The following is a 71,863-nucleotide window of genomic DNA, read 5'->3' as shown; positions in this document are numbered from 1 at the left end:
AAGAGAACTAGTTACCGATGGATTGTGACGATGAGAAGCATTCAGCAGCTGTTATGTGGCTTTAAAGAGCCAGTTAGTGATGATTACCATTTATCAAAAAAAAGAAGTTAGTGATGAATCTTTTGATCATGTGACTTTTAATTAAGTTTTATAGCTTTCTTTTGAAACGTAATTAAGTTTGATAGCTTTCTTTGATAAGTAATTAAGTTTGATAGCTTTCTTTGATAAGTAATTAAGTTTGATAGCTAAGATTTATCTGTTCTCGGAAAGGTGACGAGATATGTTATATGGTTAATAAAGGCGTGTTACAACTAGCAAATTTTTAAGTTATTGCACGGACTTCTTTCTAATATATGAAATTTCAGATTTCTGATTTCTTACTCTTTGGAGCCTACAAAGCAATTGTTCCTACTTTAGTCTTTTATCTTCTCGTCTTTACCATTATATTGATTATTGTTGGGATTTCTTCTTAAATCCTTTGTAAGCATCATCAACCAGTCAGCACACAAGTATCATTGCAAGAGAGCTGTAACATACCTTATGCTTGTAACCTGCATTGTGTTGCTTTCTTACAGATGGCTGAAATTTAAAAACGAGACAGTCAGCCATAAACTAGAGACTGCTCATATAATCTCTCGTCCCTTAAAGACATAGATGCTGGTGGTAAATCATGCAGGTTTTCCTCACAGGCAAATATTCTTGCATTGTTAAATTTTAAAAATCGTAAAAATCCAGAACAAACAGCTAAAGCTTGCGAATAATCAGCATCTTATTTTGACTTGTGACATTGACAGTTCAACCAGAGACACAATCAACTCAAAAGGCGCATTATGCTAAACAGCTCTGGAGAGAAAAAATAGAAAAGTTCCAGAAAACCTATTCTGACAAAAATTCCGTTGACAACAGATACCAACAAAAATTCCGTTTGATTGAGAGAAGCTGCGACTGAAAATAATGTCACCTTAAACACTAAGCTCAATAACAACCACATTATTTTCTTTACTTTTTGCAAACCAAGACATTTTCCTTGACTATAAGAACAAAGCATTAAGTTCTTTGTTTCACAATTTAACCCCATTGGCATCATTTTGCTATTTCGTACCACTAGAACTTAAAATTTTCACAGAAAGAGTTAGAAAGTTAGAAACGCTTAGAACGGACACGTAATATCAAGATTACCAATTGAAGTTGAGCATCGAGCACAGTAGCCCCAGATATTAAAAACAAACGCCCCAACAAAAAAAAAAAAAAAATCAAGTGGAACACAGAGGGACTTACAGAATCGTGGGTCAAGTAGGTGTCACAGTAATCACAGTAATACCTGCAAAATCGACCGAGGCATGAGAAAATCGCAAGGAGGTAAGAATGGCATAGATGAAAAATAAGGCCATACCGAGGCATGGCCGTGTGCAGCTCGAATCGTAACTGATCGGAGAGCAGGGTTTCCCAAGGTGCAAGGGAGTGCAAAAACCCTAGAGGAGAGAGAAGCTTCTAGGCCTATAAGAGGGTTGACTCATTGGAGGGTACCAGCGGAGAGAAGATGTGCTGATATAACGATATTTTATTTATAAAAATTAATAACAACTTTAGGCTACGTTTGTGGATCATGATGTGATATTTTACGTTGATATGAGTTAATTTTTTAAATTAAAACATATAAAATAAATTTTTTTATAAAAATTTAAAAAAATAATTAATTTTATTAATAATTAATTTGTGATAAATTAAAATTAATTAAGTTTAACAATCAAATATAACCTTAGATGATAAATAAAATGGAAAAAGAAATACAATTATTTTTATAATTTTTTAAATAATTATACTTTCAACTATGAATGTTTTGATAAAATAATTTATAAAAATAATATCATTTTATATAAATATATTTCTTTTAAAACATGCTTGTATAAATAATTTTTTAAATAATTATATTTTCAACTATGAATATTTTGATAAAATAATTTATAAGAATAATATCATTTTATATAAATATCTTCATTTTAAATCATGATTATAGAAATAATTATAAAATTGATTGTACTTACATCATTACTCAAATAAAATTAAACTAATAATATTTTTTAATAATATTTTGATTTTATAATATTTTATTTAATATTTTCTTTCTCATTTTTTAAAATCCAATAAAACACATTATCCACTAATAATTTCATTATTTTTTACAAAATTCTAATCTTTATCTAAAATCTAAAAATTTAATATTCATATTTTAAGATTTTAGATCATTTGACAAAATCAGCTGTACTAAATGTGCTGAATGGGAAGGAGAGCATGGGGAGCATCAACAACACTCTCATTGCTTTGATTCCAAAGAAGAGGGCACCAACAAAGGTGACAGAATTCAGATCTATATCCCTATGTAATGTCCTTTATAAACTTATATCAAAAGTTATAGCAAATAGATTGAAAAAAGTGCTCCCTAGTGTAATTTCTGTTTCTCAATCAGCCTTTGTACCTAACAGACTTATCTTAGATAATATTATTGTTGCCTTTGAGGCATTGCACACTATGAAATGTAGAATGGCAGGTAGAGAAGGATATATGGCTTTGAAGCTAGACATGAGTAAAGCCTACGACCATGTGGAGTGGTGTTTCCTAAGAGCAGTTCTTATCAAGCTGGGTTTTGGCAAAAAATGGGTGGATTTGGTGATGCACTGTGTTGAAACAGTCAACTACTCCTTACTGGTGAATGGTGAAACTCAGAAATCCTTCTCCCCCACTTGAGGCATAAGGCAAGGTGATCCCCTTTCACCTTACCTTTTCATATTGTGTGCAGAGGCATTGAGTAATTTGATTTGCAAAGCTGAAGAGAAGGAGTTAATACATGGGGTACTAGTGGCTCGTGGACAGGTGAGGGTATCCCATCTTTTCTTTGCAGATGATAGTTTATTGTTCTACAAGGCCAATGCAGAAGAGTGGGGCAGGATGGTAAGTCTACTAAGAGCTTATGGAATGGACTCGGGCCAAAGATTGAATGTGGAGAAAACTTCTGTAGTGTTCAGCAAGAATACCAGCAGAATTACTCAAAGATTCATATTGTCAATAGCAGGAATGAGGACCACCATGCCATACGAGAGATATCTGGGTCTACCCCCAGTGGTTGGAAAGGACAGATTCAAAACCTTCAAGACTCTACTAGACAGTATCACTCTAAAGCTTAATAGTCAAAGAATCAAGACTCTCTCTCAGGCAGGAAAAGAAATTTACCTAAAGGCAGTGATTCAAGCTCTTCCAACTTTCACAATGAGTGTGTTCAAGCTCCCTCTCACCCTCATTCAAGCTATAAACAGTGTCATTCAAAGGTACTGGTGGGGACAGCAAGATAAAGAACAAAAAATACATTGGCTTTCATGGAAAAGGCTGGGGCAATCAAAAGCTGAGGGGGGCTTGGGTTTTAGGGACCTTGAAATTTTCAACAAAGCTTTGCTTTCCAAGCAATGTTGGAGATTAATCCAAGATCCCTCCTCCCTAGCAGCAAAAGTCTTAAAAGCCAAGTACTTCCCTCAATCAAGCTTCCAATCAGCTAAGGTGGGATCAAAGCCTTCCTTTGTGTGGAGAAGTCTGTTGGCTGCAAGGAAAACAATAGAAGCAGGTTCTTTCTGGAGAGTGGGTTCAGGAGACAAAATACACATTTGGACAGACAAATGGCTAGCTAAAACTAAACCAACAAAGGTAACAAGTCCAGTTAGGGTGCTTGATGGTTTGGCAACGGTGGCAGAACTCATTGACCCTACAACAAGGAGTTGGAAAACAGAACTTGTAAAAGAAATCTTTGAAGAAGGGGAAGCTGAAGTGATTCTTCAAACACCTGTCAGCTCTATGAATTCGAGGGACAGACTCACTTGGCATGGTACAAAGGGAGGATCTTTCTCAGTGAGGAGTGCATACCATATGGAGAAGGACAGAGAGATGGCAGACAAAGGTCAAGCATCAACCAGTAAATGCCTCAAAGGTGTGTGGAACAAGTTATGGCATATTCGTACTGCACCAAGTGAAAAGATGTTTTTGTGGAGAGCATGTCAAGACTCCCTCCCTACTCAACTCAACCTTTTCAAGAGAAAGATAGTAAGTGATCCACTATGCCCCCTATGCTGTAGAGAAGAAGAAAGTACCATGCATGTACTATGGAACTGTGAGGCTGCAAAGGATGTCTGGAGCCTATGCTCCAAAAAGCTGCAGAAAAGCAGAAGCTCTTACATGCCTATGTTAGAATTTTTTGAGGCTATGACTGAAGCTCTCAATGCAGATGAGATGCAAGAGTTCGTGGTGGTAGCAAGACAACTATGATTGAGAAGGAATTCATTCATTTTCAACAAACCTTTCATGCCTCCTGACATATTGATAAGAGAATCAAAACTGAGGTTGGATTTGCTATCTGAGGAGACCCAATCACAGAGACAAATCAATGTTCAGCAGCAGTGCCTCTCAGCAGAAGTGTGGCAAGCACCACCAACGGCTTGGTTCAAAGTAAATTGGGATGCAGCAGTCGACAGGGTGAAGGGACTTGTTGGAATAGGGGTAGTTGTAAGAGATGACAAAGGCCAGAGAATAGCAACAATGAGGCAAAGTAAAAGCCTCTTCCCGGACTCTCTTCTAGCTGAATCTTTTGGGGCATTAGTTGCAACCCAATTTGCTAGAGACTTGGGGTTAACATAGGTCATTTTGGAGGGGGACTCCTTACAAGTTACCAGATCTCTTCAAGGAGAAGTAGAGGATTGGAGTAGTTCTAGCATGTTTCTGTGTGAAGCTCGAACCTATCTTAATCTTTTTGCAAAGTGGATTGTTTCTCATGTTAGGAGAAATGGCAACACAGTAGCCCACTTACTAGCAAAAAGTGCTCTTACCATTTCTGATGTTATTGTTACTATGAAGGAACTTCCTTCTTGTATTTCTGATCTAGTTCAATGAAATGGCCCAAGGGTTTTTCTCAAAAAAAAAAAAAAAAGTAGAGTCATGACGTGAGGGCTTGACATCGGAAGATATTAAACCTGGTTCACGACCAGAAACTTTAGAAGGGGCATCACTCTTTAGAAACTAAAATACAATACGCCGTCGTATAGCTTATAATAGCATCCAATTGGTGCGAACTTTGTCGCATGCTCTGATTCAAGACGCGAGATGGAGCACCCAGGAGATCGGAAAATGGATGGCCAACCCGGTTCCCTGAAATCTTCAATCCCAGGTTCTATCTGCCTCTCGCCTAACAATCTTACTAGTTGTTTTGGTCGCCGATAAAAACCGCGGGAAAAAGTCCTCTTCTAAAAGGAACAAAAAATAAATCATCAATCACATAAAAGCGAGGCTGTCTTTCCAACATTTTTCTCGGCAACCAAACGAAAATGACGAGAAATCTTTTGATTTTTTTGGCTGACATGTAATTATGGCTTTTTTTTAACCTCATTTCAATACATTTTTGCTCGAATAATTCTTTAGCAAATCAGGGTCTCGGAAAGTCAATATTGAGAAGGGAAGTTGGATGGTCTCGCCGTCTTATTTATTCTATCACTTTGGTACAAGCGGACTATCAGTTGCTGTGGCCACCGGTGTTACCCATCCTCTAGGTTTCTTCTTCTTCTTCTTCCCTTTCTATGCTTTCTTTATATGCGTGACTTGAAAAAAGTTCCACATGTGTGTACTTTATCGTGTAAGCGTGATTTAGTGGTGTTTAGAAGTAAATGGTTGATTAAAACTCAATGGAGTGTGGTTCATAGACATCATGGTTAATAAGTTAGGATATAGAGGATGTTATTTAATGGGTATATTGGAGCTTCTAAAATCGACCGAACTACAAGAACTTGACCTTTAAGTACATTAACAAATGCATCGAACTGTTGCAATAAATTGTGCACCTGATGCAAAGCACGAACATGGTCAACCGGCCCTTTGATGACTGATAAATGGACATAACTGTGTTTGTTGGTAGCCTTGGATTCTAGTTGTCTAAGAATGAAGATTTTTTCCTTGAGGGATGTTCTTGGTTTTATGTATTGATGCTGTCTGGGTCGAGGGTGAAGTTGCAAGTGGATCCATATTCTAGAGAAGGTTGTGTATTTAAAATAAAGTTTGTCTTGCTGGCTCTATGCAAACAGTGAATGATCTATAGTAGCTAGACAGATGGTTTTCTTGCCACAGTCCCCCAAAACTTTTGGAAATCTTGTAGAACATTATCTCCAAGCTACTTGAATTGAAGAAGGCCATCTATGTTGTTAGGTCACGTTTTAAAGGTTCGTTCTTGCATTTTGAGCATATTTGGTGTTATTTGTCTACTGGCCTTGCAGCTTGTAGCTTATGGATCAAGTAAAAATTTGAAGGTGGCCTTTTAATCTTGCTAATTGGGGATCTTCATGTAAAAGAAAGGAAGTGGTTACAATAATGTTAATGTATTTGAATTTCTAAGGATGTTCATGTGAAATTATCTTTTTAGCAACCATTCTTGATTTTTGGGACATGAATACTAGCAAGAACAGTATGAATTTGAGGTAAAGACAAAGAGTTATGGATCTTCAAACAAGTAGACCCAACATAATTGGTTGCAAGGGTGGCATTAGATCAAGACTTTCTATTGGATTTAGTGAGGACTTTTGATAATACCAAAGAAGATATAAGATAAGAGCACAAGAAAACAATAAATTGTGAAGGAAAACCATTGCATTGCTGTTTTTTTTTTCTTGGCATTTTATTGGTGTGGTTCCTAATGAACTCAGACTGAAATGCAGACGTACTCAAAGTTAGGCTGCAAATGCAACTTGTTGGCCAGAGAGGTCCTTTGACAGGAATGGTATTTGCCAAACCTTTGTGGTGTAGTTTTGCAATTTTGATCTAGTTTATCATATTAATTTGATCTGAGGTTTGTTATATATGGATTTGCGCAGGGGAAGTTATTTTTTCAAGTATTGAAGAATGAAGGAACAAGGTCTATGTATCTAGGACTGGCACCGGCATTGACAAGGTCGGTTCTTTATGGCGGTCTTCGTTTAGGCTTGTATGAACCCTCAAAAAATGTTTGCAACTGGGCTTTTGGTTCCACCAATATATTGGTCAAGATTGCATCTGGAGCATTTTCCGGCGGCATTGCAACTGCACTGACCAATCCAGTTGAGGTTCTGAAGGTAATGCTATCCGGTCAGTTGAATTTTGACTTCTCTTCTGAGATTTGATCTTAAAATGCAGTTTCCTGTCAACAGGTACGGCTACAAATGAATCCAAACTTGAGAAGAGGACCAATTGGAGAATTGCAAAGAATTATTTCTGAAGAGGGAATTCGAGCTCTATGGAAGGGAGTTGGTCCTGCTATGTCCAGGGCCGCTGCTTTGACTGCATCACAGCTGGCAACATATGATGAATCCAAGCGGGTCAAGTTCTTAGCATGATCTTTTTCAGTTTGAATATCCTCGACGTAATTTCCACTGTTTCTGAATAGTAATTATATTTGATTGGTAATAAAATAATATTATTCTTTTAATTTATTTGCTTTTTTCTGTTTAGTGAAGGCTCTTATATGTGCAGATTTTGATCAGGCGAACACCTCTTGAAGAAGGATTTCCCCTTCATCTCATGTATACAATCTTAGCTTTCATTTTTTTCCCAATTATGTAATTTGAGTTAGAATGTGTTCAAAATGTTTTAAAACCGTGAAACCGCATATAAATTGCAAAATCTGGCAGTTCAGGATTAGGAAGATTGTTTATATCGACATGAAAATAATTTTGCAAAAAGTGTGTGTGTATATATATAAATTAGAATATTAAACAGTGGTAAGTCTGTAGTCTATTCTGAAATAATTGAGTGAGGCAATTTCATTATTTTTGGGACATAAACAAAAATGGTATATCGGAAATATGAACTATCTATACTATAATGCATTAGGTCTAATCAGATTTTCTCATAAAGTGGTGAAAATTATTGAACTCAAAAACCTAGCCTGGTGATGTTAAACACTACTTGAGGCATGTATAAACTATAAGCTCATCCTAATGTTAAGTTGTTACATAGCAAGTATGGCAAATTCTTTGTTTCAAACATTTAGCTTATATAGCTAACTGTATATTTCCCCTTTTGAAGTGCGAGTATGGTTGCAGGCATCGTGAGTACTTTTATAACTGCACCCATGGACATGATTAAAACTCGTCTAATGCTGCAACGACAATCGAAAGAAGTTGGGAGCTACAAAAGTGGATTTCATTGTGCATATCAGGTGTTGGCTTTCGTTTTCATTTTACATAGAATTGTTTTATTTATTTCTTCCTTACGTGTTTATGTTGATTGATATTGTTATTTTTGGAATTTGTAACTTTGATTACTAATATCACCAAGCCTTTTTTCTACCCCATCTCAGTTAGGTTTCTTTAGGGTAGATCTGGACTAAAACACTCTTAAATTTAGTGACTTTGACGAACCTTTTCAAAATATAAGCCCAGATGTGGCTTGAGCTTTATATCTGGGCTGGAGTTTTCCCTTGGACTGTTACAAATGATATCGTAGTCAATTTCCAGCTAGAAGTCTCGGGCTTGATTTGTGCCACATACAATGAAATTAGCCTGACAAGAACATCGGAGAATTAAGAGGAAGATTGTAACAGGCAAGAATTAGAATGAACGGGTAGAAAATGGTATCCCACTTTGCTGAAAATTTTGTAATTTCTAGTTTATAATGATTTCAAATGGCTCCAATTGTAAATTTGATTAGTTATTTTGGCGTATAAGTCCATAACTTTGATTGGTCCTTTTAGAGTATAAGCCCAAATGGAACATGGGTTTTTAGTAGGCATTTCATGAACATTTTACCGAAAGAGAATATTGGGCATGACGTGATTACTAGAAGTTAGCTTTGTAAATGGCGTGGTAGCCTGAATATGAATTGCTGAAATGGAATAGGATAACCTCTTGGTAGTTTTTGGCCGATTTCAGCTGAAGTAATTGCTTTTTCATGTACTATTATGGTACTTGAAGGTATTTTACAAATTCTATGACTTACCTTGATATTTAGGGTTCCATTGGGTTTATTTCCCGATGCTGGTGCTTGGGGTAGAAAACATGTTGCCTGAGTACACATGACATGTACGCTAGGAACACCTACCAAGAAAAAAGAGCTAAGAAATTATGAGAACTAGAAATAGAAACCAAAATGAGCAATCATCCAATTGTAACAGGTTTTAAAAAATATATCCTTCACGGTCCACCATCCTTTGGTCATTTCTTTTTCTCCATATACACCACAACAAAGAGCACGGAATCATCTTCTATAATGCTGCTCTCTATGGAGAACTAAGGCTTGTTTGGATGATGAAAACTTTGACAATGTTTGAGAATTGTTTTAGAAAAGTTTTGAGATGTCTTTTTTTATTGGTATTCTAAGATTAGATGGCAAAATTTGGACAAGTTTTTTGAAATATATTTTGTATTGGTGTTTTTTAAATGGATAGGTAGATTTGAAAATTTGATTTAATATAGTTTTTTTAGGGTTGTTTTATGGGTTTTGGTGAAAGCTGTTTTAGTTTGTCTTTTTTATTTTTCACGGAGATCTAGGTAAAAGATTGGATAAAAGGTTTTTTATTTTTGTGAAATATGAATTTTTTTTAGATTTAAAGATGTTTGGATTGAAGTTGAAGAGTTTTTGTGAAAAAAGTTTAAAAACTCTAGTATCCAATACATATTGCTAAAAAGTCCTTTTAGCAGTCTTTAGCAGTTCTACCTGCAAATTCTGCATTGCTTCTCCATCTTCTTTTTTGGTGCTTTGATTTTATATATTTTTGATAGTATTGGTTCTTTGTAGCCAATATTGGTGGCACCAATATTTGCCACCAATATTGGCTATAGTGATACTGGTGGGAATTATTCCTTCTATTTTTTTCCCTCTTCTGGAAAAAGTATAGCTTGTTCTTGTTTGTCTAATCCATTTGTGATGTATGGTTTCAGGTTTTGCGTACTGAAGGTCCTAGGGGACTTTACAAGGGGTGAGTCTTAATTCAAAAATGGGCCCATGTAGTTTATGTGTACATGTTTACTTCTTTGATACATTCAAAGATTCATGGCAGTTATGAGTAACGCAAAGCTTTTTCATGAAGTTTTCAGATATATCTTCACTACTAGGTTTTAATGTTACAACTACATCAGATGCCTCAATATTTTGTCTCAGAAACTTTACAATCACCAAATTATCAGCTTGAGAATTTTCAAATATTTTTCAATTATGTAATCAAAGAGCTAACCTCTATAATTCTATCAGGGGGCTTGCCATATTTGCAAGATTAGGCCCACAGACTACAATCACCTTTATACTCTGTGAGAAGCTACGCACGCTTGCTGGATTGAACGCAATCTAGTCTTGGAGTTGTCTGTTTGCAACTACCATCATTTTCTGACTGTCCCTACTTTATCTCTAGCATTGTACAACCACTATCATTGGCAGCAAGTCCGGATTAATTTTCAAGTTTTCATATTCAGTTGTGGGGTGACAGGAACGTCAGTTCCATCATGAAGAAGCAGAATTCATTTGGGGTCCAGTACTCCAGTTGCTCTGAAACTTGATCAATTGAATTATTTTCTTCATAATTTATTGTAATAATATTCTTTGCCTGCCGTTCGGATTTTTTCCCGGGTTCAGCTAAATCCAGTTGAACAGAATGCATGTTCTTCTATGACTGGATTGTATTAATAAAACCATTTGTGGCTTATCTTGAATATTCAGTAAAGATGGCTGAGCTTCTCTATATTTCCATGGTGCTCTTTCTATTATATTGTCTCTTTTTCCATAAATTAAGGTAAGATGTCCCTCAAGATCTATATTGTGTTGGCCTAAATCAGTCGGCAGCCTATTGAGGAACAGCTAGCAAGCCAGACTCCCTTGATTAGATTTAGGTACAACTAACTCAGCATTTGACTTGGAAGGAGTTATTTTGTGTTTTTTTCACAACAGGGTCCAGCATTCCAGCCAATTCTAAATAGTCATGACTCTGCTGCTTTTTCCTTAAAATATACTCTAATCTTTTGCAAATTGCCAGTTGTTTTAAAATATTTTTGTTATCTGACATTGCAACATTCCTGTCTCCTTATGGCTTTTTCTGTTTTTCTGTTTTCCCTCCTTCATTTTCTTCTTATATTTGTTAGTTGTTTATATCTTCCACATTCGTTCGAACGACAACCGACATATTTTGGTCTCGAACTCACTCCAATAATTTCCAACCAATGTCTTGTAGCCAGCTGGGCATGATTTTAAGTCTAGTCTGACAACAGGTTTAAAATAATAATTTTATTTATCATCCTCATATATTATATTTTATATTTATTTTAATTTTTTTATTTATTTATAATAAATATGTAATATATGAATGATTAGTAGAATAATTTAATTAATTTAATAAAAATAAAATAAAATAATAAAAAATAATTTTAAAATATATAAAATATGTAATTTATAGAATTACGACTCTCGAAAACACGAGTCACCGGCTGCCGTCAGCCCACTGAGGGTGTGTTTGGGTGTTGAAGTCTCTTCAACACTTCTCAACACTTCTCACTACTATTCATTACTTTATTATTACTTTTCACCTACTTTTTTTACTATTCATTACTTTTTACCTACTTTTTATTACTATTCATTACTTTATTATTACTTTTCACCTACTTTTTATTACTATTTACAACTCTCCTCAACACTTCTCAACACCCAAACCCACCCTAAAACTTGACCTAAAAGAGATTCCAACATGGCATGCAAAAGTTTGAGGGTCCACTAAATTGTTGTGATCTGGTTATTGGTAGTTGCCAAGTGCCAATCCACACATTTCACGCACAATGTATCCAAAGTACATATTGTGTACGTGGCTTTTTTTTATTTGACGGGAAAAATACCTCTTGGATCTAGGTAGAAATGTATGGTGTAACTTGAAATGCATAATAAATGCAAGTCTCCATCACTCGATTTCGCGTTTAAAGTGAGTGGATTTATTGAAACAGTTTTCCTGGGAAACAAACGGGTTTCAGCGACAAACTTCCTTGCTTGCTTGCCAGAGAATGTGTTTTCCAAACGAAATTATGAATCTTATATGCATACATATAAACTCTAGTACAATCACCTCGATTTACAAATATTGACAATTCATAGTAGGGACTGATTTGACTTGAGTCATACATTTATGTTAATACGATGTAAATAGATAATATCTCCTGTTTAAAGTTTTATAAATACGAAATTTATATAAAAAAATAATAAATTTTATTTTTTTTAAATGACTATATAATATTTATATACTCTATAAATATATAATATTATTCTAAAACTAATAATAATTTTTTTTTACAAGAGGTTTGAGTTCAGAAATGGTGGGAAGTTGTGAGTGCGGCCTCTCTTTGTTGTTTAAAATATGTTTTATTAAAATGGAACCATATCCTACAAAGAAAATAACAAGAAATTCATCTGATAAATTGAATATAATTTGACATGATAAGTTTTATATACTTTATGATTATAAATATAATTTAATGAACTGCATCTAATTGATTTTGTAATTCTCTTTAGGATCATATTTAAACAATTTCTAAGCTTTGTATGATTATTGTTTAATTCTATGGTTTTCAATTTTATCATTTCACTCGTTTGTTTGTAAATTTTTTCGACAAGGAACCCTTGGTCGCATTTCATTATTAATCTACTTGAAATTTGGAATTAAGTTACTTGAAAAGTTGAAAAATCATAGGAAGCCTAAAATCATTTCTAAGCAAATAATAAATAAATAAGAAAATAGATTTTAGGGGTTACAAACTATGTCCACTCCTTTTAAAAAAAAGAATAATTCTATATGTAACCGTGAATTGCACAACCGTCATATAGTCGTTTATAATATAATCGAATATATTATTAAAAAATATATTTATTATTTTATATAGATCTCATATTTTATTATTTTTTTTAAAACGATTACGCAATGGTTGCATAATTTACGGTTACAAATATATATTTTTTATTTTAAAAGAAATCCAAAATTAATGATGAAATTAAAAACTAAAACAACAAAACTGTAAAGAAAATGAAAAACTAACATACTAATTGAAAAAAAAAAAAAACAAATAGGGACTAACAAAATTTCTAAAAAGACAAAAAAAAGAATTATTTAAATTTAAAAAAATTATTATATTTTTAATTACATCATTTAACTATAGTAAGATTTTATTTATAAAATTTAAATTTTATATTTTATATTTCTAATCAAATCGTGTCACTCGCCATGCGGGGTTGCACACTTTTTTATTTTCAAATTTTAAATCCAAAGCTCCCTCCGCTGCAAATCAATCTCTTCTTTTTAGTTTTTGTCTAATTTTCACCCCCTCCCTTCTTTACTTCATCCTCCCTAATTTTCACCTTTCTGTTTTCAAGCAACAGAGCTTTGGATTCACCAACTCACCAGACGCCTCACCGTTGCAAGTGTCGCCCCTCCAACATCTCCATTTTCCAATGCCATGGCAGCCAACTGCTTAGAATTTTACTTTTCCTTTTGCATAAACCATTCCTGCTACCTATTATCCTATATTTAGATGTTAAAATAAATTTAATTTAATTATTAATAGTAATATTTGTGAATGTTATTAAGATGAATTTAACTTTTTAAATTAAATTATATTAAGTAGATCGAAATGGATTAATTTTTTTATGAAAAATTTAAAAAATGAGTAATCTCATCAATGATTCATTTGATATGAGTTGAGTTGGTTCTTCTTTCAAACACAACATTAACTGTATTTCCCACTTTATTTAGCTTTAGTATAAGGTTTATTATTCTATTTTCAATTGGTATATAAAATATGCTATGATGAAATTTTTAGCACTCTCCTTCACATGCGGACTAGACTCTCCCTAAATTAGTAGTCCAACATGTTTGAATATTTAAGTAAAGATGATAGAGTGTAGAGTCAGAATTCAAACTCATAATTTCTACTTTAATACCATGTGAAATCATCAATTATTCCAAAACCTTAAGTTGATGGAAAAATATAAATTTAATTATTTGTATTATATTTTTAATAGCTATCAACATCACTTAAATAACAATATTTGATCTGTAAAATTTAAAATTTAAAATTTATTTTTTAAATCAAATTGTGTCATGTAAGCATTTTATTAAGTTTGATTTAGTGCATGATTGAGATTGTGATGGAAAATATAACTTATAGTTTTTGGATTTGTAGTTTATAATTTAAGTAACAAATTATACTATTAAAAAATTATTTATATTTTAATAACATGTTTAAAACATTTTTAAACATGCTACGTTTATTTAAAATTAAATTAAAAAATTGTTTTCTAATATAGAAATTATGATTATTTAAATTTTTAAATATTATAATTATATTATTCAAAGTTTAAAAATTGATAAATCCTAAATAGACCCTTATATATCAATTCGAGAATATAATTTAAAAGAAAAATTGAATTCGTCCCACATAAGGCTGTAAATTTATTTTTAGAATAATGCTACTTGTCTTAGGAATTTTTTATTTTTACTAAGTGATTAAGAAAATGTTTTTAAATGATGTTATGAATTTTTCTTTTTTAAATATGTAAGGTTATACAAAAAATGAATGAAAAAATAAATTAATAAGTCAATTCGCCTTATCGGAACCTATTATCGGATGTAAAATTAGTATTATCTCTGTTTTAATTTAGTCTCTGATGACTGATCTCTTCGCTATATAATAATAATATATTTTAAAATTATTAAGCAAAATATTTTAGGAAAAATAAACCCCTTACGAAGAAGAACTGACGTCGGCAAGTGGTTTTGTTTTGTCGTTTTGGCGTGTGGAGTCGAACCAGGCGAAAGAGAGAAGAGAGAAGGGGCAACTTGGCGGGAGGGGACAGTCTGGCGTACTTATCTTTATGCCTCGGTTTCCACGATTATCTACTATTATACCCCCGAGTTCTCTCTATTTACGCTTATACCCTTCCGTTCTCCCAGCCCCTTTACCGTATCATCCATCTAACCGTCTCCGTATTCCACGACATGACACGGATCAGACAGTGTTGGTCAACTACGGTAGACAACAAATATATATTTTTTTTCTATCTTATTTCGATTTTAAGTTATCATCTTTGAATAAGATTGATTTTTTTAAAAAAAATAATTAATATTAAAAAAGTAAAAAAAACGTGTTTACAAGTAATTATTAGAAGAGGGCATGTGCAAAATTTTCAAACCTTAAATCCAGATCTTAGGAAATAATGGGAGATTGTGTTGGGTATTTTTCCACCTTTACTGGTTATAGTCAGCATGAGTTTTCTACTGGTAGTTGAAGCCATCATTCAACAAGTATATGAAGCTTTTAACCCTTTTTTTAAGGAAAAATATTTTATCATCTCATTTTTATCCTATTATATAAAATATAATATATTTATCATCATTAAATAATTTTTTATTATATAATAATCGTAAATATATTATATCTTATATAATAAAATGAAATAAGATAAGAGTGTGACGTATACATTATATAGCATTACACATAAACAAAACGATACATATTTTACGATATTTATTGAGTAACTAATGTGACTTTTGAGTTTTGAGATTTAGAGTGATATGAGGTTTAGAGTGATAGAAATATAGAAATATAAATCGTATTTTGCATCATCTATTGAGTATTTAACGTGGTTTAATAAATTTATTCGTGCAGTTATAAATATTCTAAGACTTATTTAATATGTTTATTTCTCCCACTTTATATTTTTGAATTCGTAATAAACTTTTTGGGATTATGAATCCCATTACTCTTACCTTTCTATAAAATTTATATCCTACAATTTTAATATGCATGTGTTTTAAACTAAAAATCTGAGTATAACTTGCAAAGAATATGCATCCATATATATGTATATATATTGTTTTAAGAGTAATACTATATATAGTCATAGAATACGTAAGTATAGCACAATCATTTTGAAAATGAGTAGGCCTTATTATTAAAAAATTAGTTTCTTTTATGTGTGTCATGTATTTACACTTTTTTTAAAGATTACACGCACATTTCATAACTGTAAATATCATTTATCTTATTTTAGTTAGAGTGACACTTGTCTAACATCTTTTCATATTAGCCGGCTTTTTTCTTCTTCTTAGAGAGAGAAATTCTCACCTCTCTCTAGGAGCCTGGGCTAGAAACCCTCCCCATAGGGGCTTCTCCCTCCCTCCTTCCTCACTCTCTATTTCTAGCATTGTTCTTCTTTTTTCTCTTGTCTTTACCCTTGTGTTTGTGTTTTTGTGTTTATTGTCAAAGCTTGGAGATCTGCAAACGGAGAGCCTGTTGTTCTGCTGTGATGGCAGTTATGCTGACCATAGCGCTTGAGTTGAGAGTGCCTTTGGTCAAGAGGAGATACGACAGATGCAGCTTATGACGATCTCCTGCTGTTGGTGGTACCAGTCTCGGAGAGCAAGCCAATCCATGGCTTTGCTCCATGTGTTTTCCAATTCAAGCATGGAAGGAGCCGATCTGTTGCTTTCTGTAGTCCAACAATAGACACACACCCCTCAGCAAGCTTCCCAAGACGTCAATCTATCAGACGGTCGAAGGTTCGAGTCAAAAGGAGCAGCCCGTGTGCCATACACGTGGGTCATTACTTGCGTGTGACAGCCACGTGCCACTGTAATGGTGTTTCTGCTGCTGCCCCCGGCAACGTCCCTTGGGCCAACGACTTCGTTTTCTTCAAATTTGATTGTCTACCATTCTCCTAGGCGACGTGTGTCCCTCACGCGCCACATCCGTCATTTTGTTTGGTGTTTTATTTTTCCTCTAAGATTGAAAGTGCGGATCTACAGCTTTTCAAGATGTAATTTGTAACTTTTTCCATGTTTTTTAAATTTCTATTTTTTTTTTTGTTAAGGATAATAAAAAACAAAAAAAAAACACTTGTATCTTGGACTAAGTCTATAGATTGTGTCCTCTACGCTGTCTTAGATAGAGTATAAGATTATATACATTATGTGTTGGACAGAATGATACTGTCTCTCAAACCTTTGGTCTATAAGAGTAAAGAATGAACAAGACTATATCAGTCACAAAAAAATTTGTGTATTAGGTAGTTTTTTTCGGTTGTAGTTGACTTGTACTTTATATATTTGGTCAAATTTGTAATTTCCGGTTTATAGTAAATGAAGTTCATTTTACATCAAAAAAACATCTTTTCATATAAAATGAACCAATGAGAAAATGATGTATAAAAGCCAAAAGATGAATGGGATGTCTTCCTTTTTTGGAGCAGTGCATCTGCTGTGACTGCCATGACCAAATAAAGCAAAGCTTAAAGATATGACAACCCTTTTGAGTTAATTTCAAGGTGGAGAAGAAGGGAAAACTTGTTTTTGACAATAACTCAAGTTGAGGACACCAATTTTACCAGTTTAAAAAGTAAGCACAGTTTTGATTGGATTTTCTTGCTTTCATTGAAATTTTTTGCCATAATTAGCATCCTAAATCACAAGTGCCATTCCAGATTTTCTGAGTATCTCCATCACTGCTAGATAGTAAAAATTTGACTCTCAACCTCGTGTGTTAAAACACATACAATAAAATGTTTACACAGTATAATTTGAAATTTAAATATTATAAATCAAATTTTATCATTTAAGTAATATAAATAATATAATTTACACGTTAACTTTAAAATAAGATAACTAACAACTCTTTAAAAAATACAGCCAAAGATCAAGATTTGGTCACTGCCACCTAAGACCTTTACCAGTAATATTATATATATATATATATATATATTACATTTTCTTCTTAATTCTATCACATTGTGCTGACGTGGTATTACTCATCAATTATTAGATCTCTTATTTTTTAAAATAGGAATCTGATAAATAAAATATATTACCACAGGGTATATATATATAGTTCTTAGAAGTGTAAGGACAAAGTGAGGTTTAGGCCACGTTTCGATCCGTAAAACATTTAATTTTATCTTATTTTATTTCTACAATTTTTTTAAATTTTTACATATAATATAATAAATAATTCAATTTTTTCAAATTTCAATTCAACTTTTTTAAATTTTAAAATAATAATAATATTAAAAAATAATATTCTAACAATAGTGAGTTGAGATAAGATAAATTGAGATAAAAGTTAAAAAATAAAATAAAATATTGTTAGAATATTATTTTTTAATATTATTATCATTTTGAAATTTGAAAAAATTAAATTGCTTATTATATTTTGTGTGTACATTTAGAAAAACTATAATGATCAGAGTAGATGAATTGAAATCAATTCTGAATCTCGACGGGGCTTAATTTGTAGCTAAAATTTATAATTGAGTGTAAATTCCCTTATAACGCAAAATCATCGTATATTTACACAAGTTACTCTGTTGTTCAATTCAATCTAATTACTCATCTGTCAAATATATTATAATTTTTAGATTCTAAAATTTGAAAAAAAAAATTATCAATGATCAAGTATTTTTTTTAGACATTACAAGCCAACTACTGTATTTAAAACTCCTCAATACACAAATTTTTTTGTGACTGACATGGTCTACTCTATTGCTGTAACTCTTTGCAGACAAATAGTTTGAGAGACATCACTCTATCCTATGATAGAGTTAACAAACCTCACACTCTGTCTAAAGATAGAATTAACAAACCCTACACTTCGTCTAAGATAGAATAGATGACACACTTTATGAACAAAAATCTAAAAGATAATGTATTTTTTTTTAATATCCTAAAACAAAAGAAATATCCTAGAAATATAGTGGTCAGTTGGATCTGGAGAAACCGGTGGTCCTAAAAGTCGCGAGTGGCAGCAGAAAAGCTCTCTTGTGATGGTGCATGACATTTACGCGTGTACTTTGAACCGCACATGTGGCTCATCCACTGCTTTGTTTAACGAAATTTTTTACGCATACGAAGAATTGGTGCCTTAAGAATCATACAGTGGACGCGTGACAGTTGATGGGCGAGAACGCCAAATCTGCATTTTGCCGTACTTTGAACAAAAACTAAAACCCAAAAAAAAAAAAAAAAAACTAGAGATTGAAGAAAGTATAGAGGAGGGGGGATTCCTCTATGTGCAGGCTCGCTATTTTTTGGTGGGTTTTTACTTTTTCTTTTTCTTTTTTTTTTTAATGAAAATATACTTCATTGCATTCATTTAATAAACGAAATTTATAACTATGACTTATAAATAAGGAAAATCAGACTATAAATCAATTAACTCAACTGCTCAAGAGCTTCCCTGCACACAAAGTGACGGACATTGTCTTAAACTTCTACAACTTTCAAAAGAGAGAGTAAACGTTTTGTATAATCAGAGACTGGATGACCCCTCCAACCTTTAGGGAGGCGGAATACAGAGATAATTACTATGAACAAACAGTCTAATAGCATATACCTATACTAAAACTAAATAAACAGACAACCCACAAAACAAAAACCAACAAAAACAATCCAACCACGAGCACGGCATGAGCTCTGACGGCACACCCTCCACAGGCAATCAGCATCATGAGCTTCAACGGCAAGAGCACCCAACTTGCGTAGGGACCACAACAACCTCCACAGCGAAGGTCGACCGTACGACCACTAGTCGTAGCATCACCCGCCACTCTTAGCTCTTTGCCTTAGATTGAGATCTCTCAACAACTCATTACCTCAACGTGGATTTCACATGAAACGAACAAAACACCAAAACAAACAAAAATCACGGCAGCAGAGGTCGTGAAAATACAAATTAAAAACAAACACCAAAGCATCAACGGAACAGAGGGACGGAAGATAAAAAAAATAGAGACTGTGGTGCAAGAGTAGCTGGAGGAGAGCCGATGGTTGGACTATGCTTTCCTGGAGTCTGGGGTCTCAGAAAAATCAAGTTTTGAATCGGCCGGTGGCTCGTGGCGGCCATGCTCTAGAACGTATGAGATTTCATCGCGTGTGTGTGGGATATGTGCCACTCTATTTGGCACTGTATTCGGTGGACTTGAAGATCGGCGGCTGGCCAACATCTTAGTGGGATGCGTGTTGGCGGACGGCGGCTAGAAAACAATCCGATCGGCACTCCCCCTTATTTGCCTGAAAATATGCCTACAAACGAAAAAAAAAAATGCAGAAATAAGAAATGAGGGTGGGGAGGGGGAGGGGGAGGGAAGAGAAGGGTTCGGCTGCCCCCGCCAGTTGAGGATATGTGAGTTTAGAGTTAGGGTTTTTTTAGAGACAAGGGAGAGAGACCAAAGAGAAGCTGTCTATCACTACTTCTATTGGGCCTCTTATCCTGGGTTTTTACTTTTTAGAGGGAAGGTAGAGTCTGGAGCATTGGCATTGGCTTCATCAAAAGCCAAGCCAAATGTATAAAAATGATGAATATGAGTGGAAAAGAGCTGCATTGGATTAGTCAAACCAAATAATGGAAAATTTTGACCTACAGTGTTTGCCCCATTCCCTTCAAATATGAAGGGCTACTGTACACTCATCATCTGAATATTTTACTGCATTTTAATTCATCAACTGCTTCATTGCATTTTAATTCATCAAATGCTTTACTGTATTTACTGCATATTATACGTCAACTGTTTTACTGCATTTTAATTCATCAAATGCTTTACTGCATTTACTACATATTATACGTCAACTTTTTTACTGCATTTTAATTCATCAAATGCTTCATTGCATATTAATAAGTTAACTGCTTTATTACTACATATACTGCATATTCATATAAGTTAATAAAAGACAAAAATATATATATCCATATAATTACAAAATACGAAAAAAAAATTATATTATTATTAAAAAAATAATATTATATTATTATTTTGATGAATCTAATAGTTAATTTAATGTGAAATTATAGATAGAAATATTTTAAATTTATAAAAAGTTTGTACTTTTTATTAAATTTTAAAGATGATTTTAATAAAGCTAACGTAGATACTCTAAAAGGTGGAGGGTATTCTTTTCAAAACAATAATCGAGCATTAAGTAGACAATTATTAAACCTATGATTTGACAAAACAACTAGGACACGCCTTAAATATGATTATATGAGCATGCTGTCTTATGTAGCCCAAAACAGCAGGAAGGGGTATTGCCGCGAATTCATTGCACACTTCTTAATCAAATACCGAAGCATACGAAGGATTTGATGTTCTCTTTTAATCGTAGAAGCATGTTACGTACCGTCGTAATGTATGTAAATCTCATTCGTTCGCTTTAAAAAAAAAAAAATTAAAATTTATTATTAAAAAATTAATTTTTTAATATAAATTTTATATTTATTTATTTATTTTAAAAAAATTATAAGATATTTACACACTCTATAATTATAAATATTATTTCTCTTAATTATAAGATATATTTTATTAAGTCCTATTTGATTTCACGTATGCTCTTAACTTTCAACGTTTAAATATTATTTAAATATAAATATTATTTAATTTTAAATTTTTAACTTTTCCATCTATTATTTAGAGCATTGTTAATAGATTATACATATATAAATGACATTTTTGATAAATATAAGATAAATTTAGATTTTGACTATTTTATTTACACCAATCTCCACATTAGAATAACTATTTTTTCATTATATAATAATAAAATAATATAAGTTTCTACATAATATTTACATCAAATCTTCACATTAGATTATCTATTTATTTATTATATAGTAATGAGTAATTAATAATTTAAAAAATATTTATTTATTTTAATTATTAATTTATTTTATTTTATCATATTTAACTATTTTACCTATTATATGTTAATTAATAATCATATTCTAATTAGATTATGTAGACATTTGTGAATGTGGATGGAGAGAAAATAGTGTTATAAAAAAATAATAAAATAATCATTTGATATATGTATAGTATTTATCAAGTCTGCTTTTAGTTTAGCATTTATTATAATTAAAGCTACTTTAGTCCGTAGCAAAGATTTGGATAATCCAATGTGATGGTTTTTTACATCCTATTAGGCATTTGAAGATATATATATATATATATATATATATATATATTTTTTTTTTTTAATGTTTGGCTATTCCATTAACAATGCTCTTAATCATTATAATTTTTTTAAATTTCTAAACAAAACATAAAAAATAATTTAACATTTTCATATCCTAAAACAAAAATTATATTTTAACAATATTTTAACTTTATATAATATTTTTATTCAAATTATTCTTTTTCATTTTTTAAAATCTCATAAAATATCTTACCTCAAATAATTTTATTACTATTCATAAACTATCTCACTATTATTCACATATTATCATCTCATCTCATATGTGTAACCAAACAAAATATAAATTATTATATAAGAGAAATATTACCATTAATCCTTAACAATGTAATCCAAAATTACATATATTCTATTAAATATTAGGATGAAGAACATAGTTATTTTGTTTTTCTGTTTTCTAAATATACTAAGTTACCATGTATGAGTTGAGACTGCATTGAGAGTGAAGAGTAGTATTTTCAAACTCTCTCTCCAAATTCATATTTTTAACACAAGATACACCAGTAACGTGGATGACAAAAAGACACGTCACGTTAATTAATAAATAGAGTTTTATTTTTTATTTTTATAATTAATTGGGGTCTTATAACAAGTGGTATATTGATACACCATACTTATCTGTAGCATATATATTAATAAAATTAATTGACACGTATATATTCTATAATATCTAATTTTTAAATTTATACTATTCGTGAATAACAATATTAAATTTTTTTATTGTTAGAAAAAAAAAAAAAAAACAATATGAAATTTTTATACCACGTTTGTGCCTCCGAACTGCTTGAAACTTGAAAGAGTGCTTTGTCGCGTACTTCAATTGAACTCCGAAGCCAGAAAGGACTCGAACAGCTGTAATGGCACTTTCGTAGATATATGCGAAATCCCAGGCCGAAAAATGACGTCTGCCATCTGAGAAAGACCCCCATTTTTCTCTGCATAGAATAAAGAAAAATAAAAAGAAAACCGAAACGGAAACACGAAAACTACTGAACAGAGGAAGGGAAGCAAGAACTCAGAGAGAAAGGGAAGCAAGAACTCGGAGAGAAACAGAGACAGTGCATTAATGGCGGAGGGGAAGAGAGAGAGAAGAGCAACCAGCGAGGAGAGCGTGAAGCTGTTCGTAGGTCAGGTGCCGAAGCACATGACCGAGGCTCAGCTCATCGCAATGTTCAAGGAGTTCGCTCTCGTCGACGAGGTCAACATCATCAAGGACAAGGCCACGCGCACCTCACGTGGTTCGTTTTCTCCTTCCTCTCACTCACATTCTGGATTCTCCTTCCTCCCTCTCTGTCTCTAGTATCCTCCTTGGTTCCGAATGTGTGATTTGCCTGATTTGTTCGATTCTGTTGAGATTCGTTGTGCTCGAGTACCGTTAAGACTTCGTTTCAGAACCCTAATTTTCTTTTATTTATTTTTTCTTCCAGGCTGTTGCTTCTTAATATGTCCGTCGAGGCAAGAGGCGGATAAGGCCGTCAATGCGTGTCACAACAAGAAAACTCTCCCTGGGGTTAGTGCAATTCTGATCTCCATGCGTGTGCTTCTTTTGTCTTAATTCTGAACATTGCAAGTATATTTGTATTGGAAACTGGAAAGTTAGCTCTTTTGGGAAGTCACTGATCTTGACCTGACGACCTACAAGTGGTAAAAGACTTCACCCACGGCGTTATTGAAACAATGCTGTGTATTTTGGTTAATGTTTGGCGAAAAAAGTTAGCAGTAATTAAATAATGACCATTTATAGCAATTGATAGCCAGGTTTCGGCATTCAATTCAGAAACAACGGCTTAAGTTGTCTACTTGGGTAGATTTACTGATAATAAATGGCTACAGTGTGCGTTTGGAACATGTACACGCAAATGCATTGTAGCTTGTATAAGGTCGGGTAGGATATGGACTTTGATTGCTGTGACTCGATTTCATCCAGTAAATACTTGGATAGATTCTTGTTTGATTAAAAATAAGTCAATTAGCCTTAGCACCCCCGGGATTAGTCGGGATGCTGTTCTTGGACACCAGGCGCCAATAAAAAAAAAACTAAAAGGAAGTCAATTAAATCCAACTTGTGGCTGAGTATTGACACGAAATGAGAAATTGGCCAATTATTGTGCCGTGAGATTAGTTTATGTTCATTAGTGGGAGATAATTGACGTTGAAAAACCATTGTCTACTTGCATTATCCTAAGAAATGAACAACCATTTTCCTTTTTTGGTTGTGAAATAATGGGCAGAAAATTAGATAAGGTTAAAGGCATGTAAGGGGAATGCCAATCAGCCTGAGATTGAATACAGAGCTGTGTTAGAGTTTATTTATGCTCACATCATTTGTAATTTATCTTTTTGTACGATACGTGCACCAAGAACATGGCTAGCAGATTGATATATGGACCAGTGTTGTTAAAAATGTGTGCTTATGCAACTTTGGCAATTTTCTGACCTAGGTATTAAAGTGACTGGCGGAGCCCTATGTAGGCCTTGCTGGACCTTCAAGTGATTGCCCAGGCAAGCTTCTCATTTGGGCTCTTGCCTTTGCCTGTATAGCAATTGTGATATGATCTGTAGCAATTCATCCATGCAAATCAAGTTAGCCAAAAATATTAAAAAGGACGGCTAGTAAGTTTGTACTCTAGTACTCGGCACCCTAAGTCTTTTGCCCGAGAGTCTAATGTACTTATTATATGGTCTCTTTCGTATTACTGTATGATATGCTTTTTTATTTTTTTTCCCTCACTCTAATTGTAAAGTGTCCTTATCTTTCTGTCTAATTCAGGCATCTAGCCCGTTGCAAGTGAAGTATGCAGATGGCGAGTTGGAAAGACTAGGTGAAATATTCACCATTTTAATTATGCATTTTGTACTTAAGATGGTTACTATGAATTGTTGCTGCTTTGGTTCTCCTTCCTTGCCTGATGCTTTTCTTTTCTCCTTCATGAAGTCTTTGTACATCATATCTTATTTACGTAAATAACTTTCCTAAATAACTTTTTGCTGTCCCTGCTATCCAGAACACAAGCTCTTTGTTGGCATGCTTCCAAAGAATGTTTCGGAAGCTGAAGTTTCTGATCTCTTTTCTGAATATGGAACTATAAAAGACTTACAGATATTAAGAGGTTCTCAGCTAACTAGTAAAGGTACTAGTTTCATAATCTTGGATTTTCTTCTTGATTGGTTGCTTGTAAGCCGCATAAATCTTAACTGCAACAGTTCTCAGCCTATTCAATGGTTGTTCTGCATGTCTTTTCACAATGTAGGTTGTGCATTTTTAAAGTATGAGACCAAAGAGCAAGCAATATCTGCTTTAGAGGCTATCAATGGAAAGCATAAAATGGAGGTTCGTGATATTATAAAATTCTGGTGGCCATTCATTTAGAACCATCTTGTCTATTGTTATCAGTTGTCCCCAGCTAGTTGGGATATTTTGTGGTTGCTGCAAATCTGATCGTCAACTTCTATATTAGGGATCAAGTGTGCCTTTGGTTGTCAAATGGGCAGATACTGAAAAAGAAAGGCAAGCTCGGAGGGCTCAGAAAGCTCAATCTCAAGCTTCTAATATGCCAAATACTGATTTACAGCATCCTTCATTGTTTGGAACTTTGCCAATGGGTTATGTTCCTTCATATAATGGATATGGCTATCAGGTGAGTCTCACTATCATATATGTGCTAATAAGGTAATATGCTGGAACTTGTGGGCACATATAAAAACGTGTTGGCACTTTCTAACCATGCTTCATTATCGCACTATCTTGCCATTCTCATTCTTGTATGGTTGCCATTCACACTGTTTTGACTTTTGATCTACTATTTTTGTGAGTTAAGGATGTAACATTTATCTCTTCTTTCTATAGGCTCCTGGAACTTATGGACTTATGCAATACCGCCTGCCACCAATGCAGAATCATTCTGGATTTCATAATATCATTCCCACAATAAACCAAGGAAATGCCTTGCGTGGAGTTACGCCTGACCTTGGCACTAATATGACCCCTAGAAATTATGCTATGCCTCCTGCAAGTTATGTGGGCTCTGCTTATCATGGGATACCAGGTCTTCAGCATCACGTGGCATATCCTGGTGGAATGATGAGTCATCGGCCTCTAAGTGCTTCACTTGGGTCAGTGCCACCTGCTGTTGTGAACAGTAATCCCACGGCATCTTCGAACACTGGTAAAAGTTCTGGGGGTCAGGTTGAAGGTTGTTATCTATATATTGTCCTTGTTTTTTTTTTTTCCTGCTTTTTTATTTGATGCTTTTTTTTGGGGGAAGTCTGGGTGGTGTTATTAAGTATTTTGTCTCCTCTTACTTAGGTCCACCTGGCGCCAATCTATTTATTTATCACATACCTCAAGATTTTGGAGATCAAGAGCTTGCCAATGCTTTTCAGGCATATGGTAGGGTCTTGAGTGCTAAGGTTTTTATCGACAAAGCAACTGGTGTTAGCAAATGTTTTGGTGATCACATTACCTAGTTAACTTTCAATCTGACTTAAGTTCTTCTGAGATTTGTCTCTAATCATTCACTATTTACTTACCCCAAAAATTTCATTCACTATTTTCAGGGTTTGTCAGCTATGACTCACCTGAGGCTGCTCAATCTGCCATTACCGTGATGAATGGATTCCAATTAGGTGGTAAAAAATTAAAGGTTCAGCTTAAGAGAGATAATAAAGAGATTAAATCATATTGAACTGAAGGTGAGTAATGGAAGAAAGCAGAATTCTTGTTTATATGTGGTCGCATTCAACCAGGTCATATTGGTGCCACGACAGCATCATCATTTGGAGCGGAGTAAAGCAAATCTGTGGTTATATGCGGTGCTCCATCCTACTTGTAATTGCCTCATGGGACTGAAACCCCAGAAACTTGTAATTCATGGCCCATTCTGTGCCAGTACAATATGTAATTTATGTATCATGGAAGTTCATTTAGACATTAATTATTAATTTATTGATTTTTCCCAGAGAACATCTGTTAGCTGTATAATTTTGTGGAAACATCAACGACAAAATGATTTTTTGCTTCATTTTTTTTTTCCTTTTACACTGCTACATCAACTGTGCTTCATTATATATTCTTCCTTTTCTCATTAGTGTAATATTGACAGGTAAGATTTTTATTACTCTACCGAAAAAAGTATTTACAGGTGTAAACTATCCTCTTCGACGTTAAATACCAAGTTTCTAGTTCATCTTTATTGAAGGCCCACAGCGCATTGTGCTCTACTTCTGCACTTTTTCCTCTATGTAAGTCATTGTAGTTACTGTGTGTGTAGTGTGTGACATGCCTGTGAAATTGTAGATATTTAGCATTCACACTTAGATTTTTATAGAGATGGGTGTTTCAAAAGGCAAGTTAATTAAACCATTTGTCCATGTTTCATCTGGTGGAGGCGTATGCTCATGTGGCCATGTCCATCTGGATTCATGACATGCTTTTGTAACTCAAAGCCAGTTAGCTTGCAATTGAATTTAGTTTATCAAATATATGTTTGATTATCTTCATCAACTTATAGTATTTTTATAAGTATCAACTTACTTATGGTAAATATGGTTGCCTTAAGAATATTGATTACTCCCAATCACATGCTAGTAGCTAATCTTCTCTCAGTCATTCATTTCAAGACGTAATATATGTTTTGTAAGTGGCTCATTTGGTGTTCAGGTGTTTTTCTTTTTTTGAAGTCCGCATGATTTTTGTTTGTAATTTGCTTTTGTTAATGAGTTTTTATGAGCATGAACATTGCTGTTGTAGGATATTGGGGACTCTGCATCTCAGGTCACTGTCGGTGGTTTCTTGCTTTAACCAATCTGATATACCAAGCAAGACTGAGGATTTTTATATTAACTGGGAAAAGATTGAAAAGAAGCACTTTCACATTCAACCGGGTAAAAAAATTGGGGAAGGTATTGTGCCTTTGGACTTACGAAACCTCATAATTTCCTTGTTAGAGGCTTTTAATTTTAGCCAATCATGTAACTGAACTCATCTTGAACCATGAGATTCTTTTTTATCCATGCTGGTTTAGATAATGATATTTTGATATGTTTTTTTTTCCTTCCCATTATGATGAATATCCTTGCTTTCTTTGTATCAATATCATGAAATATTGTCTAGCCCACATACTCTTTCAGATTATTATCAAGTGATGTTCCTTTCTTGAAACTTCTATCTTTCAATGTCAGAAACAGGAATGTTGGTATGCAGGCTTGGTCTTTGTGTTGGATGTTTAAGTTGCTCATTTAGATTTAGCCCGCAGCCAATATTGGGAAAAACCTCTTTGCACCCCCCAACCACCCAACGTTTTATATTTTGCACTCCAAACTACCAAAACTGACACTGCAACTTTTTGGAAGTTAGAGGCGGTGTTGGCTTTTGTAATTTCAGGAGCAAAGTGTACAAGTTTATTTTTTTAATAAGTAATGCAAAGTGTACAAGTATGAATAAAGAATAAAACAGAGTGCAGCAGCAAATGGCATAGCCCCGGGAAAAAAAACCCCCAGTGGCACTCTTGCTGACTAGAGGACTCATCCTTAGCACCAAAAAGTCCTACACATAACAAAAGGGCCAACAGCAACTACAAAACCAAAAGCTTAGGCCGTACTCCGCAATACAAGCAAAAACTATAAGCTCAAATATACAGAGGCAAAAAGTTGTAAGAATTAAACACACTTACCTTCAGATATGATATCAAACATATGAAGAAGATCTTTCTTATCTAGTCTTTCATGAATAGCTAGCCATAGGATAGAGGAATGCCTAGAAATTGCTTTGCTGAACCACAACCCAAAATGATTATGATGATTTCAGTCAATCAGTGAGTTTAAAAATGAGGAAGAGGAACTACTTACAAATATAAGGAAGCAGAAGTAATAGTTTAGTTTGAACAGTTTCAGTAATAGTTTAGTTTGAACAGTTTCATCTGGTTTGTCTTCGAGAATGCAGACCAATATCAATGTGCTTGGATTTGGAACTATTGTTGTTGATATGTAGCTTCTTTTTTATCCTGAGATTTAAGATTTGCATCATTTACTAAAAAAAGATTTTTGTCAGGAAATCTTGGCCAAAGAAGCACAAAAGAACTTGATTGGCGCTGAATTGGTTGATTTAATCATTAAGTGATTCGTCTCTTGTAGTTTCACCTTCTTAGTAAGGACTTCTGGGAGGTGTTTTGCAAGTTAACTAGAAATATGTTCCTCTGGACTGTTGCTGCATCATTTTTTTGGCTGGTTGGCATTATGTTACTTACACATGATGGCTGTTAATTCCAAATTTGAGTAAAAGAACTATTTGAAGAACTTTTTTGTATATCAGGAAAATAATTTGAAACACAGCATCTGGGTCTATTAGATTGAGTTGTGAATTCTAATTCTCAGGGTTCCGGGTGATAAAATGCGAAAAAAGAAAAAAAAAAAATAAGATCTAACTGTACGATGCCTGTGGTGAATGTATATAGAAGTCTGGACAGAGTGGGCATTGTCTGCTTATTTATAGTATTTTCTATGACACAACCTGCAAATGCTACTACTTTTTTACCTAGTTAAACTTTGGACCCATGTACGGGTTAGGTAAATCATCAGTTTTTCACCGATGAGATGTGGCTTCTAGAAATTGTTTGTACCGAAGGATTCAAACCTTAGACCTGGTGGGAGGCTGGGAGCATAACCCCAAGACCAAGGCTCTTAGCACTCGAGCGATCTCTTTGGGGTTATCTGCCGTAGTTTTAAGCTTGTCATTATGATATAAACATATCTAGTTTAAATTTTCATCCTATAAATTCTTCTCTCTCTCTGGGTGGCGCTTTACGGTTTTGAGGTGCCAAATATGAATCAATTTGGGGTTCAAGCTAAATACAACTATCCATTTCTTCCTCTCTAGTTGCATGTTTCTAATATCTTATCTCCTTCACACCAGATGCTTATTGTAATCATACAATCTGTTGATCCATGCCCATCTTTCCAGCATTGTTCACGTCTACCTAAATTCTTGGACTGTCACGATGCTTAGATGCATCTGTTCTGGCATTGTCATTATGCTCAGATGCATCTTTCTCGAACTATTCCGAGTTCTCTTTCTTTGTGTCTTTTTTTTATTTATTCCATGAGGAAGTTAGAAAGGCATATAGGGAAAATAATCTGCCCATGATCTACTTATCTGAGCTTTGATTGTTAATTAGAGTGAAATGCAACTAAATTTTTTATATAATTCATTTAAAAGTTTATTTCTTTAACTGTTCCTGAAATGGCTTTCCACCACTCTAGTAGATGCTTAACATTGAGGTACGAGTGCATGGATGGTGACTTGTGGATCGGGAAACTCCTTAACATGTTTTCATGTTTTGGTCTTTAGTGCTTGATCCTATCGGGAATCTGGACGTTGCCCCTTCTTTTTTTTTTTCCATCTTTTTTCGTCATCTTTTTTCCCCACCCTCGGGAATAAAGCCTTGGTTTGTCGCATGAATGAGGCTGCTCTCAATGATTGTTCCTGTTCATATTGTTTTTCTTGCTTCTCCATGGGCTTGACTTTGTACCATGGTATCAGTCTCAATTTGGTCACTCTGTGGTTGGAGAATAGTAGGATTACTCAGATTACAAGATATGTCTGTATTTTGGGTGGTAATATGACCTGAAACCCATTGGCTTTAACTCCAATCTTCTGGAGAGATTTCAACTAAGTGTTGATACTCCCTACTTTCAGTACTTGTTAGTTCACATCTATTGGTTGTGTTGTCGAAATTCTTTCTAGAGGTTATAATAGCCAATATTTTTTTTGATGAATAAATAAATATATAGATCAAAGGTTATAATAGCCAATATTAGAAAAGGTTAAACATGATGTAGGTTGCAGAACATGCAGCATATGATTGTTGTTCTGTAGACAAATGATTTTGGCATGAAAATAAATGAAATCCCTATTTCATACTAACTTTGATTTTTCAGAGAGCTGGTCATTTATCAGTCAGGCCCCCCCATCAAATTGAGGGCATCAGTACTGCTTACAGGGAAAATGTGAAAGCAGGTTTGGCCATCCTGTATGCACCAGCAGTATATTCTATCAATGGAAATTCTTAATTCTGTACGGCTTTGGTAAGTCTGTAATTTGTCCAATCTACCATGTAAATCGTAGTCTTCATAGACTTGCTTTTGAGTTTGTTTCTTTTTCAAGTTTCTGCAATGGGAAGAGATTGTATTTGTGTTTAACCTTCTGACAAAGGACAGGGTGAATATAGCCATCGTATGCCATTATGCAAGCTCGCTCCTCTGTACTTCAATTCAGTGCACCTAAAAAAATACCGTACATAATGCTTTGGATTCTTTTAGCATGATTTATATGCAGAAATGGTTTCAGATCTTGAACCAATAAAAGAACATTGCGAAATGGTTGTTCTAGACTAATTTTTCGTCTCCCTTCTTGTAGGCCATGTATTTACTTGGCGCGCATGGAAGCTGCTGAATGTGTCACAGCATAGATAAAAGGGGGTTTACGTGGGGGTGAATCTACAACTCTCATGTGAGGTACATATTCCCTATCGGAAACAGTCCAATTTTACTGCTAGTATGGTATTTGGATGTCAAATTCATCAATTGTGGGGGATTAGTTTCAGGCGAGTTGTCTAGTCTTTATCACAAAGCTGTGTTAGATTCGTGCTGGATTAGGATATGATGTCCAATCCATTAAGTGCTACATCGACACCCTTTTGAAAAAGGATATGATCCGTCAGCATAATTTTGGGGGTGGTGAGGAAGTTAGGATGAGGGTAGGACATCTGTGTCTTTATTATAATCATGGTGTGTTGAATGAAATGACTGAGTGAAGAAAGAAGTTCGTTTTCTTCATCTTTGAGCCAAAGGTATACCAACAAGAAAACGGAAAAAACGATGGTTCTCGTATGGCTCTAAATAAGAAAACAGAGACATCGGCCCCCACCCTCGTTTACTTGTCTGTGGAAACCATTATTATTATTGAACGCCCAATGTTTGGTTAATCCTTTAAAAGTATAGTTGTCCGATGGAACATCATCAGAGACGTCAGGGCATAGCTCGTGGTCGGTCCAACCGAGGAGTGACCTGCTGTAATCAGATGGGTTAGTGATACGGGTCCAAATGATTTTACGTGTCCATTGAATACACGTAAAAGGGTAGAGAAGTGGATAGACATGGGAGATTTAATACATGCTCGAGATATTTGCAATTGTCAAATTTTGTCACAAAAGTCAAGCTGCTGTTAAAAGTGGGGGTATATTTGGGAGAATTGAATTGAATTGAATTTTACTTCAGCCTAAACCCCCGTAACATAATTTTTTGGTTGAAGATATCTTTTGGGTTTTTATTCTTTTTGATGTTAGGAAGCTGTGGACCATGGGAGCTGTGTACTTAACCCACGTTTCAATCGTTTCTTTCTTTAAATAATAATAATAAGAAGAAGAAGAAGAAGACGACGAAGAAGAGAAATAATGGACGCCGTTTCCCTGTCAAAACGTTCCGCAGCCTTTAATTATTTCAGTTTGGTAAGTCATCTACTCTACCCCCCTCCCCCGGGCAACGTTTTTTTATCTACTTCATTTTAAGGGCCTCAAAATAAATAAAACACTATTTAGACGCCCTTAAATGAACTCGCTTTTCCCCCTTTTTAGAGGAAAAGTTCTTGGGCTCCTGGTTTTGCGGCATGAGCATTTCTTCCGGTACCATTTATTTTTTGACTTGGTAATTAAATAATTGTCTTTTTTAATGATATTGTGATTTGTTTTCAATGTTGAAGGCTATAAAAAAATGTGTGAAAAAAAGAAAAAAAAAAAAAAAAAAAAAAAGGCATTTAGCTTTCTCGATGGGTAGTGTCGGGAGCCACACTCTAGAACTACTCTTTTTAAAGTGGATGATAGCACCTTTAACTACAATCCCTTTTAGCTGCCCACCATTTCTTTTATTATCCTTTTATGTTGTAGTATTTAATAATTAGAGATTATATATTATATTATACTTGTAAGTCAATTATTTAATACCACACCTGTTGAGAAAATGATGTAAAAATGATGATAAATAAAGTTTTTTTTATAATAATGATAATATATGAAATGGAGAAAAGAAAAAAATTAAGGAGAACCGGTGTATTATAACATGTAGGACCTATTTGGAGTTATGGTAAGAATATTAAAAAGTGTTAAAATAGTTTTAAAAGCTCTTTAAAAAAAAAGAATTATTATTATTTTTTTTTTCAAATGCAATCAAGTCCGTCCATCTACCAATTGGTAATCTCAACCTGGCAGGCTGTGTTGCTCACCCTGTTGGTGTTTAAAAAAATTAGGTTGTTTGGGTATTATAAATTAAATAACTTTTTACTTCAAATAAGTTAAAATATACGTTTGAATCAAAGTATTATTTTGATATGCTTTTTCTCAAGGAAAATTTTATACATTATACTATCATCTTATTTGTATCTCACTAAATAAGATATGACACATTTATTACTATTGAATGATCACTTATTACATGCTTTTTTTATCATCAAATAGTAATCAATGTGTCACATTATATATAATAGGATGCAAGTGAGATGGTGGTGTGGTGTAAAACATTACTCATTCCTCAAATGTGCTTTTCTGGATAATATGAAATGTAACTCTAGTTTTAAGAAAATTGTTAATGGACGAAAATACTTATACAATTTTTAGATAATTATAATTTTCAAACTTTTAAAAATATGGTCATAATTTTTAAAATTTTAAATAATCGTAATTTCTACATCAGAAATCATTTTTTAAAATTTGTTTCTAAACAAAAATAACATATTTAAAAATATTTTAAACATATAATTATTGAATAGTAAATAATTTTTTTATAGTAGAATTTATTATTTAAATTAGAAGTTATAAATTTTAAGTCAAATTATATTTTTTACCGCAATCTTAAACATACACGTAATCTAAATAAACCGTTTATCTAGTAACAATTTTTCTAATCGTTTTAACAAAGTGTCTTTGTTTTTTGTTTTTTATTTTATTTTTATACTCAAAGTTGATTACACAAAACTGTTGCAGATAATTAGCTGGATATAAACAGAAACCTCCAATCCCACCTTGGAAAAAAAAGAAAAAAAGAAACCTCCAATCCCACCACACCGTATACCTTTTATCCACCATTATCTTTTAACAAAGTTGTGAATGGTTACACTTTTAACTTCGACTTCGTTCTACAACACCAAACTGAACCCAGTGCAGCCAGCAAAACAAAGCAAATGAATCATTTTAAAGAGAGATTTTCCACCACCCACCAAAAACGTGTGCCCCACGCAAGTATTGGGAGAGGCGGGTATCGAGGTTTTCCTTCTAGATGGTTTCGGTGGAACATCGATATAAATCATTTTGCTTTCTTTTTGCTTCTAGAAGGGCGTGCTGGATTATTTTTAGCATGCCCTTTGGTTTTTTCGGTCCTTCTAGAAAAGACTAATGACAAATGCTTCAACCAGTTACCTTCTCCTTTATGAAGGAGCGCCTTCAATTAAGTTAGAACTAGAAGAAGCGAAGCCCACCGTAATTTAGTGTCAAACAAGACAACCCACGTCCTCCCACTTCAGTTTTCCTGTTGGTAAGTGTCTGTATGTCTGTGTCTATCTTCTGTATGTATGTATAGGAGGATCAGCACCAGCTTCTGGGGGTACCAACCCATGCTTTCTTTCCTAAACATTATGGACGTCAGAAATCATCTTGTGGATGTCTCTTCTTTCTTTCTCTTTGAAGCCACCGGGGACTCCCAAGATAATTGTGATCCCGCCGCCGAAGGTGACGTTGGCCACGTCGACATTGCCATGGCCGACGATGATGCAGAATCGTTTAGCTATGATATGTTCGATGCTCTTAGAGATAACGAGCTCGAAGATTGTGATCCTCAAGCATTTGTTCTTCATGAATCATCTGACGACGAAGATGACGACGCTGGTCGTGAGGAGGAGGTGGAGGAAGAGGAGGCCCATAGCTGCCAAACATGGAATAGTGAACATAATTGGAATCCAACAGGCCACCAGAAATCTGGTGCTTCCGTCGATTCAAGAAAAGATCAGTTGATGACAGAAGCGGAGAAGAGCAGGAGGTTCTGGGAGGCATGCTTGGCTTCTTAAGTCTTGAGTCTACTTTTTCCAGTCTTATTCATACGTCTAGTTCCTGGTATTTTCTTTCTTTTTTCTCTCTTTCTCTCTCTAGCTCTTGGTGTGTTTTTAAGGAGAAACAGGACAGGTAGGGGGTGGTGGTGGTTTGTTGATCTAGATTAGGTTTTATTACAATTGTACATAACTTGTGCCAACAGATAGTTTGATACGATAACAATTGCCATCTAACATTCTTAGATATGCTTTATTCACAGCATGCTATGCTGATTTATTGTTTATTTTGCAATGGATCCCAAAATCACAAAGGAGTTGTCTTGTTCTTGTTCTGGTTCTGGTTCTGGCTCAACCGAGAACCAACTAGTCCCAGCTCGGTAAATTAGGAGATCAACTCACATTCATTTGGTACCCATCAATTCTTTCTCTCTTTTATTTTATTTGGGGTAGGAGGCGTAAAGACTAGGAGTAGGTTGTGTCACGAGGTGAAAGAAAGGGAGTTTGCTGAAAACGTGCGTGACTACAGTGTTCTTTAAGATGGTGTAAAAGAGAGCAGACAAGGAAGTATTAATCATATGAGGGTGAGAAAATGGCAACTGGGTTTGGCATGATTTGCACAGTGGCTGAATAATGTAGTGAAGAATTATAGGCTGGAACTATTAGAGCACAAATAAAGGGTGATTTGAAAGATATGCCATTACAAAGGGAGTGGATAATGATTGGATTGGTTCCCACTATTATCTCAACTTAAACCCATCAGAATCCCTCTCAAGTACAGGTGAAATCTATACTCTGACATCTAACTCAATTGAATGAATAAACAAAAGACATGACTGACAATTGTAGTTTTTTGAACGTTTCAAGTGACGAGCTACATTGCGAGAGGGATAGAGAGAGAAGAAACAATCATAGAGAAATCAGATGAGGCGAGAGATAACGACATGATGGACGCCAGATCTATCAAGCGAGAATGCAGCAGGAGAACGTCAACCTCACTTTGTGGGACGGGTAATGTAATGCAAAAGCAGGAGGAAGGGTGGTGATGATAGTGCGATATGCATAAATGGGGGTCAGACAGGCATACGTTGACTTCCTCCGAAACAAGAAAAAAAAAAATGGAAAGGAGATTTCAGATGAAAACATGCAGAATTTTCACGCCAACTTTAAAAGCAAAGCAAAGCTCCCTACAAATTCAATAGACTTCGAAATTGTTCGACGTGGAAACAGGACTCGACTTCTGACTGACAATTCATTCCAATCTGAAAATGCTAAGGGGTTAGAAAATGGTTGACTACTACTGAAAGGTACACAGAACAAGCACATGTTCAGCCGTAAGCTGAACCCTGAATATTTCACAATCCACAGGCAAAACACTCCCTCCCTCCCTACCCCAGTATAAGGAGAGCCTCACATTCAATGCTGTATTAATAATTTACAGGAGCAATCACAACCGTCGAGAGAAATTCCAGAGCAAACAAGCACTACGAAAATGAAAGAAGTCACGCAGATTATGTAGATGTCAACAATGGCATAGACGAAGTGGACATCGATTTATCAATCATCTCCACGTCATTGGTGCTTGCACATGCTATTGATGGGCTCTCTTTATCAAACTTTGTTTCCACGGCAATCAGGCTTGTCTCCAAGTCTTCTTCCACATCACTTGAACTTGAGCTAGATTTCCCATTTTTGCTTTCCGAGAATGAAACGCTGCTGATACCGGACTCCCCATTGAAGCCCAAACAACTTGAGGGGCTTGCATGCTCTGACTGTGGATCATTTGCCGGTTCTTCTGAGAAACTATTTGTGGTGGTATTCTTTCCGTCCAATTGCCTTAAGAAGCATTCTTCTATCTCACTTAATGACTCCACCTCATCTTCATCTTCACTGCTGTGGTTATAAGGGCAATTATCATCATTGTCTGACGTAGGTGCTTGCAATTCACAACTTATATCCATCTCCTGCTGGCTGTCAAAATCCTCGTCGGTTTGCTGATTGGAAGAACGTGATGACATAGGTGAATATTCTCCAGTAGCAGACTCTTCCCGATCTCTTATTGTTTTCATAATCAGGGTCTTGAGCAAGTTCATTACTTGAACCGCGTGCATTAGAGCCGTCAATGGATCAGACATCTAAAAAAAGGAAAAATAAAACATAAACTTACAGAATGAAAATGAAAAGCAATACCAACCACAGAAAATTATTGGTAGAACATTTAACTTTTAAAAGCAAAACAGATTCTCAGTAGTTATGATTTTCTTGCTACTATAAGGAAGAAAGGTTATTTGAAAATGCTGACCAGATCTTGGTCAAGTACCTGAGTCATATTAGGAGCAAAAACCATGGCAATGTTTCTGGCATTCATTTTGTTGGATTCCTCTTCCTCAACCACATCTGCCATAAGATCAACAGCCCAATTAAGCAATGCAACCTCAGTTGGCTTTAACTGCTTCACAAGCTCAACAGATTCTTCTTCAGTGTTGCACTGGAGAACTTGTTCAGGAGAAAGTCCATCTAGGACCCCTGAAGGAAGCTCTCGGAACCAGGCTTTGATGAGTCCTGCCAAGCAATGGACATCAATGTTTTCAGGGACAATGCCTCGGTTCAGCTGATCCCTTACACGCTCCTCTTGGCTATTCTCTGGGTTTATCCTGAAAATTCCTTCTGCCTACAAACAAATCATTTGCAGAAACCAGCAAGGAAACTTGTTTATTAGCCAGATTATGATAAACAAGCAACTACATGCAAGTAAACTAATAGAAGTTATCAAACACTAGTACCTTTAGACCTCCTTGAGAGTACAAGCGCTCTTGCATTAGCAAGAGTATGGTGGGCACACTATTTCCATTTGTATCGTAAGAGCATTGCATCGACTCTGCTGACACTCCAAACACGCTAGCACTGCAAAATCTTAGAAATAAAAGTTAGGACAATCCACAAAACGCATAAACCAATCATCAGGGAGGAGAAATTTCTAAGAGAAGAAATGCACTGGCAATCAATTTGAGATGCTAGAAAGTTTTTGTAATGAAAAATAAATCCAAAGTGAACAGGCTGATGATGGAACAGTGGGGAAAATAAATTCCAACATACTTGATAGTAACTGACTCTGCAAGAAATTCGGATTAAATTCAATTGATAAAAGAGATTGTTAGTCACCACATCAAAGGGAAGGGATGATGATTAAGAAGACATGAATAGTATTTTGTGGCTAGGGAAATATTATAGGCATCGTCTAATGACCCAAAAAAATCAGCTCAGTTAGAAACACAAGAGGATGACAATAGTTTGGGACACTTGGACGAACCCAACTCAAAAACTCAACGGATCTTCTTAAATATACAAGGGACTCTATTTCATTGAGTAATGCGAACCCAAATATCCATATACAGTTCCCTGCTCAGGAACTAGAGGAAAAGAATAAAAGATTATAATTTGAAAGCCGGACTTTATTACTTGCGGACACAAGGCGATCACTAAAACAATACCTTCAACTTGGCTCAGCAGAACTATCTGGCTTAGTTGCCTTCAGACTTTTCAATGAAATAAGACTCATAAACTAGGTAAAGCTTAACCTTTTGTCATTTCTCTATTCCTCCACTTACTCTACAAATAAACGGGGTTTTTTAGGCTTCTAATCATCACATCCAAAACCCTGCATTTATAAACCCCAAACACTTTAAGCTAAAAGATAAAAAAGTTCAAATTAAATGTATGTGAAATCTGGGGTTTGTTCAGATAGAAGGATTTAAAACTTCGACTCTAGTGCAGCTAAAAGTTCAGGACCAATGCAAATGTCTTTTACTGTCTCTCTGCCCCATCCTCAAGATCCAGAATGTAGTAAATAAAACAACTTGCTTCCTACTTCTACCAGATCTAAGATTCCAAAATTAAGGAAGGACGAAAATGAAACCATATTTTCAGCCAAGAAAAACAACATAAAACAGACAAAGTCAAGATCACCCAGAAAACGAAAACAGGAAAAAAAAAAAAAAAATAAGAGAGGAAAAAAGAAAAAGAAAAGAGCAGTTGATACCTTGCACTCGGAACTCGACCGGGGATCTCAACCTCGAACTCCACAGGCAGACCCAGAAACCCATTGAAACGGTCGAACGTCACGTGAGTAATGTGCTGAACATTAGTGGGCCACCCGATTTCCATGTTATGAACGGCGGACATCACATCCTCCCGCCGATCAACACGGCAAGAAACCATGGATTTCCTCAGAGCCGCCACGAGAAACGCCACCAGCGATAGCTGGTTTTGCTCTTCCTCGGAGCTCTTTCCACCCTTTGCTCCCCTACCACCACCACCACCACACCCCGCTCCCTTCGTTATCATCACGAGCCCTGTCATCTCTCTTCCTCGAACACACACTCTGAGAAACCAACCGTGTGGAGTCTCTTATCTGAAACCGTGTCTGTGTTTATTACTCTGAGGCTCAGTTTGTTTTCGTTTTAATGGATTTTGTTGGGTTGCATTCAAGTTTGGTTTTTGAAGTTATAACTCTGAATCTCTCTCTCTCTCTCTACTCTCTCCTTCTATCTCTCTCGGGACTTCAAACGGCCACTCGTTTAAAATTGAATTTGTTTCTTCCTGGGGTTACTTTTAACTCAGAGGTATTAGATTATCGAACCTTAGATTTCAAGAAAATTACATGGATGACACTCACAGTCAATTGTCATAAGCACCCAAAACAAAACAAGCAATGTTATATATATATATTCAAAAATTCTATGCGCAGTCATTTTTGTGAACTCTTTTATGCACTTTAGTGATATGATTAGTTGTGTATTAAAAAAAAATTAATTCAGCCAATCATATCAGTAGAGTGTACAGAGAGTACGCAAAAGTGACTGTATGCAGCATTACTCATATATATTCATACCATACCTAAATCTCGTGTGTATATATATATATATATATATTTAAAAAAAATTAAAATTTATTGTTTAAAAAATGATTTCATCAGATAAATTTTATATTTATCTATATTAAAGATTATAAATATCATTTTTCAAACAAAACTGGGTGGACGTTGGAAGCGTAACAAAGCTATGGCTTTTAGGAAATTAAAAAGAAATACTTTTGACCTTTATTCCGTGGACGTTGGAAGGGTCTTTTTTGCTTAAAACATCAATGTTTCTCAACTTTAATTGATCGTTCACTCAACAACATAGCTACTTCCACCAGCTTTAATTGATTGATTGGCAGTGCTCATCTAGTTTTGACGGCTTCAATTTTATGAACACATCAATAAAATACCAACACTCTCACATTATGATTAGGTGACCAGACTTCATTTATCATTTCCTTTAAAATACATAATTAAAACTTAATTTTTATATTTTATATATTAATTTTTACAATATGTTATGCATCAATTTATCTATTTTTTTTTCATATTATTTAAATAATATTTTTTTAACATTTCTTTTCTACTAATAAATTTGTAATATCTATATTTTTTTTATTTACAATATATTATTATATATAATATAATATAATTCAGTCCTATTATTATATATTGCTAAGATTTTTTTAGAAAAAAATAAAATAGAAGTGTTTTAAATGATGAACAATAAAATTTTTTTTATTGAAATTTAAAAAAAGTATAAGGAAATGAGGAAATGAATGAAGTAGAAATAATAATAAAATTATTTGAAAGATGAACAGTTAAACAGTGTCCGCTGCATGTAGTGAGTTACTACAACAACTTGTATTTTGCAAAATCTTTTACCTAATTGGATGAAGCTCATTTTATGAACATTCTTTCCAATATTTTACATTTTTTATATTATTCATGGGCCATTGAGAGGGCTCTAAGATGATTATCAATTTTAGTTATGCAAATTTTGCATAAATTTTTTATAATAAAAAATAATATTTATAATTTTAGATCGTGTAAGTTTCGTGTATTTTTTTTAAAAATTGAATAAATTTGATATCTACATAAAAAAATAATTTTCTATTGATAGATTGTTTAAAAAAGAAAACTATGAAACTTATAACTAAAGCTCAGTATGGATATCGAAATAGTTTCATCTCATTATTATAATTTTTTTAAATTTTTATATAAAATATAATAAACAATTCAAAAATTTTAAATCTTAAAATAATAATAATATTAAAAAATAATATTTTATTTTTCATATAAAATCATTTTATTTTATCTTATTATGTAAACTACGTCAAAATTACTCTCCCGTGAGCTTAGAGAAGTTATTACACTTCCGGAAACAGGAGAGCGTTATGTCACAAGAAGATGTCAATCCAAGGAAAGTAGGTTGGAAGTAATTATAGCATTTGGTAAAGGAATCATGGAGTTGATAATAGATATGACTGTGTCATTTTCCCAAGAAAATGGAGGAGACAATGCTTCTTTTGGAAAATTAATAATTAAAAAAAAAAAAAAAAAAGCAATTTCGAATATATGGAGGAGACCGTTGGGCGAAGGATGATTGTGATAGCATAGGCAAAGCGAAGCGAAGTGAGGACAACTTTGATATTTCCAATGATGAGGGGAGAGGGGCCCTTTCCTTTTGTTTTTCTATCTTTTTGTCTTTCGCGTGATTAATGGGAAATGGATTTTGCTTTTCTTCTTCTTTTATATCCTTTTTTCCAAACATTTCTTCTTTTGTCTCCAACTTTAGGCAAGGATTAGGAAAACACCATTGCCATAGATAATTTTATCAAAATTTTATTTTTTTTAATTTTTTATTTAATGATTAATTAAGTATTTTAAATGAATACGTGATTTATTTTTTATTTTTAAGAAATATCTAAATAGTTTTAAAAAATGGTGAAAGAAAAAATAAAAAAGAATAAAATTAAATCATTTTTATTCTATTTGTAGTTATTTTTATTTATTTTTTATATATTTTATTAATGTAATTGATTGCATCATTTTTTTAAATATAAAATAATTATTTTAACAAATCATATCAATAAAATGCGTAAAAAAAACGAAAAAAAAAAAAACTTTTGCATGATATAGGAATGGAAGTTGGGGCAAAGCATTGGATTCCATTTTGTTTTTAATATTAGAAATAAATTTATTGACAATGAGACCCAATTCTTCCAACACAACTGTCATTTTCACTTCACGAAAGCAAAAGGAGATATTATTTAGTCAAATGCTCAGATTCTATTATTTTAGAAGAAGACAATAACTAAAACAATAGTTGGAACTTGAAGAAAAATTAAGACTTTGACATAATAATGCCTTGAACTTCAAGTACTACTAATAATTCCCTTAATTCAAAACCAGAAAATTAATATCCATATATTTGTATTTATCAACCTTTTTGCTGGTTTCATTGAAATAAGAAATAAAATACATATTCATCGAGTAAATATTAATTGTTGCAAGGGATGAAGAGATAGGGTTATGCTTGAGTAATTATAAGATCAAAAATTTTATGTATAATCATTTTTACATATCCTATTAATATAATTGATTGTATCAATCAATCACATCAGTATAATGCGCGAAAAAAGTATTCAAAAGTGACTGTATATAAAAATACTATTTACTATTATGTAGCAAAGTTTTGGATAATCCAATGTGATGGTTTTTTACGTTCTATTATGTATTTGAAGATGCTTTTTAATATTTGGCTATTCCATTAACAATGCTCTTGTAATAGTGGTCTTAACACTAACATGCTCTCTTAATATTTTTAAGAAAAAAATAAAACGTTTCTCTAACTTTAGACGCCATCCAAATTAGAAAGAAAAATGATACACTTAAAATTATTTGCATAACTCTTTACATAATTAAGTTTTAGATGAAGAACATTACTAGAAAATAGTTTATTTGTTTGTGTATGATTACAAGAGAGAGGAAGGGCACCTCTTCTCTTCCCATCCTCTCTTCTTTCCTCATCTTCTTATTATTTTTCTTTTTCTAAATTTTCATTAGTGTTTTCATCTCTCTGTCTCATGGGCCTAGAGGTACATCTTTCTTCGCACAAAAATATTACACGACCTATATATATATATCATTAGATAATAGATACCCAGTGCCAGCTCTAGCTATTACATCCATGCATGGTCCCAAAACCATGTGTTTCCATCCTTTATTGACAGATTTTTTCAGTTATTTTATTATCTTTTCTCTTATTTTCCTTTATTTTATTATAAGGAAATTAAAACATGTATATATATAAAAATAATCTACGTCCTGGTCCACTCGATCGCCAACAGCCACTGCGTATGACTCCTCTAATCTAGACGCCCGTGTATCTTTCACTCCTCTATTCTAGTTGCCCATGTGAAGTGCCTCTTCCTCTACCTATACCTCAACAATCTAGTTTTAGCAGACATTCGTTTTTATGTTCTTTTCTAAGGATACAGAACGCCATCAATTTCTTTATGCGGCGGTCTAATTTGATGATCCTACTTTATAAAATTTCTTGTATTTTTTAGGAGATTTTGAATGAGGTTTGAACCAGTCCAGCCTTATTTTTGTACATGTATCTTTCTTTTAATTATATTTTTAAATTTTATATTTAATGTAACAAAATGTTTGTTGGATTCTCCACCCCCCTTTTGTATATAATTATAATTTAATGAAATGATATCCCATAAAAATATATCACAAGATGGGTTAGTCATTAGTGTATATACCATTAAAATTATTTATGTAATTACTAATTTTGAATGGGGTAACTTATACACCAAATTTTCATTTAATTTTTATCTTATGTACTATGTAAGATGTGGTATATTTATCATTATTAAAATTATCTGATAATAATAAATATGTTACATTCTATATAATATACGATATGAAAATAAGATAATAATATGATATATATATATATATATGAACGTGATGTCAACTTATATAATATAAGATATGAAAATAAGATAATAATATGATGTATATGAAAATGATGAATGACATCACGTTGCTCAAATTGTTCACATGATTCGTACGATTCATCTCTCTCTCTCGCTCAATCACAATGTGTCGTTGCTTTCAAAATCTACCAATAAAAAGTTTAAAATTGAGAAGTACGCACACGAATAGAATGCATCATCAGGTCCACCCAACTCGAGCTGTCCCAATATCAAAATCTGTTGTATGGAACAAAGACTTTCTGGAACATTCATTAATATTAATATAAATTAATTAATATTATGGTTGAGACCTGGCTACAAAATTAACGTAGATAAGGACATTCTGGTAAGTTCAGTAATCGGGAAACTCGATAGTGGGGATTGGGAAGGGATATCGAGCGGCCCATGCGTAGGGAACCGAGAAGGAGCGGACCGGGTTGGATTTGAATCTTTGTTGGATTTTTTGTCTGGTCTCTGTAAAGTAAAGGCCGTAACAGGTGGGGGCCACTTGAGGGTCCCCATTCACATACAAATCCTACGTGGATCAACTCCCTCCAAAAGGCTACCGTTCGAATTCGAAATTGTGGGATCTCTCTCTCTCTCAAATCTCATTACTTTGCAGCATCGTCAAAGGCTTTGCAGTCTCTCTCTTTTTCATTCTTTTGTACTTGTTCTTGCAACGTTACTATGTATATAAAGTCTTGTAACTTCGTTTTGACATGCCTTCAGACTTTTAAGCTTGAGAAAAGACTATAATAGGAGAGGAGTGTGTTGTTGATCTCATTATAGAGGGCTTTTATCTCGAAAGAGGGATAAGAGAGGGAAAAGATGCTAGAAGACAAGAGACGGAGGGGGAGAGAGAGAAGTGAAGATTTGAGATAGGGTTTCAGTTTCAATTTTCATTATATGGTACTAAGCTCATATTCAAAATGAAGTCATTTTGAAAATTTTTAAAAAGTAACGTCATTATTAATGAGAATGGTATATTTATAGTATATAAATATATATATATATATATATATAACTACGAACTGACGGGGGTCCAATGCAGGCGGGAGGGTTGGGGTCTGCACCCTTACATTTGACGGCCACGTGCACCTACTACCTAGGCATGCACACTGAGCAATCCGAGAAGCAGTAGGGACCGACCCGACCCGACCCGACATGCAGTTGGATGCGGTTCATGGTGGCATGACCCGATCCATATAATTCGGATCGGGTTGAACCCGTTCATCTTATCCTCGTTCGTTCTGCCATACGTATGGAGGCAAAAAGATCAGACTCATCAGCGTGGTTCCAGAAAAGACATAGACAAATCGAAAACCAACCACAAAGTAAGTAAAGGAAGAAAAAAAGGTCTTTTTTAGAGACTTTGTGTTTGGAGAGAGGTGTGATTACCATGGAGTGGGGTAGTGTTTTCCTTTAGCTGTGCTCTGTTTTTTAGCAGCAAAATAGACGATTGTTCATCTTGCAGGTGGCTATTGGGAAACTGCGGCAAGTTGTTGAACAAAAATAGTGTAGGGCAGCAACGCATTGAGGACGTGGGGAAGCCGTAGGTTGGGTATTTGAAGGAGGGTCTTGCGTCAACTGTTATTGAGCATCCACGATGCCCACTGCGTGAAAAGCCGCTGGGAACGACCGGAAAGTTTATGCAACACAAGGCCTCGATGTTCTGCACCGCCGACAAGATAGCTCTCTACGACGCTTGCGACCACCGTGACCACTGACCACCGCGACCACCATAAAAGCCATTAAAAATGATGTCAAGATTGCATTTCTTCAGCTTCACGCCACCGCAAGATTACAAGACCCACCAGCACCATTTCGGTACGCTCTTGAAGCTCAAATCGAGTATATGTTGTTTTCGAATCCAGAGAAAATTGAGAGGGGAGTATGGGTGAGGCGACGGAATATTGCATTTATGGAGAGAGAGAGAGAGAGAGAGAGAGAGAGAGAGAGAGAGAGAGAGAGAGAGAGAGAGAGAGAGAGAGAGAGAGAGAGAGAGAGAGAGAGAGAGAGAGAGGTTGAAATCATCTAGATGCTCCAACAACAGCTCTTGATGTCCAGGGGTCTGGCCGGAGTAGGAAATTATGGACTGATTTCTAGAGATGCTAGGGTTTGAGGATGAGGGATAAATGGGGATGGTTTTGACGGGTTGGTCGGTTTCGATGTGTAATAAACCCGTAAAGGATTTAATAAACCCCTCTGTGTAATAAACCCGTTGAACCAGACTTTAGTCGGTTGGGCCCATATTGGATCTGTCGGATTAATCGGGCCAAGCTCTTTTCTGCACAAGCCTACTACTACCCAAGCGGGGTGGGGCGCGAACAGATGGGTGGCGAGGCCCCACCATCCATTCCTAACAACTTTTTATAGGAATTTTAAAAAGTTGTGAGTCTCATTAATGATTAGTTTGTTTTTATAATGATGGTATAATTATTTTATTTATATGTTTGAATAATAAAACACAAATATTGGTTAGAAAACTTAAAACATTATTTCTTCCCTCAGGAAGAAATCTCAGCAGGGGCAAGGGGCGGGCTGACCCTAGAAGGGCCTGCCCCATGCTGTGACTTATATAAATAATTTTTTATACAAATATTTATATAAATAAATTTTATATATTTTTTATAAAATTTGTTAGAGTTATATTCACTTCATTGTATTGCCTTAACCTCCTACACTAATTTTTAGTTGAGTATCACATTGTTTAAGTAAAATTATTGTATTGTCTTAGCCTTCCATATAAAAGTTGGCGTAATAGGTCAATGCAATGCAATGAAGCGAATACAACTCTAAATATTTAAAAATTATATTAGTAGTTTTAAAATTATGGTTATATTTATAAATTTTAATTTATAATTTAAATTATATGATAATTTGGGTTAAAAAATATTTTTTAGACCTAAAAATAGTTTTTAGGTCCAATAGACAATGGGTACTGTTGGATTGGGAGGGGATGAGGTGGATGAGATGTTTGACCCCACCTTACCCAAGAGAGTAGCCCCTAATTTTTTGTCTCCAAATTTATTTAATTCATATTTTTAAACCAAAATTTAAAATTATTAAATGAAAATTTTATAAATATTATTTAATAAGTATCGAAAGTAATTATAATACAGAGGGGTATGAGGAAAGAGGGGAAAACAATTTCAGTGAGAAAGTGTTTTATGCATGTCATGCCTATGGGAATAGCACCATGAGCCCTCTATCTGGTTAGAGTTTTGCTATATACAAGCACAGTCGCGCATTAATCTGTGTACCAATACTGATTTATTCATATTTAAAATTTAAATTGATACTGTTTTCAATAAAATCTATTTTTTAACCAATCACATCACATTGGTGCACAGATCAATACACAATTATGCTTGTAACTATATTTTTCCATCTGGCTATGCCTGTAACGACTATTCAATGAACACTGATGATAAAAGTTAGAAATGTTAAAATGGTATAGCATCAAACGGGCCCTAAGAGAGATGCAGCAAATTTTTCTTCTTACTTAGTTTTATAGACCAAGCACTTATATCTATCTTGGTCTTTTTACACGACATGTATGTTTTACTCTCAAATTCAACATATAAGTTTTTATAAAATAACTTAATTATTATAGTGTCAATTTTTTCAAATTTTTACACCACACACCATCTACATAACATAATTTAATTTATATATGAATGATATGTGGTGTAAAGATATTTATATAGAATTATTTTTTTTATTGGCTTTTGTGGTTTAGTTTTATTATGAGCGGCATTTGTAGTTGAGAAATGCTTGAGATCCCGAACATTTCTCCTAATAGTGTTTTTTATTTTATTTTACGTAGTGATTAAGAAGATATTTTTTTAATGATGTTGTGATTTTTTAAAAAAAAAATATATTTAAAAATACCAAAAAAAATGAAAGAAAATAAATTAAAAAAATAGAAAAAACTTTTTTTGACCTTTCTTGATAGATCCTCACCTCGGGGGATGTAGCACCACTCTTGGGTGAAAAGTTTTGTAGGCCAATGACTCTTACAATATTATACATTAAATAAACTAATAACATATTTCATTGACTACAAAAATTATTTGAATTTTGTTAAAAAATAAACTCGTTTTTGAGTTTGAATTATTTAAAGAGATTTTATATGAACCAATTAATTATTAAATTATTCTATAAATTTATAAATTTTATTTATGTGAATATGAAACTTCTGTTTTATTTTTATTTTAAATTTTAAAAGTCAACATATCTCGAAGCATTTACTCTACATGTTGGTGAATATAAAATTCTAAAGTAACATAGAATATTAAACGTCTTTGTTTTTTTTTTTTAAAAAAAAAATAATAATAGAACGATGTTGGCTCTTAGGAAAACGTCTTTGTTATTAAAAAAAAATGATAATAGAATAACGTGTACATATTAACTTTTAGATAACTCATCGTAATCATTAAAATGTGACGTGGCTGCTAGCAGCTTAAAGGATGTTAAGGAAAGCGGAGCAATAAAATTGCAAAACATATATTCATTGACGAGAAAAGAGCCCTATCATAATAATTTTGTTGTCCAGTTATTAAAATAAATTAATGTTTATTATTTTCATATTTAAAGATTATTTGGATAGTAGATAAGATGAGATAGTTTTAGATAAAAGTTGACTAAAATATTATTAAAATATTATTTTTTAATATTATTATTCTTTTAGAATTTGAAAAAGTTAAATTGTTTATTATATTTTTTATAAAAATTTGAGAGAAAATTGTAATGATAAGATAAAATGATTTCTCGATCAAAGCAATCCCTTAATTGCAATACGGTTATGTAAGATTATTCTAATAAGTGGAAAAAAGAGGCTTATCTGCATATGATGACAAGACGAGTATGATAGGGTCCTTTGTCGAGATCTTAGACACCAAAGTGCCGCGCCCCTCTTTGTTCTTTGATGATTGATGTGAACTGTCACTTGCTTGATTGTGATAATTATGGGTGGTGTTGGCTAAACTCGTATGAGTGTTCAATGTCTGATGGTGGGCGAAATTCTAGTGACTCGGCGTACATGCATGCATGTGCAGTGGCTAAGTGGGCTAAAACGGTTGAGTGGGATAAGGCAGTTAAGTAGCTGGCTGACTAAGTCAGGCACACGTGTCTCCTGCTGGTGGGCTCACCAAGTCAGACACACAGGTGTCTCCTGATGGTGGGCTGACCAAGTTAAGCACATGTGTCACTTGATGGTGGGCTGACCAAGTCAAGCACATGTGTCTTCTAATAATGAAGCACACATGGCTATGGGTGGTTTTTGTGAGCTGGCCGAGTGGGTGGTGGCTGAGTGGTTTAAGGTGTGGTCGGTTACTCCCTACAAAGTATGAGAGCGGTTATGACTAGATAGGTGGCAGTGATTGGGAAGTGGCTTGTGTGGTGGGCAGTAACTGTTAGCTTGTCTCTGACCTTGCTCTAGATTCGACCAGGGTGGCATGGTGCAGACCAGATGCCCTTCAATGGCAACTCGTGGCTGCCTTATGCGATGCCCCACTCAAGCAGTTCAAAATGATCAGCAAGCAAATGCGAATGCAATGCAATGGACATAGTTCACAATGCTGAAATACCTCAACAATGCATTAATGAAATAAAAACAATGCAAAGCATATGTTACCCTGATTCACGAATTGTACAGAGTGAGCCTTCTCCTTTGGGGTTCACGGATTGCACCCAATGAAGCCTAAGTGACAAAGCACCAATGTGTCTATGGGGGCTTACAAGCCAAATTCGTCCAAATGTTCCAAAATAAAAGATAACTGATGGCCTATGTCTTACTTATATTAGAAAGCAAATAAAACGATTACAAAGGAAAATGGTTGCTGGATCCACGCTTCCTAGTTAAGGCCTCATGCTGTCGGTGGCCCATGGGTGGCCTGGATGAACTCACAGCATGGGTTGCTTGCTTATGTGTGTGGGTCTTCAGGTTGGCCTGCCGGGCTAGCCTTGGCTGGTCCATGGTCCTTGCATGTGTGGCCCAGGTTGTGTGGGCTGGGCGTCATTGGTAAGTCGCTGGGTTGGACCATGGTGGGCTTGAGCATGGCAGGCTGCTGCAAGGCCCCACGCACATGCCATGCATGCACACAGTGTGTGCGCATAACCCATGTGTACACACTGCGCACGCGCACTAGGTGTGTGTGTTGGGGACCTCAGTCAAGCCTCCAAACACTAAGGGTCTGGTCCTCGCCTTGTTGATCCTCTAGTGACCAATGAGACTCATTTGCTTGGTGTAGATCACGTGTAGCCCAAAGAGAGCTTGGGTGTGATGGAGCTAGGGTTCAATGGTGGGAAGTATGAATGGTATTTGAGTTAGGTTATCACGGTTTGGGCGATGATGGTGCACGGCTAAGTGATCCTTAGTGTGCTAGGTGCCACTTGTGTGTTAGGGTTGGATGAAGGGTAATCTTGGCTAGGGTTTAGAAATGAGTGAGTAAGGCTAGTGGGGGTGTGTTTGGCTAGGGCAAATGTGGCTTGTGAGATCCTAAAAGTTAGGAATTGTGAAATTCCTCAAAAATAGAATTTGAAATCTTGAGATCTAGGATGACAAGGGCTGGCTGAAAATGAGTAGGATGGATAAGGAAAATGTGTTTTGGTGGGAAGATGAAATTTGAGTGAACCAATCAAGAAAATTGACCAGTCAAATGATGAAGGGAAAAATGGAAGTGAGACTTTTTAGGATTTACGGTTTCGGCCAAGCCAAGGAGGCTATGGCCCAATCTCTCAAGGTGAAATCTAGGGTTTTTGTGGTTTTCTTGGCTATGAGATTTGATGAGTGGCGTGTAAGTCTTGATGAGAGATTAGGATTTTGTGATTTGAGGTAATTGAAGGTGATGGAAAAGGCAAAAGATAAGTTGGCCGAAATTGACGTTTGGAAGATGGGATTCTTCAAAAAACTTTAAGAAAATCTTACGAACATGTGAGAAATCACATGAACACAAGAGATATAGCAAAACTCCACACAATCCGAGTTCCCAATGGAGGATTCGGCCTTCACACTCCAATCAATCAACACAAACTCCACAAAAGCACAAAGATAGAAAATGAAAATAACAAAGGAACCAAACAATCTTTGATTCATGAATTGCACATAGAATTGAAAGAAAGCCTCAATATATTAAATGATAGATTGAATCAACACCGATTCACGAATTATACGGTGAATATCATCTCTTTGGGGATTCACGATTTGCATCCCAAAAGAGCCCAAGTGCATGAAGTACCGAAAATGACAAACTCCAAGCCCTATGGCCAGCCACTCAATGTTCAAAATGCCAAAAAATCATAATGAAATGTCTAAGGGTCATATTTATAGAGTTTACAAAATGGAAACCCCCAAAAGGTCCCTAGGAAAATTAAAATAAAATAAATAAACAAATGAAATAATAATTAATCAAGTATTTAAATAAAATAAATAAAAATAATAAAAATGATAATTTAGCCATAGTGGCCGTGGCATGCATGGCCCATGGTGGGCTAAGGTGGTGCATGGTCTACGGCTAGACTAGTCATGGTCTGGGCCACGGCTAGCTGCATAGCGTGGCATGGTGCCACGCATTAGTCTAGTGGTGGGCACGACATAGCGCTGTGCATGGCCTGCTGATGGTGGGCATGGCATGGTGCCAAGCCTAGACTTGATGATGGGAATAGGGTGATGCCGTGCTGCTGCTGTGGTCTCCAGTCAAGTGGCTCGGGTGGTGGTCCTACATGGTCCGGGCTGGTGGCTTGGGTGATGAGCATGCATGGCCCAAGCTGACGATCTGGACTATGGGGCCGCAAGGCACGGGCTGGAGCCGTGCACTGGTTGACATGCCACTAGCCTCGCTTGTAAGGCACGGGCTGAAGGCGTGTGCTAGATGGCGTGCCTGTGGGGGCACGCCACTAGCCTTGCTTGCAAGGCACGAGTTGGTGCCGTATGCTAGATGGTGTGCCTATGGGGGCACTCCACTAGCCTCGCTAAGTGGTACTGGGGCACGCATGCATAGGTGCACGCTCAAGGGTGCGCGCAAGCCTGCACACATGGTTTGTGTGCGGCCAGCAGACTCCATGGTTGCCCGCTGCGTGTCATGGTCTGAGCCAAGGCATGCCAGCAGACTAGCCATGTGATTGTTCTGACCCTCATGAGTCGTGTCGAGGTGTGGTCCCAAGAAAATTTCTTGGGGGTTGTGATAGTGCATGCAGTCTAGCTGTGCGCTAAGCATGGTGTGACAACTTTGTTTGCGTGCACGCTGATTGTTCGCTGCTTGATTGAGAGTGATCGTGGCCTAGCATTCACCAAGGGCTTGATCTGTGGACAATCAAGTGACGCCAACAATGCTGTTGACGTGATGTCTGGGCATGGGAGGGTACTGGTCAAGGCATGGCCCGTGTCCTCCTGTCTTGGGGTTTTGACAGAGTACCAACAACACCAATAGCATTCCTTCTAGTTCTCTTGACTAGTAAGTGGAGCCATTACTAGGACCGAAGTAGAACCACTCATTCAGATAATCCATTGTTGGGTTTGTGGAGTTTGATTAATTCTTGCGACGATATGATTTGTTGATCCGACTCGATAATGAACTGTCATGATTTTTTTAGTAAACTTTCAATGAGTCTTGAACTACTGAGTGTAGACTTGAGCCGATAATTTTTTACCTGATTTGTGACTCAAGAAAATATGCTCGTCGTTAGCTTTATAGGTTGTTAAAGCGAAGCTCATGCTGAGAGTTATCTTGACACTCATTGAGTAAATATCAAATAAAGAGTTCACTTGAAACTCACTGGACACATAGCTCGAGCAAATAATCTAGTAATTGTGAAATTATAATTTATGCTGTGTAGCTCTTTATATATATTTATTGTGAACAATATGGTTAGTCTGAAATAGAGCCCAAAGTGTATTTTGTCATTTTTCAATATAATAAAATCTTTTGCACTTACTTAGACGTAAACAAGCTGCCTAATCATGTGTAGTTTGATTTATATATATATATGGAAAATGTTACTGCTACCGTTTTATCTTCCCCTTTTTGCTTCTTGCATATTTGCAAGATTCCATAAATCCCGTTTCTTGCATTCCCCTCACCCACCATGATTCTCAAGTTGATCTCTCTATTGCTCTCTTGACTATTTCATATTTTTATGATTTTATGCATGGTTTTTTTATTGAAATAAATGAGTGTTGTAAATATTTTGCATGAAAATTATAGAACTTCTTGTGGTTGAGAAATCTGTATGTGGTTAAGAAGAGTTCAATAAACTGATTTTATGCATGGTTTTTTTTATTGAAATAAATGAGTGTTGTAAATATTTTGCATGAAAATTATAGAACTTCTTGTGGTTGAGAAATCTGTATGTGGTTAAGAAGAGTTCAATAAACTGATTTGTAGAGCACCAAGTGTGTATATTCATCCCTAACAATAGTGGTCCACCGAAATAATTCTCAGAAAAATAAGAAATCTAGACCAGTGATAAACAAGAAAGAAATCAAGAAATCTAGGGTGCGGATACGAAGCCAGAAATGAAGAAATCTATCGTGAAGGAGACAAAATGTAGAGGTTTTGTTTCTCGGATTTGAGGTCGAAAGGAGATACCGGTGCCGGAAATGGGTCTCTTGTGCCAGTCAAAGACAAGTTTGATGGAGGCGAGGGTAGATGGTCGGGGTTTGGGGGTAGTCAATCGGGGGCACTGGTTTGGGGAAAATGAAATGGGTGTAGAGGGAAAAATGAAATGGTCACGGGCGAGAGGGATGCATTCGCGGGAAGCAAATGAAAAAAAGAAAATGAAAGAAATGCCACTGTGGCATGCACACGTCAAGTGGGAACCGAAAGCTGGGTAAGAACAGTAGCTGTAGCATTATCCATATATATATATACTTTACTTTTCATCATTATTTTTCACAATATCCATGAGGTCAACTAAGTTGCTTTTCAGGAGAAATTGAGGTCTCTCTAACATAACTCAATCGAAAATCGAATCGACTTATTTGGTTCTTAAAAAACAAGAGCTTGAGTGTTGAATCTAGTTTTGATTGGATCCGCCAAATTTGATTAATGTTGTTTTGACCCAAAAGTGTACACTTTTTAATGTTACATCAGCAGTATCAATAATTTTTTGAAAGATGTCATTTAAATGTGTAACTTGAAAAATTAAAAAAAAAATGATAATTTCAAGAATAGTCAATTTAAAAATATAAACTAAAAACTTTCTAAAATTAAAATTGAAAAAAACATAAAACGAAGATTTGCTTGGCTCACCCAACATCTCCCCAACAAGGAAAATGCCATTTACAGTCGGTTTGGGGAGCGGCGGTGTAGTCGTGGTCCGACGTGGCACCTTTAAATGAAACGGTTCGTTTCAATAAAGGTAAATCAAGCGGGAAAGCCATTTTGTCCGTGAAACGGTTCGTTTCATTAAATGCCATTTGATGACCAATACATCTGCCACCGACTACCCCTTTTGCTCACTTCAACCCTTCATCTTCCCTTCCGTCTCATCTCTCCTCTCTCATCTCTCATCCGATGCTCCTCACGAAGAACCCTAACCCAAACTGATACCCTTTTGGTCTCACTTCACCCCTTCATCTTCCCTTCCCTCTCATCTCTCATCCGATGCTCCTCACGAAGAACCCTAACCCTTCAATCCCCTTCTCTTGCCTCTTATCTATCCTATGATTTTTTTTTCTCACTTGTTTCGCAAATCCAAGATTTCAGTGAGTCGGTTTCATTTCGCAAGTTTGGGTTGTCACTTTGAATGCGGGTTTATTCTCTTTCGCAAGTCTGGGTTCTCCATCCGAGTTATGTAGATTTCATTCTTGTTTTTGATTTAACAGTGTGGGTTCTCATAGTGTTTATGTGAAAACCCTAACCCTAACCCTTTGATTTCGCATGTTTTTTTTCTCATCTATTTCGCAGATCGAAGATTTGAGTTCCTCGGTTTCATTTTGCAACTCTGGGTTCTCATTTGGATTTCTTGATATTTCTCTTGGTTGTCATTTGGATTTCTTGATATTTCTCTTGAAACAAGTCTGGGTTGTCTTTTAGCTTTGTAGATTTCGCAAGTCTGGGTTCTAAATGAGTGTGGATTCTCCCTAGTGTTTTCGATTTCAAAAGTTTTGTTAGATTGTTTATTTTCTCCCTCCTCGGTTTGTGTGCGAAAGTTTGTTCTCCTTCATCAATGAGAAGACAACAATGTTTCAAAATCGTTCGTCCCGAAACCCTAACCCTAACCCTTACAAACCCTAACTCCCGAAACCCTAACCCTTACAAACCCTAACCCTAACCCTAAAAGCCCAAAATTTGGACTTCGGATTTGGGCACTGGGCAATTGGCAAGACAAGCCACTGAAGCTACGTAAGATCCCCCATTGATATGTGGGAAAGATTTAATTTATTTATTTGCATGATATTAGTGATATTTATCCCTAGTGAATGAATCTAATTCTTCCATTGTTTGGTCTGTAGGTTTGCATGATATTCAACATTGAGAATGAATGCAGTTCAAAGTGTCCAACCGAAGTTGAGTTTTATTCTTTGATCTCTTTGAATTCAAGCAAGTGTATATGTTCTGTTTACAAGCTTACTTGGATAGAGTTTAATTTGTTTAAATGAGATTGAATACCATATTTATTTAAGTGATTGTTTCTCTTGAATTCAAGCAAGTGTATATGTTCTGTTTACAAGCTTACTTGGATAGAGTTTAATTTGTTTAAATGAGATTGAATACCATATTTATTTAAGTGATTGTTTATCTTGAATTCAAGCAAGTTTATATGTTATGTTTACAAGTTTACTTGGATAGTGTTTAATTTGTTTAAATGAGATTGAATACCATATTATTTGCTTGATTGTTTCTCTTGAATTCAAGCAAGTTTATATGTTCTGTTTACAAGCTTAGTTGGATAGAGTTTAAGTTGTTTAAATGAGATTGAATACCATATTATTTGCTTGATTGTTTCTCTTGAATTCAAGCAAGTTTATATGTTCTGTTTACAAGCTTACTTGGATAGAGTTTAAGTTGCTTAAATGAGATTGAATACCATATTATTTGCTTGATTGTTTCTCTTGAATTCAAGCAAGTTTATATGTTCTGTTTACAAGCTTACTTGGACAGAGTTTAATTTGTTTAAATGAGATTGAATACCATATTATTTGCTTGATTGTTTCTCTTGAATTCAAGCAAGTTTATATGTTCTGTTTACAAGCTTACCTGGACAGAGTTTAAGTTCTTTAAATGAGATTGAATACCATATTATTTGCTTGATTGTTTCTCTTGAATTCAAGCAAGTTTATATGTTCTGTTTACAAGCTTACCTGGACAGAGTTTAAGTTGTTTAAATGAGATTGAATACCATATTATTTGCTTGATTGTTTCTCTTGAATTCAAGCAAGTTTATATGTTCTGTTTACAAGCTTACCTGGACAGAGTTTAATTTGTTTAAATGAGATTGAATACCATATTATTTGCTTGATTGTTTCTCTTGAATTCAAGCAAGTTTATATGTTCTGTTTACAAGCTTAGTTGGATAGAGTTTAAGTTGCTTAAATGAGATTGAATACCATATTATTTGCTTGATTGTTTCTCTCGAATTCAAGCAAGTTTATATGTTCTGTTTACAAGCTTACTTGGATAGAGTTTAAGTTGCTTAAATGAGATTGAATACCATATTATTTGCTTGATTGTTTCTCTCGAATTCAAGCAAGTTTATATGTTCTGTTTACAAGCTTACTTGGACAGAGTTTAATTTGTTTAAATGAGATTGAATACCATATTATTTACTCGATTGTTTCTGTTGAATTCAAGCAAGTTTATATGTTCTGTTTCATGTTAGAATGTTGTCATCACCTTCGTCCTCTTCATCCATTGGTAAACGTACTTCTAGTCAACTAGTCTGCTTCTGTGAGGTTGAGGCAACACTGAGATACTCAAATACTCCCAGAAATCCAGGACGGCCCTTCTTAGGCTGTCCAAAGTTCAACAAGGAGGTAAAACATCTGTGATCCAAAGAAGATATAATCTTTTTTGTTGATGTAATTACAGCTAACATTTTTTTAAATCTGTAAAATGTGCAGGGCTTACCATATTGCAAGTTCTTCAAGTGGGTGGATGGTAATTTGGACGTAGATCAATAAATTCAAGAAATAAAGCAATATCTATTAAGGAAGGAGGAAGACCTGAAAATGGAAAAAATAGAGTTCCGAAAGAGAGCCGATGCGATCGAAAAGATGTTGAGCAATATACTCGAGGAGGTTCGGAGACAAGTTGCTGAAAACAGGCAGAATCGCACACTGCTCAATTTGTATTGGGCTGTTGCCATTGTTGTCTCATGCTACTTTCTACTGTCTAAGTGATGTTTAGACTACTGTCTTACCCATTTTTTTTATGTATTTTATTTTAAGTTACCCAGAATTGGGAAACAATATCTATAATGCATTTGAAGTGCTATGTTTCAAGTGGTATGTCTTGATGGATGATGTACTGAGTTGGGAAGCTATGTTTGAGACTTGTAATTCAGATTTTTTTGGGCTTTTTGATGGTGGATGTACTCAGAATTTGAAGCTTTTGAATATGTGTTGAATTAGTTTTAAATGAGAAATGGACCTTTATGTTTAATATTACTGCAATGTATTCTGACTTGAAGGGCTGAGCCCATTTTCACTTTGCATTACTCAAAGCTGCTTCGGATGAGTAGAATGCTATGAAAAAATAGGACTTTAATAACTTTCCTATCCCATTGTGTGATTCAATATTCTCATGAAAACAGGAACCAACTCATAACATCATTTGAGTGCTATGTGTCCATAAATGATGCAATCGGTTTACTTGTTCCGTAACCTACTGTGAAATTCTAACTGCTTCCTCTATTATCCAGATTCAAACAATTCCCATTAATGCAACATAAATGATGATAGTATGGGGCTGAGCTGTTTTGTTCCCAAAGTTTCTCTTAATTGCTGTCAACTGCACACACTTTATAAGACCCGGTTAATACTAAGCACACACCCACCACCCAATATTTCATTCGGCTGCCCTCAAAACTGGGTGACAGTTTATGTGATTATGTAATTGCAACAAGTCCCAACTACAACAGATGACACGTTCTGTTCTTGACAGTTGGTGAAAAATAGTCCTTGACAGATGAAATATTGGGCCATTTAAAGTAGCTGAAAAATAGTATATGATTGTTTCAACCTGGAAATTTCTGGAAACTCAATTCAATGCACAAAATATGGGTTCTAATGATTACAACACCTCACAACAAATTCTTGAGTATTGCAAACTAATCACAGACTTGCAGATACATTCAAAATAACCTTTGTGATGTGTAATTACATTCAATACACCATATATTATACATTTTCCCCATTAATTACAGCTACAACACCAAAAAATATCAGTGTTTAAAAATGGAACAATCTGATTGTTTGATCTGGTTGTGTTCCATCCATACACTCCGGTTGTGATCCATCCAACGTAAATTGCATCTGTAATGAATATTCTCACAAATATTAAAACAATATTAAATGATTACACTTTTTTTTTTTAACTCTTAGCAACAAATCTTACTGTTTCTTGACTCCCAATTACTGTATGCTGAAACTGGGTATTTGTGAACTCGATAGGTGAGCTGTCTGTCACAATCTGTTGAGAATGAAAAAAACTAGTCATTATTCTCTGCTTTCAGTTGACAAAATCCATAAACATATAAATTCCACCATATTTCTGGATAAAATATCCTGAAGACGAAATTATATGACCTGAATATTGGGGCTCTCTAATGGGCCAAATAAATTCCTGCACGTGGCCATAGCTGCTGTATCTCCTTCATCTTGCTAATAATAAAGTAAAAAGTAAAAATGCTATCTAAATATTTGTTTTTCTAAGTTAAACTTTATAATCATTAGAATAATCAAGAATTTAGACAATTTAAGCAAAAACTTCAAACCTGTTTGCGCTTTCCTCCCACTTGTGCTTTCTTCTGTTTCGCTTTGACCTTCCACATTTCTGTCTCCATCCTAGATGCTCTCCTCAAAGATGGTGGTCGTCCTTTCCCTCTAACAACAATTGGACTCCTAACTTGGGGGGAACTATCAACGGCAGTAGTATCTAGTGTTGTAATTGCACCTGTTTGGGGCAAAAACTGTTATATTCAATCAACTATGCATATAGAAATTGCAATTCAATACTTGAGTAGTTATAAAGACCACAATTAAGGAAATATACTAAAAAAGTCATTGCCTTGGAAGCTTACCTGTTTCCGCACAAGATATGGGGCATTGGTTTTGACGATATAATTTAGTCATCTCATGTATCATCTTCTTTGCATTTTCAAAATGCTCATTACAATCCACCGCATAATCTATCATCGCATAACACATATTCAAAAGAATTGAATATCTATTCCCATTTGGCCTCCCATCCGAAGCGTCGTAGCTGCTTCGGATCACTGTGTATCTCCTCTTGATGTCCTTCCTCCATCGGTCTAAAATGTACCGGTCTGGCAATGATTTAATGTCGTTCGATTTGAATACCGCCAAAATATGCCTGCACAGTATGCCCCTCATTTGAAACAACCCACATGAACACTTTGCGTTGGAATCATTGACATTAAGATCCACTGAATATGTTACCAATTTTGTGAACTCCTGAAGACGAACTTCATCCTCTACCAAATAAGTCTTCATTACCCCATCCGATGTCAATAGAGATGGATCCAGATCAAGCACACCGATTACTTGTTGCTGAACTTCCTTAAATTTTGCGTTGGTGTATAACTCTTGAAATTTGTTTTCAATTAGAGATCTTGATACGCAGGGAATGGTGACGCTAAATAACTGGAATTCCGCCTGATTTTCATTCTCAATTTTCTTCTTCAACGCACTGTCAAACTGGTCAACAAACTCTTTCAAGTTAGTCTTTGAATGAACATAACCGTCAAAAAAAGCATTCATACTCTCGTTGCGCTGGGTTGTACTCATTCCAGCCCAAAAGTTCTCTTTTAAGAAAACTGGTACCCAATGATCACGCTCTGCATATAAACTTTCCAACGACGAATTCTCATGTAAGTCGTAAGTGTTAATAAACTCAACCCAACACTTTTCAAACTCCTCAATAGATTGTGTGTCATACACACATTTCATCAATCCAGTTTTCAACCCACTTTTGTATGCAGCATATGACCCAAGCTTCTCAGGGACTTTTTTTAGTATATGCCAAAGGCAAAATCTATGTCGTGTTTCCGGAAAGACAATGGCAATTTCATTTTTCATTGCTCTATCTTGATCAGTAATAATGGCTTTTGGAGCTATACCATTCATACACTGCAACCAAGTTTTGAATAACCATGTAAAGGTCTTTGTGTCCTCACTAGAAATCAACCCAGCTCCTAAAAGAATCGATTGCCCGTGGTAATTTACACCAACGAATGGTGCAAAGGGCATCCTATACCTATTTGTCAGGTATGTTGTGTCGAATGTCACCACATCACCAAAATATTGGTAGGCTGCCCGGCTACGTAGATCTGCCCAAAAAACATTCTTCAACCTACTGTCATTGTCTAAATCCATCAACGCAAAAAACCCGTTATTATTGAACTGCATCCTCATAAAATAATCTCGAAGTGCCCCAGCACCCCCTGCACCAAGTCGCAAATGTCGTGCTTTGTGGATGTAATTGCGACAATCCTTCTCGAGAAATGGGAGATTCTCGAACCCACCTACCCCTACGACAAGAGATCCATAACTTTTATTCAGTCGGATGCCAGCTATGTCGTTTGTGTCTAGGACCCTTTTAACGGTCTCGCTCACATCTCTATTACATCGAAAGAACCGGGATTTTTTTGAGCTTAGTCTGTGATTATGTGTATTATAGACTGTAGTCAACCGCATCTTTCCCTCGACTCTTAAAGCATTAATCATTGCCTTACAGTCCGTTTTTCCTGTTGGACAAGGGTTGGCTACATTCAAACACTTATTTCGGGCCTTTCCTCCCCGTGAACACCCAAGGGTAACATATCTGACACATTGATCTTCTGACCTCTCACTCCTTTGGGTCATCACCCCAAACCCATTTTTTTTAGCATAATTCTTATAATAGGTCAACAAATCTTCAAAAGAATTAAACTCCATCCCCGACTTCGGCTCATCGATGATATCATCACCATCTGATGATGGACCTACCTGTGGTGTACCGGTAGTGCCATCATCGGTTTCCTGTTCATCCGGTCTATCCAAGGCAGTTTCTTCATCCACTCTAGTGGAACTACATGGCTCTTCAGTTTGCATACAATCGGGTCTATCTCCTTCACCAACTCTTGCACTCGTTGCGGAGCTTGTACTGATAATTGGCCTCGGAGGTCCCATCCCAGCTTGAAATGGGTAGCAAAAGTTCATAACCTTTAAATTACTTAATAAATTTTTAAATAATTGCAAATCCATAACGTAAAAGTTGAAAAACCACCTGAATGTTGCTTGGAATTTGGTTGCAAGCTTGATAACATACTGAAGTGGGGGGATTTGAGCTAGATTGCATTAGGGAAGATGGGTGTTCTTCCCCTTTTCCCATGCCCTGTAAAACTTCTTCAATATCTAAAGTTAGTCTTTGATAAGGTTTCAATGAAAATTATATCAAGAATGACCAAGAGATGTTATGAAGACTAATCTTGTATATACTACTTCTTCTATGAAAAAATAAATAAAAAAATACTACTATACTTTTAAAGAGCATAGAATACAATACTTTTAAAGTGCACCGAATAATAGCACATCAATAAAAATCCAGCCTCATTTAAGAGAGGCAATATTTTCTTAGATATTTCTAAACATTTCATAGCCTGCTTTTGGAACAAAAAAACTATTTTGCATCTTCTTACATATATAAAAATAAAACAACCACAATATTTAACAACAACTAGTCCACAATATGGAACTAGAAAATTAATATTTTCACCCAAAATATTTCTACATATTTAACTATATGCAATGTTTATGTATTTTTATATTGTTAACTAAAACAATACGTGCTTAATTCTTTATCACTGTCCGGTATTGATCTAAGCAGTGACCAAAATCATCATAAACACGTATAGTTTCACATGTATCCTCTTCATGAACAACCAAGGCAGTAGCGGATAGTAAACCAACTACAAAAATGCCATCCTCTGTTCATCTAACTAGAAACATTTACTTAACAACAACTAAACCTTTAAATATTTAAACCACAATATTTAATGGCAATAGTTGTATTTTTAGCCACCAAATTTCTATTATCATCTAACTGTATGCAATGCAAATTTTTTTTCTTGTTAAGTAAATCAATACGTGCTTGATTGTTTATCACTAACTGGTATTTATTTAAGCAAATGCAACCATCTAGCTCAGATTTAAGAATGAAAAATGGTTCCTACAGATTACACTCACCAACCAGATCCACGCAAATGATCCACACAGATGACCCACGCAGCTGACCCACGGAGATGACCCACGGAGATGACCCGATATCTTGCCCCACGAACCTGACCCAAACCGAGCCCACCACACTGACCCAAACCGAGCCCACTACACTGACCCAAACCCAACCCACTACACTGACCCAACCCAATTCATTGCCTTGGCCCTTGACCCATGACCCACACCAACGAACGCCCCAGCCCCACCCAGTCCGTTTCTGCACCCACACCAACGAACAATCGACGCATGCCGTGAGTTGGACGCAGTGGTGCCGTGAGATGGAGCTGCTTCCTCTGCAATACTCGCACAAATGCCTGTAACCAAAATAGAGCGGGAAATATGAAACCATTTCTGCGCATTTTCAGTTTTTCTTCTTCTTCTTTTTTTTTTTTTTTTTTTTATCTTTTCTGACGTGGCCTGACGCCATATCAGCCGACTGCGCCCCGCTTGTATTTGACGACTGCCTGTAGAACTATTGCCCCAACAATTGGCCTGAAATTGAGCACTTTGACAGGGACATCTCCCTTAGATATATGTACGGTTATATTTGAATATTAAGGTAATATCAAATGATATATGAATAATAATAATAATTAATAAATAGTAATAAAAAATAGTAATTAACTGTTTATGAATAATAATAAATAGTATTGAAGAAGTCTGCAACTACTTCACGTGCCAAAGACAACCAAGTTCCTCCACTTTAATATAAAACCCGTGTTGCCATGAAAAGGCATAACCTCCCATGGGGCCACCAAATTGACGGTCTCTTCAATCTTGCGCGAGGTTGTGGGACGGCCACGAGTGAGATCCTCTCCTTATAAGTGTTTTTATTATTAATTTATTTTATTGATAAAAATACACAAAATAATAATAATAATAATAATAACTCAAATATCAATTATCATCACTTCAAAATATAAAATAGTAATAACGAAAAGTGATTAGGCAGAGGCAAACAAGTATCTTTTTACATCCCTCATATATTGGCCATTAATCACACATATTTTTCATTCGAAGAGTTCTTAAATTTAATCACAAGTTAATTTTAAATATTCTTTTCTACACAGCAATGAAGTAGGCCGTATATCATAATGTCTGGTAGGGTACTAATTAAGAAGCCACCTTAATCCTTACAGCCCTCCAAAGGGACTTGAATATTTAGAATGCGTTTGAATTGTGAGTTGAGATAAGATAAGTGGAGATGAGAATTAAAAATCTTACATGTTGGGTTAGATATTATGTTTATAATTTTTCGACTTAAAAAATCACAATCAAATTTAGAATCACACAATGAAAAAGTCATTCAATTGGACTATTGATGTACTTTTTCGACATGACCAGAGCTCAACAATATTATCTAATGACCCATAATGATGGCTTGGGTGTTGATATGGTGTTCAGATACTCAACACAATAAATATTAAATAAAATATATAAAATATAAATAAAGAGAAATACAATGATTTACATGATATAGTATAAAGATCTATATTTACGAGTTGTTTGGAAGTGAAATATACTATAGTTGATTATTAGACAATCTTTCAGTCTCTTCATGTCTTTCCTCACGGAGTTGTTAAATACCCTCACGTTTGTAGCGGTTTCCTCCTTTTATAAAATTCATTATTCGGAGGAGCTAGTTTTTACAACGTACCTTATGTTATTTTTATATTTTTGTATGTCAGTTAACCTCTTTTGACCTTATCTTTTCTTTGTTTTATATGTTTTTTTTTTTTGGGGCAATGAGCCTCCAATACACTTGACCCAATTCATTTTATATCCAACATAGACTATTCATGACTATTTTAAATTAGATATATATCAACATTATTAAAAGAAATAATACAATAACTTCGATAAAAATACGATACATGAAATGAAAGTAGTTTAATAAGACTACAATTCATGTATATGACTTCAAATTTCCTTATTTTTATTTCTCAAATATCCTGGATTTATGAACCTATGAAAATTATGTCTCTGAACCTTATATTTATAACCATTGTCAATTGTCATATGTGAATTTTTTAATCACAAACTCATTTATTTATATTATATCTTATTTACAAACTCAGACAATGATCCAACATTGAGTTATAATATATATATATATATATATATATATATATATATAATATGAAGATTCACATTCGTAATGATCATTTAACTGTATCTATCATGATATATAGTTAGATGAATTAATTAAATGTGTTTTACCACTATTTTTTTATAATAGTTCAAATAGGCTTCAATCTCAATATAATTAAATAGTTATTTTGAAATATAACTCGAGATTTGAGCCTTTTATCATTTTATGGATTAATGATTGTAAATGGAACTGGAGCCAATCTTAGCCATAAATACATGCCACCCACAACTGAGGCCTTGTTTGGTTTAAAATCTCTAAACTCATTTCATTTAAGAATATTAATAATAAATTACGCATAGTTAAAGTTTAGTTAAAATTTGACTAATTTAATTTAATATATTTACAGTAATTTTAACTTTAATCACATTTTTAACTGGCTAAAAATAGTCAACTCAAATTGCTGGCAAAATTATTTTTATATATTTTTTTGTGTTCCCTTCTACTAATATGTAGGGTGTTGCTTTACTTTTGAGTGCTTTTAGGGCTGAGCACCGACATTTTGGAGTAGGTATTGTCGTCCTCCGACTCCGATTCCGACTTCTATAGGCTCTACTCTAACTCTAACTCTGACTTGTTGGAGCGGAATCAGAGTTATGCTTTTTTATTAGACTTTTTTCTTTAATTCATTTGATATTTTAATTTTACAATTTTAGACTCTAATCGGATTTGAGCTTCCATATCAAAATTTTTTTTAAATATAATTTCTAATTTGTAAAAAGAAATCCTTCACACAAGGATCCTTCATCCTTAGATCCTTAGAACTTGATACACACATTAAAATCTTAAACAATATAAAATAAAACAAAATTCATACTTGTAAGAAGAAATTTTCCAACTATGATACACACATTAAAAATACATAACCAAAATTACAAATTAAAATCATTTATACAAAATTACAAATTAAAAATACATAACCAAAATTACAAACTAATTATCCATCATCATCTATCCTCCAAAATTATCCAACCAACTCATAGCTCATCATCCATCAAGTTCTAATTTCATCAACAAGTTACAACTTACGACAAAAGAACAGAGAATCAATACAAATTGCAACGAATTTCATTCAAACAAGTTATTGTAGAATCATAGATTGATTACTATAGTCTATACATTACTACTACATGGTATATTAGGTACATTAGTGTTACATGTTATTACAGTAAAAGTGTATTATTTTACGTACATTTGTTCATACTAATATTTAACCCACTATATAAGTTATAGTTATATAAAATATATATGATTAATGTATAAATAATATAGATATTTTTATAATAATAATTAACTCATGCTAGTATATATATTATTGAGTTTAACTAACTATATAAGATATAGTTATATAAAATCTACATAATCAATATTTTAGTTATTATACATTTGTATTACATGTTATTATAAATTTATTATTTATATATTAGTGTTTATCCATTGGTGTTACATGTTATTATGCATTTCGGTATTTATACATTATTATTACATGTTATTATATTTATATGATTAATATATAGAAACATACATATATTTTTATTAAATATGTACAATATCGGAGTCAAGTCGGAGCGGATTGGAGTCGGTTCACCTCTACCTCCGACTCCGACTTTCTTTGAGAAAAAAAATCCGACTCCAACTCTGACTTGTCGAAATCGGAGCAGAGTCAGGGTCGGAGTCGGATTTTCGAATTTCTGCTCAGCACTAGCTGCTTTGTCGCTTGAGTAGCACCATTTTCAATGACCGCTAGTTATTTATTTATTTATTTTAATAAATTTTAATATTTTTTAAAAATAAAAAATATATCTACAGACTTAAAATCATTTCATTAATTATTAAGTTTTATTTTTATTTTTATTTTTGTTTTATCCGTGGTCAACTACAGCGTTCAAGTCGGGTGGCGTACAAGTGTTTCTGTTTACTTTTTATTTGCTATCATTGTGGCATGGGCGCTGCTACATACAGTCCTCTTTAGGGGACTGTATTGCAGTCCCAGTGTGACGCCCCCAAATTCCGTTTGGGATCGGACGGACATTTGAAGTGTCGAGACATGCAACACAAGGTTACCTGCCCCCGTTCATGACATATAAGATGCAATATTCCTAACATGCATCTAACAATATGCAATATTCGCAGCGGATAAATTTTTTCTTTAGCAATACTATGCACCAAATTGAAAATATCTCAAATGCTTAAAACATACTTCATACATAAAAATCCATTGAACAACTAAGATCACAACACTAGTCCAAAATGGTTATGATCCAAAAAGTAGTAGAGATGCAACTCAATCGTACAAGTAGTAATTTACGTTAATTACTATATCAACATTTATGTCGCACCGTCACTTAGTCAACTGTGTCTAGTTGATCAGCTCCTGATTCTCCTTCAGGTCCTGTAACAAGATCTACCATTCGGGGGGAATGGTAGTTGGGACTACCAAAGTGAGATTTGATTACAAATCTCAGCAAGTTAACAAAAAACTTCCATACAGACTAATGATACATGTATGACAGTAAAAGCATAAATGCATAATCAAATTCATAAGTAATTAAGCATAACTTAGCGTACAACATAGCATAATTGACATAGCTTAAATTGAATCATGAACTGAACTTGACTTGACATGAACTTGATCTGAAACTTGACTTAGCATGAACTTGCTCTGAAACTTGAATTAACATGAAAAATACATACTCCACAGTTGTTGTGGCCCCATGTATTCTACACAAACTTGACTTAACATTAAAAATACATACTCCACAGTTGTTGTGGCCCCATGTATTCTACATAAACTTGACTTAACATGAAAAATACATACTCCACAGTTGTTGTGGCCCCATGTATTCTACATAAACTTGACTTAACATGAAAAATACATACTCCACAGTTGTTGTGGCCCCATGTATTCTACGTGTAAATACATACTCCACAGTTGTTGTGGCCCCATGTATTCTACACAAACTTGACTTAACATGAAAAATACATACTCCACAGTTGTTGTGGCCTCATGTATTCTACGTGTAAATACATACTCCACAGTTGTTGTGGCCCCATGTATTCTACACAAACTTGACTTAACATGAAAAATACATACTCCACAGTTGTTGTGGCCCCATGTATTCTACGTGTAAATACATACTCCACAGTTGTTGTGGCCCCATGTATTCTACGCATCACAATTGTAGTAAAATACATACTCCACAGTTGTTGTGGCCCCATGTATTCTACACAAACATAATGTACTCAAGATGAAACGTGACTTGAACATAACTTGAAATACATGACCAACTTGAGATAGAAACATTTCGTAACATGGCATAACATATAATAGACAACATATTTAACATGACATACTTGCAACAGTGAATATTACATGACTTGACATACATGTAATAGATGGCATACTTAGCATGACGTACTTGTAATGTACAGTAATACATAACAGAATATATTATGTAACAGATAAAAATTGATGACAGAATAAATTCTGTATAATAAACAATTACGTGATAATTTGGCATGGCATGACATATATGATAACACACATACATACACTATAGTTCTTTTACTTAGCACACATACACAGTAGACTGCTAGTAAGTTAAAAGCTAACTTACCTCGATCTCCGCGTTTCTTATAAAACCTCAAGCGCGATCACGAGGAACTGTAATTAGTGATTCTTAAAGTTAGTACTAAATCACTAATAATTTGAAATATGGAAAAATACTAACTTAAAGAGTAAAATTTCCATTTTACTTCCTACATGTAGGAAAATGACCGTTTTACCCATAACTTAAGGATTTTGCATACTAACTCCAAAAGTCACCAAAATTTACATGCCTCATGTAAATTTTATCCTCAACTCAAATATCAATTTAGAAAAATTTAAAACTAATCACAACTATTAAAACTCCATAGGGCCGAAATTCTCATATGCTATTTCTATTGATTTTTTGTTTCTAACTTGTTTTGATCAACCTTTTGATCTATGACTTATAAATATGTGATCTTCAAACCAAACCATCACATGGTTTAAAAAGATGTCCTAAAACATATATAAGCTTCTAATTCAAGATCACATGGTTAAAAATTAACCAAAACATAAATTTAGCCAAGAACATCCACACTTTGGCTTATCTGAATATCTCTTTGTATAAAATTTCATATCTTTGAAACTAACATCAAATATCTTCAAAATAATAATATAACATGTATATAAGATGCTTAGGATCCTCCAATAAAATTATCAAAGTCATTAGAATAGGTTTAGACCACCAAAGAGTTAAACTTTCTCAAAATAGAAACTGTTTTTCTTCTTCCAGTTTCTAAGTTTCTAAATCTAAGCAAATATTTCATCAAAACCTTCAATCATGCAAAAATCCTCAACCAATAGTCATATATACATGTTAACAATACTCCATAAAAATTTCGGACCAATATCTATCCATTAGCTTGGTCAAAAACTCCAAACTATAACATATTCTCCAGTTTATCTCCCAGAATGACCTTTCTATAGTTTACACAATATTTGACTGACCAAATGATCTTCAAATGGGGCAAATAAGATATCCATGTAAACTAGACTCAAAAAGGAACAACTTATATGAAGGAGACTTTATGATAAAACACTTACAACAGCTTCGAAATGGGCATGCAAAAGAACTCCTAAAAGCTATCCGAGAGAGAATGTTTGATATTCTTTTAAAGAAACGTGTAAATGAAGATAAGTTCGTGGGTGATGGCTGGAGATGCTTATGGAAGAGATAAGGGAGATGATAAGGCTGGAGTTGAGAGTTGAGTGTGGTTTTCTCCTACCCAAAATATCTATAAAATATTATCTCAAAATATTCTATCCAATAATATCTATAAAAATCAGCTCAATATATTTTCCAAATGTGGAGTAGACTTGGAAGAGTAAGGTGGCTAAAATCTTTCTATGTGTATTTTAAATCTCTATTCTTAAGATATTTTCCAAATGTGTATTTTGCTTAGGTGTCATGATCTCACACCTTGATTTCCTTCACAATTCCATCTAATGGTTTCTCTTTGTGCCAAGTATCTAATACTATTCATTATGTGTGGTTAAGATCTTGCCAAGTGTCCAAATAAAATATCGCTATCCTAATTTGGACATTTCACACTATGATTTTGAAAACACTGCGCTCAGTACATTTACCGAGGTTACTATTCACTCCAAAAATAAACGTAATAAACTTAGTACTGAAAAATTCTAAATATTTAATTAAGCCTAGTGGTGTAGACTATAATGTATTCTGACACTTTTAACTATCTCAAATAATTAAAATCGCATTTCTAGCACCATAGTGAGTGATAACACTAACTATGTTGACAGGCTAAAATTTATGCGATTAGTCGATTCGTGTAAACTTACAGAGTTTTCACGAGGTTCCTAAAGTCAATAGAAATTCCTTAATTGAATTTCTAGCGGGCTGTTACACCCAGCATGGGAAATGTCCATATTATCCCCACTTTTACGCATAAATTTACAATATTACCCTTACAACCTAAACCCAATCTGAAAGTGGGCATTTGAACGTGTGCGTGACTGACTCTGGACCCGTTTCCCTCTCCCCTGTGCATGACTGAATCTGGACCCGTTTGTTGAAAGCAGCACACCATCGACGGAACCACCACCTGCTCCACCATCGTTTGCCAACTACTTCCTTGGTAAAAATGTAATTTTCTGCTGTTTTACTGATTTACATTGTAATAATTTGTCATTTTTGTAATGTTTTTTACTAACATAAACTCTCAACATCTTTCTTCTTCTTCTTCTTCCTTTTTATTTTTTTTTATTGTCGTTTTGGGAGAGGGTGGGAGGCAGTGGCTGAAGTTTGGTTCTTAAAACTTGGATGTTTGCATGAATCTGCGTTTGGTTATTGAATGTAGTGGTTGAGTATGTATGACACAAGAGGTGGTGGCTGGGTTAGTGGGTTGGGTAAAACAGAAGCCGAAAGAGGCAGGTAGATGTATAAAAAAGTAGGAATGTTGTATAGGCTTTCTATTTGCCCTTTTTCTAGTCGATTGTCTCATAGTTGGTTTGTCAAACTTACGGTATTAGTGTTTGTGCATAGATGATGTGTATTCTCATCTTTGAAGAAAGGAAATTTTATGCTTATATATTCGGCATAATGGGAGGAGCAAGCAACAAATTATTTATATTTTTTTCACAATAACGACATATGCTAAAATTTTATTTCTACTAATGCATAGCAGGTTATGTGTTTTTCTTCCTTTGTTGTTTTTGCAATTCTTATTTGCCATGATTTTTTTGAGGGGTGTTATATATATTCTTTTATATGTGTATACGCAGTGTATACATGATTGTGCATTAAGCTTGGTTAATGAGATTGGATATGTTGTCACGATATGTCATGAAGTTCATAAAATAGACATTTATTTTCCTTTCGAATTCTAATGATTTTAAATGTTGTGGAGAACTGTAATTTTTTTTATTTTGATTTTTTCATTTTCATGTTGTGCTTAAATATATCAAGATTGTTCTTGATGGAGAAAGGGGGAAGAATGCACTTCTGCTAGGCAACCGCTATTTTTTGTGGAAAACAGTAATTATATGGATACGCCAACGCCGGGGGATGATGAGGTAGTGATTGATAATCATGATGTAGTGTTGGGGAATGATGATGATGATGTGGTGGTTTTAGAGCCAACGCCGGGAAATGATAATGATGGTATTTCAGAGCCAATCTCAGGAAATGATGATGATGGGGTTTTAGAACTAACGCCGGGAAATGATGATGATGGGGTTCCATTTCCAACGTTGGGAAATGATGATGGTGATGGTGGGGTTTTAGAGCCAACGCCGGGGATGTTTTTTAAAACTGAGAAAGAACTCATTTACTACTACAAGCAATATGGGAGATAGGCTGGATTCGGCATAATGACACAAAGAAGTAAAAGGGAAGATGATGGGAGTGTTAGATATGTAACACTTGGTTGTGCTCGTGGTGGTAAGGCAAGAAAACGTATTACCAACATTTCTAAACCCTGCCCAACAACGAAGACTGATTGTAAGGCGAGAATTAATGCAGTTTTAGCTGATGGTGTCTTATGTATAACTACTGTCTGCAATGCACATAACCATGGGTTAAGTCCACAAAAGACAAGATTTTTTAGATGTAATCGCGCAATTGATGATTCTGTAAAGAGGCAGTTAGATATTAACGACAAGGTAGGCATAGGTACGTCCAAAAGTTTTAACTCATTGGTTGTCAAGGCCAGTGGTTTTGAGAAACTTCCATTTATTGAAAAAGATGCCCGGAA

At 34.6% G+C, this 71,863-nt stretch overlaps 6 protein-coding genes across 13 annotated transcripts in view; 3 read left to right on the top strand and 3 right to left on the bottom strand.

Annotated features, from left to right (window-relative positions):
- LOC122316536 (U1 small nuclear ribonucleoprotein C-like) overlaps window positions 1–1,554 on the bottom strand; it is a 5,699-nt gene extending 4,145 nt beyond the window's left edge. For both annotated transcript variants that reach the window (XR_006244266.1, XM_043133136.1), the window contains exons 1-3: window positions 1,394–1,554; window positions 1,279–1,321; window positions 538–579 (exon numbers count right to left, since the gene is read on the bottom strand). Coding sequence is in view for 1 of the 2 variants with exons in the window: in XM_043133136.1 (XP_042989070.1) it covers window positions 538–579; window positions 1,279–1,321; window positions 1,394–1,401 (93 nt within the window). In the remaining variant the exon portion in view is untranslated. The remainder of the gene's footprint in view (window positions 1–537; window positions 580–1,278; window positions 1,322–1,393) is intronic.
- Window positions 1,555–5,023: 3,469 nt separating this feature from the next.
- On the top strand, window positions 5,024–10,731 carry LOC122317420 (mitochondrial substrate carrier family protein ucpB). Of its 3 annotated transcripts, none has more exons than XR_006244460.1 (9): window positions 5,024–5,203; window positions 5,463–5,582; window positions 6,738–6,799; window positions 6,894–7,130; window positions 7,206–7,373; window positions 7,528–7,577; window positions 8,100–8,215; window positions 9,936–9,973; window positions 10,246–10,344. XR_006244460.1 is itself a non-coding variant. In XM_043134511.1 (9 exons), the coding sequence occupies exons 1-9, from the start codon at window positions 5,140–5,142 to the stop codon at window positions 10,340–10,342; spliced, it is 969 nt and encodes a 322-aa protein (XP_042990445.1). In that variant the 5' UTR covers window positions 5,026–5,139; the 3' UTR covers window positions 10,343–10,731. The 3 variants fall into 3 exon arrangements, 2 of the variants coding, with proteins under 2 accessions (XP_042990445.1, XP_042990446.1); XM_043134511.1 differs by having other exon boundaries at window positions 5,026–5,203; window positions 8,083–8,215; window positions 10,246–10,731; XM_043134512.1 differs by having other exon boundaries at window positions 5,051–5,203; window positions 5,455–5,582; window positions 8,083–8,215; window positions 10,246–10,731.
- Window positions 10,732–22,972: 12,241 nt separating this feature from the next.
- LOC122315717 (RNA-binding protein BRN1) lies at window positions 22,973–27,054 on the top strand. Of its 4 annotated transcripts, none has more exons than XM_043131824.1 (9): window positions 22,973–23,271; window positions 23,461–23,543; window positions 24,804–24,855; window positions 25,039–25,164; window positions 25,285–25,364; window positions 25,492–25,671; window positions 25,881–26,199; window positions 26,340–26,423; window positions 26,591–27,054. In XM_043131824.1, the coding sequence occupies exons 1-9, from the start codon at window positions 23,100–23,102 to the stop codon at window positions 26,716–26,718; spliced, it is 1,224 nt and encodes a 407-aa protein (XP_042987758.1). In that variant the 5' UTR covers window positions 22,973–23,099; the 3' UTR covers window positions 26,719–27,054. The 4 variants fall into 4 exon arrangements, with proteins under 4 accessions (XP_042987758.1, XP_042987757.1, XP_042987756.1 ...); XM_043131823.1 differs by having other exon boundaries at window positions 25,881–26,226; XM_043131822.1 differs by having other exon boundaries at window positions 22,974–23,271; window positions 26,340–26,483.
- Window positions 27,055–33,953: 6,899 nt separating this feature from the next.
- Window positions 33,954–35,360, top strand: LOC122315718. Its single transcript, XM_043131825.1, has one exon. It carries the CDS (start codon window positions 34,647–34,649, stop codon window positions 35,136–35,138), a length of 492 nt encoding a protein of 163 aa, XP_042987759.1. The 5' UTR covers window positions 33,954–34,646; the 3' UTR covers window positions 35,139–35,360.
- Window positions 35,361–36,282: 922 nt separating this feature from the next.
- LOC122315716 (rho GTPase-activating protein 2) lies at window positions 36,283–39,711 on the bottom strand. 2 transcript variants are annotated; one of them, XM_043131819.1, is made up of 4 exons: window positions 39,157–39,711; window positions 37,901–38,030; window positions 37,438–37,788; window positions 36,283–37,252 (listed from the first exon to the last, which is right to left on the bottom strand). In XM_043131819.1, exons 1-4 carry the CDS (start codon window positions 39,474–39,476, stop codon window positions 36,629–36,631), a joined length of 1,425 nt encoding a protein of 474 aa, XP_042987753.1. In that variant the 5' UTR covers window positions 39,477–39,711; the 3' UTR covers window positions 36,283–36,628. The 2 variants fall into 2 exon arrangements, with proteins under 2 accessions (XP_042987753.1, XP_042987754.1); XM_043131820.1 differs by having other exon boundaries at window positions 37,901–38,021; window positions 39,157–39,710.
- A 17,132-nt stretch (window positions 39,712–56,843) lies between these two features.
- On the bottom strand, window positions 56,844–61,323 carry LOC122316286 (protein FAR1-RELATED SEQUENCE 5-like). The gene is made up of 5 exons (XM_043132818.1): window positions 59,214–61,323; window positions 58,908–59,086; window positions 58,720–58,794; window positions 58,529–58,603; window positions 56,844–56,924 (listed from the first exon to the last, which is right to left on the bottom strand). The coding sequence occupies exons 1-5, from the start codon at window positions 61,321–61,323 to the stop codon at window positions 56,844–56,846; spliced, it is 2,520 nt and encodes an 839-aa protein (XP_042988752.1).
- Between the last annotated feature and the right edge of the window lie 10,540 nt (window positions 61,324–71,863).

This window comes from Carya illinoinensis, chromosome 7 (genome assembly GCF_018687715.1).
Source record: "Carya illinoinensis cultivar Pawnee chromosome 7, C.illinoinensisPawnee_v1, whole genome shotgun sequence".
NCBI lineage: Eukaryota > Viridiplantae > Streptophyta > Magnoliopsida > Fagales > Juglandaceae > Carya > Carya illinoinensis.
This window is presented reverse-complemented; position numbering and strand designations above follow the sequence as displayed.

Coding starts and splice junctions, on each gene's coding strand:
- LOC122315718 (XM_043131825.1), top strand. CDS start 34,647: ATGTATAGGAGGATCAGCACCAGCTTCTGGGGGTACCAACCCATGCTT.
- LOC122317420 (XM_043134511.1), top strand. CDS start 5,140: ATGGAGCACCCAGGAGATCGGAAAATGGATGGCCAACCCGGTTCCCTG. Junction 6,800..6,893: donor GAGGTCCTTTGACAGGAATG/GTATTTGCCAAA, acceptor GGATTTGCGCAG/GGGAAGTTATTTTTTCAAGT. Junction 7,131..7,205: donor ATCCAGTTGAGGTTCTGAAG/GTAATGCTATCC, acceptor TCCTGTCAACAG/GTACGGCTACAAATGAATCC.
- LOC122315716 (XM_043131819.1), bottom strand. CDS start 39,476: ATGACAGGGCTCGTGATGATAACGAAGGGAGCGGGGTGTGGTGGTGGT. Junction 37,789..37,900: donor ACTCTCAAGGAGGTCTAAAG/GTACTAGTGTTT, acceptor ATTTGTTTGTAG/GCAGAAGGAATTTTCAGGAT. Junction 37,253..37,437: donor TTGCTCCTAATATGACTCAG/GTACTTGACCAA, acceptor TCCTTTTTTTAG/ATGTCTGATCCATTGACGGC.
- LOC122316286 (XM_043132818.1), bottom strand. CDS start 61,323: ATGGGACCTCCGAGGCCAATTATCAGTACAAGCTCCGCAACGAGTGCA. Junction 59,087..59,213: donor CATATCTTGTGCGGAAACAG/GTAAGCTTCCAA, acceptor TGCCCCAAACAG/GTGCAATTACAACACTAGAT. Junction 58,604..58,719: donor TAGAGAGCCCCAATATTCAG/GTCATATAATTT, acceptor CATTCTCAACAG/ATTGTGACAGACAGCTCACC.
- LOC122315717 (XM_043131821.1), top strand. CDS start 23,100: ATGGCGGAGGGGAAGAGAGAGAGAAGAGCAACCAGCGAGGAGAGCGTG. Junction 23,544..24,803: donor ACAAGAAAACTCTCCCTGGG/GTTAGTGCAATT, acceptor TGTCTAATTCAG/GCATCTAGCCCGTTGCAAGT. Junction 26,484..26,590: donor TGGTGTTAGCAAATGTTTTG/GTGATCACATTA, acceptor CACTATTTTCAG/GGTTTGTCAGCTATGACTCA.